The 72,089-nt window shown below is 36.5% G+C and overlaps 4 protein-coding genes, 1 long non-coding RNA gene and 1 other non-coding gene across 8 annotated transcripts; 4 read left to right on the forward strand and 2 right to left on the reverse strand.

Moving 5' to 3' along the window:
- The first annotated feature begins 6,941 nt into the window (after window positions 1–6,941).
- Window positions 6,942–9,662, forward strand: LOC113353739 (rRNA-processing protein FCF1 homolog). The gene is made up of 9 exons (XM_026597244.1): window positions 6,942–7,192; window positions 7,292–7,357; window positions 7,448–7,553; window positions 7,669–7,711; window positions 7,827–7,899; window positions 8,016–8,103; window positions 8,223–8,279; window positions 8,424–8,502; window positions 9,338–9,662. Exons 1-9 carry the CDS (start codon window positions 7,122–7,124, stop codon window positions 9,349–9,351), a joined length of 597 nt encoding a protein of 198 aa, XP_026453029.1. The 5' UTR covers window positions 6,942–7,121; the 3' UTR covers window positions 9,352–9,662.
- Window positions 9,663–9,855: 193 nt separating this feature from the next.
- Window positions 9,856–9,927, forward strand: TRNAG-UCC. The gene has a single exon. It is a non-coding gene; the product is annotated as a tRNA-Gly (tRNA).
- A 2,066-nt stretch (window positions 9,928–11,993) lies between these two features.
- On the reverse strand, window positions 11,994–15,784 carry LOC113351651. Its single transcript, XM_026595594.1, has 7 exons — window positions 15,529–15,784; window positions 15,272–15,424; window positions 14,999–15,078; window positions 14,264–14,896; window positions 13,907–14,094; window positions 12,942–13,751; window positions 11,994–12,426 (listed from the first exon to the last, which is right to left on the reverse strand). The coding sequence occupies exons 1-7, from the start codon at window positions 15,782–15,784 to the stop codon at window positions 11,994–11,996; spliced, it is 2,553 nt and encodes an 850-aa protein (XP_026451379.1).
- Window positions 15,785–26,882: 11,098 nt separating this feature from the next.
- On the forward strand, window positions 26,883–29,240 carry LOC113348480. Its single transcript, XR_003359705.1, has 3 exons — window positions 26,883–26,986; window positions 27,071–27,148; window positions 28,346–29,240. It is a non-coding gene; the product is annotated as an uncharacterized LOC113348480 (long non-coding RNA).
- A 3,774-nt stretch (window positions 29,241–33,014) lies between these two features.
- Window positions 33,015–37,359, reverse strand: LOC113348481 (glycerophosphodiester phosphodiesterase GDPDL4-like). Of its 2 annotated transcripts, none has more exons than XM_026592265.1 (9): window positions 37,125–37,359; window positions 36,318–36,614; window positions 35,915–36,057; window positions 35,258–35,756; window positions 34,999–35,037; window positions 34,589–34,873; window positions 34,240–34,379; window positions 33,605–34,088; window positions 33,015–33,458 (listed from the first exon to the last, which is right to left on the reverse strand). In XM_026592265.1, the coding sequence occupies exons 1-9, from the start codon at window positions 37,234–37,236 to the stop codon at window positions 33,169–33,171; spliced, it is 2,289 nt and encodes a 762-aa protein (XP_026448050.1). In that variant the 5' UTR covers window positions 37,237–37,359; the 3' UTR covers window positions 33,015–33,168. The 2 variants fall into 2 exon arrangements, with proteins under 2 accessions (XP_026448050.1, XP_026448049.1); XM_026592264.1 differs by having other exon boundaries at window positions 35,915–36,060.
- Window positions 37,360–54,072: 16,713 nt separating this feature from the next.
- On the forward strand, window positions 54,073–58,981 carry LOC113348482. 2 transcript variants are annotated; one of them, XM_026592267.1, is made up of 9 exons: window positions 54,073–55,236; window positions 55,401–55,615; window positions 55,702–56,005; window positions 56,177–56,377; window positions 56,514–56,730; window positions 57,766–57,966; window positions 58,215–58,321; window positions 58,425–58,602; window positions 58,693–58,981. In XM_026592267.1, the coding sequence occupies exons 4-9, from the start codon at window positions 56,200–56,202 to the stop codon at window positions 58,841–58,843; spliced, it is 1,032 nt and encodes a 343-aa protein (XP_026448052.1). In that variant the 5' UTR covers window positions 54,073–55,236; window positions 55,401–55,615; window positions 55,702–56,005; window positions 56,177–56,199; the 3' UTR covers window positions 58,844–58,981. The 2 variants fall into 2 exon arrangements, with proteins under 2 accessions (XP_026448052.1, XP_026448051.1); XM_026592266.1 differs by lacking the exon at window positions 55,401–55,615 and having other exon boundaries at window positions 54,073–54,553; window positions 55,007–55,236.
- The last annotated feature ends 13,108 nt before the right edge of the window (window positions 58,982–72,089 follow it).

Consider the following 72,089-nt stretch of genomic DNA (forward strand, 5'->3'; position numbering starts at 1 on the left):
AGAACATTAAGCTGTGCAGGGCAGTCGTATTCTAGGTCTTAAAATCAGCGACAAAGCAACAGTTTTTCTGTAACAGTTCCATTATAACAGCTGTTTTGCAACACCAATACACTGTTGCAAACAGTCTGTGTTATTACTTTTCACTCTTTTAATCATCTTTTGAGCAACAAACACATATTTTGAGATCATGATTAATATGAGGAGCTAAACCCCATTGCTGAGGCGATAGAGGAAGCTATTTTTCCAACAAAAAGTGGTATATTCTATTTTATCTTTTTATTTGCAATAATTATATGATTATTTGCCTTGAACTATTATTGAATATGATTTTTTATTTGAGTGATTGTGATCTATTTTGATAGAGTATGCTTAGTTTTAAGACTTTTGATGCTTCATACTTGGTATTTACAATTATTACTTTTGAAAATCTACTTGTTGCAATATTTTAGAATCAAATTAAACAAGAAAATTGGATAAATATAAGTATTGGTTTAATCACTTTGAACTTGGAAAATAGTGGAATCTTAGCCTCAGTGTTTCTTTTAGTATTGATATCATCTTTGATTGAGTTTGCTATAATTTTTAGTGAGTTTTCTATTTTAATATTAGAATTTAAGTCTAATTAGTATCCTTCACAAGTCTGAGAATCGAACCACTTTTACCACTATCTGCAAATCACATCATGTTCATAGTGCGACTATCTGAGTAGAGCCCTGTCACTTTATATGAATTTTAATATGCTTGAGTGCGAACTCGTGTACATCAATTGGAATTTCGCATCAAGGTACTTCCTCCTGTAGTCAATAAGTATGCCAACCAAGGAGATTCTTTAGTGCCTTCCAAGGTTCTGTGTAGATAGCTAGGGTCTGGAGTATAAAGGTTTTGTGGGTATACCTCTGGTAAGCCCTCCGGAGACAACACTCCGCCACTAGAGACACTTAGGGGTTTAAAGGCTTATTGCATACGCTAAATGCAATCGACGATGCCTGCGACAGTGAGTTAGGATTTTATTTCTATTTTATTTTTGCTCGAGGACTAGCAAATAATAGGTTTGTGGGTATTTGATAGACACATTTTTGTGTCTGATATAATCTTAATTGTATATATTGTTAGTGCTCGATTTTGTATTTATTTTGGCTTTTTATGTCTTTGTAGGTGTTTTTGGAAAAATAAGATTTTGCAGCGAAATTGGCTCGAAAAGTGTTTTTTGCGTTCATGGGAGGACTTTGCTATTCGGACCCTCACTTTAGATAAGGGGTGACCTAATTACTAAGGGGCATCCGATTTCCAAGCAGCTGCTAATCACACCCCTACTCTGGATAGGGGGCAACCATCTTCTACATTTGAATTATAAGTTTTGGCGGGAAATATCTTGGCAGTGAAGAACAGATTAGGGTTCTTGATTTGGAGGAGTCTGAGGTCGATTAAACCTCTGATTTTCATAGGATATACTCCTTATGGGTCTAGGAATCTGATATGGGTGTTGAAATCGATTAGACTGGGCTTAATCGACGGATTTTTATCACAACATAAATATATGGAAAGTCACGTGTGTGACCTGTTTTAGGGAATTTTAGAGAGATTAAAGTGTTATAAACCTTCCCAAAGATTTGTATCTATCTAAGGAAGAGTTTAGAATAAAAAGGAAAGCTCAGAAACGCGTAGAAATTCTAAAACAAGAAATTGCCGCAACTTTGCCGTAAAGAGAGGGGAAGAGATATTGGAAGATTTGGGAGAGATTTAATCGGTATTTTTGATATAAATAGATTGTTTGGGTCATATATAAAGGGTGTCGATAGTTTGGGGACCTGAGGAGAGCCAAAGAAGAAGAAATCAGAGTTTTACAAAACTCTGTTTCTGCTGTTGCTACTGCTGCACAGCTCAAGAACGCGAAGAACATTGACGCACGGAAAACAGTCGCAGAACAGTGTCGTTGTTCAACAGCAGAAGAGCAGTAACGTTTATATACAACAGTTAATCGTTATTCCTCTTTGTACCATAGATATGCTGTTGCAAATCAGCTGCTTTACACCTTTCACTCTTTTAATCAACTTTTGAGAAACAAACATGTATCCGAGCAAGTGATTAATATGAGGAGCTAAACCCAAACACTGGGATGGCGGAGAAAGCCATATTTCATGCGTGTGGTAATTATGTTTAATTCTTTTTATGACTTTTTGCATTAATTTAATCATTTTATGATTTTTATTAATTAGTTGTGAAGTCGTATGATGATGTATGCTTGGTCTAAGTGCTTTTGATGCATCATGCTAGTGATTTACAGTTAATTTTTTTAAAATCTACCCTGGCAAAGAATTAGAGTCAATAAACTAGAGCTATAATTGTCTAAGAATTGATTGTTGAACCACATGATATGAGGTTTGGTGGAATCCTAAGTCCCAGTTTCTCCGATATTGATATCATCTTTTTGTATATATTTATTAGGGTTAATATTTAAGTCTAGAATCGAGTCTACACAAGTCCGAGTTGAACAAACTTCTACTTATCACTTTCAAAACTACATCAGGAAACTAAGTCATGTTTTTATTTTAGTTTTCAATTATCGATTTGATTGGATACTGGTAAAATTGAACCTTGATAGAAGATCGAAAATCTATCTAGTCATTTATCTTTTGAGAAATGTTTTGATAGTTTGTGAACTAAGATTAATTATTTCGGTAATATTTGTCCTAGTTGATATTTGAACAACTCTCTGAAGTTTGAATTCGGGTTTTGAGAGTTTATTTTGAGAAGAACATAGTTATCTTGTAATCTCGAGTCTCTACTTCTCATATATTTTTTCGGGTCAAGCTCATCTTTATCCGACCCATCTGCGCCATTCCCACTTAATTTTTCAGGCCCATTTACTCCTTCGGGTTCAGTTGAGTTGTTAAGAATTTTCTCAACCATATGAGCATGCTTGGTATAGTATTCTTTAAATGCAAAGTTTGGCATACATATGAAAATATTGCATGCATGTTTTTCACACATCTCATCATCATGATCTATTGCAAAGCAATCAGGGAAGATTATCCTGGGTTGCTTTTCAAAGTGATATTTGATCCAAAACTTTTGTTTGGATGCAGTGAGCTACCGATTTCCTCTTTTTAGTGGTTACTAAGATCCACCTCAATTTTTGTAGAAACCATTATCCATCTTATGGCATACCCTTTGACTATTTTCCTTCCAATATCTTGACATAGTTTGTCAACGATACCATCATCCAGATGTTCTAGAGAGAGTCCTTTGAACATAACTGAGAACACTTGATGAGAAAACTCATAATCTTATAGCGGAATCGAGTTACCATAAGTCTTCAGTACCACCAGGTGCTCATGAGGTACCTTCTCCAAAATGATATTTACATCATCAGCCGATTCGAATTTGAAAACATATAAATTCCTACCCATAGTGTTGATTTCCACTCTCCTTTGCCTTCTCCAGATAATGTTTACATCTTTTTGAACCTTGTTAAAGTCGCTATCATCTTTTGAGATAATCTTTCCTATTAGACTGTTGGTCAATTTGTTTGCAGTTGCATCCATTTATTCTTCATAAATTAAGCACCATCTGTAACATTTAGATTGTTCCCTACCCAGATTTGATTCTTTTAGACGCTTTATAAGTGTTTCCATTTGAATTCTTGAGATTTGAGAATTTTTGGAATAAGGAAAACGCTGCCTTTTTTTTTGATGAGAAGTGCAAGCTTGATGAAGGTGTAATCTTAGTCTTTATACATGAGTCTACATAAAGGTTTCTACCATTAGGGTTTAGATGGAGGTTTCCTAATTTGTAGTGAAAATTCGGTGTCTTGGATTATTTGTTGGGATTTTCAAGTGATACGGTTTATGAGAATCCACAGAGATATAAGGCTTTAATTTAGGTAGGTAAAATTCAAAATTTTGAAATTCCAAGAATCGCGCCTTGGAGATAGTAGTTGTAGTTTTGCCGTAAATGCCCTTGATCTTATAGATTTTGAGCAAAAAAATATCTTGATTGTTGTTGGTGATGAGAGAGGTCGATTGATTATTACAATATCGCAAAACACGCCGATTAATGGATCGCACCTTAAGATATCAAGATTAAGGATACCATTGTAAGGAGTTAGATAAAGTCGTTAATGGATTTGAACATATCTACATCTTAGATATGGGAAACACTATTGTTTCTAATGAAAAAAAGAAAATCCAAAATGCACCACTGCCCCTTGAAAACCATAACTGATACACGCTACTAAATTCAACAAAAAAAACTGCAAATCACACGGAATAGTTTTCTGTGAAAACAAGAAAAAAACAATGATAAGAAATTAAAAATAAGATATTTTGAAACGATTATGAGATCTAAATCCTAAGAGCAATATAATAATTAAGTACAAATTATAATCATAAAATATTAATAATCAGATTGAAAGAAGATCAAGAACACATATAAATCAAAGAGATATTAAAAGAAAAGATCAAGGAATTTTTTTCACCGATTTAACTAACTGATTCAACTCAGATTCACACGATTCTAAGAGCCTCCAACAACGCCAAATTGATAAATGTATGATACAAAAAAAACATTACGACACTTTACTCTTAAATGTAGAATACAAAAAAACATTACGACACTTTACTCTTAGATGTAGACTATAATACTTCCTCCTTTCATAAATAGATGACCTAGTTTAAGTTAGCACAATTCTTAAGGCAAGGAGGAGAAGGGAGTATTTTTTAAGTATTTTTTTTACAATTATACCCATATGGATAATAACTAGTAAAATTTAGAAACGATTTATCTTTTAAACTATACCACCAATATTCGTTAACTTTATACGGTTGAAAAACATTTTAAAACACCTATATAGCGAATATAAACATGACTGTCAAATTATGTATATTTCCTATACTAACAATAATTAATTAAAAGAGTAATTTTAGAAATATCCCCTGGATTAGTGAGATATGTCATCTATTACTTAGACAAAATTTAGAAACAAATAAGTCATTTATTTAGGGATGGATGGAGTAATTGTTATCAAATACTAGTAATGTTCTAGCCGTAATAGTTACTTAAAATAATGGTAAAAAACTTACAACATGTTTGCTTTTTTTCTCTATCTAGAGACAAATCATTAACTACCTCTATCAGGTGGTGGACCCCATAAGTATTGATGTTTGTTTTTTACACTACCACTTTGAAAATGGAGGACATTATATATCAACTTAAATTTTTTATTATGTGGGACTAATAATTTTAACATACCCCTGCCTACAGCTTTGTTGAATATAATACACGGACATTAAATCGGATGATGGGGAGCAGAAGTGCGGTCAAATGACTCGTCACAAATTACATGTTCTGATACTATATTGAAATCAATGGGCCTACCTAATCTCGTATTCCGACTTGCAATATTAGGATAGCCCAACACATGTAAACTGCAGGATCTTAAAGTTCCCATACAATACAATGTGAGACTAATCATTTTTACAGTCTTCCCCAGACGAATAATTTTTCCTTAATTTTCAATTTTTATAATTTATTATCTACGATACAAAATAGAAAACCGTCCACTATCCTTAACTAAGAAAAAAAAAAATCCACAATCGAACTATAAAGAAAGGATTCTCAAATTCAACCGAAAAACATCAAAAATATGTATCCGGTTATATTTTTAAATTGAAATATAAAATCACTAGGTAAAAAATACATATCATTAAGATACACTACGTAGTAGTGGTGCCATGTAAAGTTTTATACCTAAATAGACGTAAAAACAAACATGATGTCAGCCAAGAACGCAATCTTTTTGTAAATTTGGAGAATCATTTGAGCCAAATAAAATCTAATGTAAACTTTCAAGACTCGTGGAACGGTGTTCACATAATTTGTTTAGTTTTCTCCAACATTTCAGATGTTTTTAGTTGACAATTTTCTTTTACTTTTTCACCAAAATATAATCCTTAAACATTATATTCACCGAATAATACACTCATATAATTTCTTTTCCCGAATATTATATATCTAGACATACAAATGGTTTAAATATGATCCTTCTAATATATGTAACTTTATAGACATTATAATTGTGTGTCAATTGAAGGTGTTCTCGTTCGATGACAAGCAATGCAGTTTCAATGAATAGATCATACAATTGATTTATGGTGTCCTTACACAATTTCTGTGAACATAAACATTTCAAGCAAAAAAGAAAAAGCTCGAATTTTGATATAAAATTTCCATTATGTGATAGTTGGATCTCTTTTTTAGTCAGTTGAGATCAGTATTACATTAAAGATATCACAAAAAGAGTAACACATCTATCCACACTCTCCACTACATGGAGGCAAGATATTTGACAATAAGAACTTATCATGCTCGCAATATAAAGAAAGCTTAATGATTATAAGAAGGTCACAAGAGTTACCACCTCTTTCGATGATAATCCATGCCTATCACGAAATCCACAATCTACTGCTTCATTCTTTGTGTTGATCATTGTTAATATAAACTAGATTGATTGTTTGAACATGTTTTCATCATCTTCATGATGATCATCATCATTATCATCAAATGCATCAAGAACACCATTATTAACATTTCTTCTTCTATTCATTCATCAAGAGCTACTTCATCCTATATTCTACGAATTATATTGGAACACTTTCATTCATTTTATTTCTTTTTATTTCCTATATCCCTACATCAATATATTTATCTTATTGTTTCTACCTTAAATTCCTTTTTTTTATGGCGAGGATTTATATTTCACAAGCTTTCTCACTCACTAGTTCTCTTACACTTATAAATGTTATATAATCTATTGTTACGAACAGTGTTGCAAAAGATGTTACAAATTGCGTCACAAAAACAAGCCCCCTGCAGTTCCGCTGATGAGCTCCTAAAGTTGGGTCGTCCCACACTGCCGAAGCAGCATCTAGTTTAAACCTTGGTTTGGGTCTAAAACAGTAGACATCCTCAACTCTTTGTTTCTCTCTTCTCTCCATCTTCTTCGTAACTTCGTTCCTTCTGTTTAAGTAGGGTTTAGGGGGTTTAAGGGCTGTTCCAATTATACAAAATTTCAGTGACCTAATAAATCCCCCGAGTTCGTTAGGGTTTAAAGTTCAGCAGTCATGGGGAAGGCGAAGAAATCACCTAAATTTGCAGTCATGAAGAGATTAATCAGCTCTAAAATGATCAAAAAGTAAGATTTATCAAACATCATCTTCTTATTTTTATTCTTTTCAGTTTGATTATCACAAAAAAATAAAAATCTGATTTTTATTTTTGTTTTTTAATTTAGGACAAAAGAGGATATTCTAAACCCTAGAAAGAAAGATCTTGAGAAGGAAAAATTACCCAGAAACGTGTAAGTTCTTCTTGTTTCTTTTATTCAATTTAATTAGTTTTTTGGTTTTCTGTGATGGGTTTAATTTAAATTTCTTTTAATTTCTTGCAGGCCTCAAGTATCATCAGCTTTGTTCTTTAAACATAATAGTGCATTGGGTCCTCCTTATAGGGTTTTGGTGGATACCAATTTTATCAACTTCTCTATTCAGAACAAGGTAATGTTGTTTTCGAAAATTCAGGGTTTTATTCATTGGAAACTTATATGCGTGTTTCCATCTATTGAGATAACCTCAACTGATGTTCTTTTTATATTACTTGCATTTTGTGTAGTTGGATTTGGAGAAAGCAATGATGGATTGCTTGTATGCAAAATGTGAGTCTTCTTCTTTTATTGCGTCTGATTGGTTTGATATGCTTTTTTTTTTTTTTTTTTTTTTTTTTATTTATATCGACTCATTTGTTTTTTTTTCTTTTTTGTAACAAGGCAGGCACTCCTTGCATTACGGATTGCGTCATGGCAGAGCTTGAGAAATTGGGTCAGAAGTACCGAGTAGCTTTGAGGTTACATGTTTACTTGAGAAGTTTCATTGTTGTCAAATGAGCTAGTTTGAATTATTCTTAATTGGAGATTGTTCTTAAGTTAGCTGTGTGTGAAATGTCATTTATTTTTTTGATAGGATTGCAAAGGATCCTCGGTTTGAGAGACTCCCATGTACTCACAAAGGAACATATGCTGATGATTGTCTCATTGATAGAGTTACCCAGGTAAGAACCCACACCAGGACCTGGTCGTTCATATTTCTTGCTGATTCATGGTGGCATCACATTTTTACTCCTGGGTCAATATGTATGATTCAATACAATTGTTTTTTTTCTGGATGCAGCACAAATGCTACATCGTTGCAACATGTGATAGAGATTTGAAGCGAAGAATTCGCAAGGTATGCGGCTATATTTTGAAATGGTTGGAAATTTTGTTTCTTCCGTTTTATTTGAGAAAACTGAAAGATTTGGTTTCCAATTAAAAAACAAATGTCATTTTTCTTCTTTTGATTCTGATCCATAATTTGCTTGATGGGGAGCAGGTTCCTGGAGTTCCAATCATGTACATCACTAACCATAAGTACTCGATCGAGCGACTACCTGAAGCAACCCTTGGTGGAGGTAATGCTAGGAGGCTGTTTAATTTTGAATTTCCCATCTCTTTATTTTAAACTCGTTAATTTCATAATAACAAAACATTCTTGGTGTAGCTTGATACATGAGAAAAAGAAAAGAAGCGATTTATTCTTTTTACCCCACAACCAGGCAGCAATAAAATCAATTTCACATTCACCTCTAGTTCATCATTGTCTCGATGTTTATTCTTGACAAATAAAGGACCATGGATGAACACTATTGGTAAAACTATTGGGATTATGCTTCAAACAAATAAAATATCTAGTGCAAGCATACAAAATTACTACTGCTACTTGGAGGAAGACGAGTCGCATCTACTGATTTTGGTGTTTGTTTTTTTAATTTGGTAGCTATATATACAATTCGGTTACCAATAAACGATTGAAATGAGCCAAGACGTATAGACCCACCCACCAACTCATAGTGTGTTGTGCTGTCCCTGCATTTCTTGTCCTCCTCTCTGGTCATTGTCTTTGTCTGAATTTTTGGTCCCAAGTTGCACTTTGATAAGGTTTTGTAATAATATTTTTCATCTCTTTGAATGAGCATGCTGCTATGACTCCATGAAAGGTTACCCGCTATTTTGAACTCATAGATCGAGTCCATCACACGCAGCAAAATCACGAAAAAGTGATTCATATTGAAGTTTCATTTCAGATAGATTAGAAGTAGAACCGATATTCTTGGTGTAGCTAAAGAGTCTACTCTTTTGCTCTGGTTCAGCTTCGGGCTTCACCAAGTGTGCAGTATCTCTATCTTTGTCAAGCTAGGTTTTGCTTAATAATTTACTTACATTGTGTGTTCTCTCTCTTTTGAACAGCTCCGCGATATTGATGATTGAGGATGATTCTCTTTGGCATGAGGGAAGCCATCACTCTTGTCACCCTTTCCAGGTTTCAGATTTGCTCATGAACTGGTATCTGCTCAGCATGATTAGAGGTTGATTTGTGCTTTTGCTCTATGAGACGACATCTCTCTGTCCTGTTGGTTTTTACTTTAAACTTATGTGATTACCTGGAGGAAACAAGAAAACAGTTTTAACTTCATAGTCTGTCCTTTTGTTTTCAAAGAAAACTGTTGTACAACTTAAATCAGAATGAAATCGTGCTTCTTCTTTATTGATGTAGAATTTATTTTGGATTTTTTTTTCTGGATTAACAGAATACTTTATCAAACTCGTGTCTGAAATCTGAATTCAGTATACAATGCAAAACATTAAATCAGTATACTTTAATGCAAAACATCTATGTTTCCGCAAGATCTTTTTGCCGAGTGTTCAGTGGCTGCTATTTTGGTATCCAACAGCTAAAAAAGTGGTTTGGCAAATGATAACAACAAGCGTTTGTAGTCCAACGGTTAGGATAATTGCCTTCCAAGCAATAGACCCGGGTTCGACTCCCGGCAGACGCAAGGCATAATTTTTTCTCAATTTCCAGGCGTCATAATGGCGACTTTTTTATTCCCAACCATAGACGCGGTTATGGGATGTCTTAATTTTTCGGAGATTACCTAATTGCCCTTTTACAATCAGTAGTCAGTACAGGGGTGTTAGCTACCGATTGTTAAAGTATAAAACTCGAAATGGAACTTGTGGCCATTAGCAATCGGTAGATAGGTGAAGTTCATGAATAACTGCATAAACTGCCGATTATTTTGATCCAATCTCGAAATTTTTGCCAACTTATTAATCGGACGTTTGCTGAAATTCGTATATTACCGATTATTGTAGTTCCCAAATTCGAAAAAAATAGAAATTTTTGCAAAAACAAAATTTGGCGCAACTTCATAATCGGAGGTTACGTTACCTTATTAACCTACCGATTATTGTAGTTCCCAATTTCGAAAAATTAGAGATTTCGGCAAAAACAAAATTTGGGCAACTTTATAATCGGAAGTTAGATTAAATTACTAACCTACCGATTATTGTAGTTCCCAAATTCGAAAAATTAAACAAAATTTTGGGCAACTTTATTATCGAAAGTTAGGTTAACTTCTTAACCTACCGATTATGTAGTCGGTCATCTACAAAGTAGAGTCGTTCGTACTCTAAACTATATTTCATCCTCTATGCAACACAAATACATTTAAACTCTCTCCAGCATCAAAGAAATCATTTTCAACATAATGGCCCAACCATTCATTAATCCTACGAAGTTCACGATACAAGAAGATTTATCTTTGTGTAGGCGCTATGTTCAATTCTATCCGAGACGAGGAGAAGAACGTAGGCAAGGAGGCGTAATGAGTATGAGTTATTTGAGGAGAATTCACGAAAAATTCTGCACCGACACCGGTAACCCAAATAACAGTCACTCCGCTGATCTTTTATGCCGAGTTGGTTCAATAAACGGACACGTCGAAGAATTCGTCCATTTAACTTATCTTGTGAACCAATATCAATTGAGGGGTGAAACCAATTATGAGGTTATAACACGATCTCTCAGGGAATGGCAGAGATGGAAAAGATCAAGCTTCCGTTATGAGGCTCATTTCAGAATCCTTAAGGCGATGGAGAGATTTAATACGTTTAGGGCTCGTCCAACTCGTCCACAGCGCTAATCACAAGTCATTGTAATAGAAATGTGGAAGTTCAATCAATAGTCATGATTGTAATATTATTATGATTTGTAGGTGATATAGTTATGATTTTCAAATTATTTATAACAATCGGAAGTTTTAATTCTTTATCTAACTACCGATTAAAAATACTCCAACGACTATTTCGTTAAAATAAACTAGGCGTGCCTCGAAAACCACACACAATCGTTGAATAATACATATTGATAATCCTCCGATTATAGGTGTTGAATGAAACTGAGAACTTTGTTGACAAAACTGCAAATAATCGGTAATACATAACGTCTGATTATGGATAATCGGTAAGAAGTGTTCAATCCTTGTCTACCGATTATCCGTAATCATTGCACGTAATTTCAGTACACTCTTGTAAAAGTAGCATCAAGGGCCATATTTTCAAAAAAAAAAAGAGACGTTGGGACTCTCGTCTATATAAGGAGGGTAAAATCTTCTTATTTATGCACCAAACAGCATATATATAACGTCATGTATTCTACAAATAGATTTTCCATCGTCTACACTTTTTAATTCATTCTATATCTCAACTTACAAGCGTGGCAACGTTTGACGCAGCTGAAGATTTGGTCATTGTCAAAACATGGTATCACGAAACAAGACGTGAAGATGTCATAGCCGGAAGGATTCCACGCGAAATCTTTTGGGGGAGGATGTATAGCCAATTTTTGCGAAAGTATGGAAATCCAAAGCAAAGATCTCTCGAACAAGTTCATAATCGGTTCCAACGGTTATCCAAAAAGGAGTAAATGATTACTTTTTTTTCTTTAATTTAAAAGAAGAAAAGCTTTATTAAAGAGAATAAAAGTTAAAATTACAAGCCAAAATTAAAGCTAAAAAAAGAAGGAAAAGAAAAAGAAAACTAAGGAAACAAAAGAACAACACTAAAAAAATCTGTAGTATGGTTTCCCTGGGGATTCAAGCCTTAGAAAGTTGCTTGGCCTTTCATTGAAACTCATTATCTGCCCCTTCCGCAAATGTGTCCCCTTCTTAGCAAAATGATCAGCTGAGAAATTGATCTCTCTGTAGGCATGTCTGAAAGTGATAGAGTGAATACTAACCATAATTCTCTTCCATCTAGCAAGCAAGAACCAAGGGATTTGCTGTTCTTGTAAGGCCTTAGCACACATGCTAGAATCAGATTGCAGAATTAACTGGAAAGATTGTTGCTCAACTGCCCATTCTAAAGCTCTTATACAAGATATGAATTCTGCTACATAGTTAGTAGTAATCCCCAGACCACCAGATTTTGCAAAGATAAAAGCTCCAACACGATTTCTTACCACAAAGCCATAGCCTGCATTGCCTGGATTCCCTCTAGCATCCCCATCACAGCATAATAGCAGTTCATTCTCATTTGGCAGATAAAAAAATATTTCAATAATTCTTGTTCTTTTGATTTTCCTGACTCGGATGTTGAAGAATTGTAAGATATAATTCTAATTATCAGTTCCCCACATAACACCTTTCAGCCTAACTTCACATTCATGGATTTTTTTAGCAATTCTTACCTGAATTTTGGATAATACAGGCTTCACATCATCATAGTAAATTTCATTTATTAGGAACCACAATTCAACAATAGCAGTATAAGCACTAATGATCCATAACTCTTTAATCATAGGACTGGAGTTTTTTTGCATTTTAAAAATATCCTCAAAAGAATTTGGTTTAGGGGAAAAAAAGATACCTGAGATCCAATTTCACATCCTGGTACTGAATTCACAATTCCATAAGATATGCTCTATATTGTCTTCTCCATCATGACAAATGTAACACCTTGAAGCAAAATGAAATCCCTTTTTTCTCAGGTTTTCTTCAGTTGCACATACATTTCTAGCAATCTTCCACATATTTGCAGAGGTTGAAGGTAGCGCTGCAGGATTCCAGATCTTTTTATACCAATGTAATTTAGGTCGGTGCAGTTTAATTTTATTGATAGCATCAGAACAGTAAAAACCCCAGAATGACTGTTACTCCAGATAAGCAAGTCTTCTCCTTCTTCCAGTATAGGCAGTTGATCAATAGTAAAGAATTGAAGAAAGTCTTCATGAAAGCACCAATGATTATCAACAATCAAATCTTGGACTTTTAGGTGGGGATGCAAGGCAATATAAGGATGATTAGGAAATAGCTTGCATATTGGTTCCTCAAAAATCCATCTGTCATTCCACAAAGAAACTTTTGCACCATTACCAACTATCCGTATAGTATTTTCAATGAAATCTGGGAGGACACATCGAATACCATTCCATACAGAGGATTTCCTGTAGAAAGTAATCCATTTTCCATTTTTATCCATATACTTAGCAAGAAAGAACTTAGCCCATTCATCCTGGAAGTTAAGAATCTTCCACAAAACTTTCATTAAGAGAGCCTTATTCACATCTTCTAGCTTTCTGATACCCAGACCACCTTCTTCTTTAGAGGTACAAACATTGTCCCACTTTAAGGTAATACATTTTCTTTCTTCAGCATTGCCAGACCATAAGTAGTTCCTAATAATTTTTTCACAAGCTTCTAGAACTTTTCTAGGCCATTTATAGATGGATAGATTATAAATAGGGATACTACTCAGTACATGATTTACCAAAGTGAGCCTAGCTTGAAAATTTAAAATCTTACCACTCCATGAAGCTAGTCTAAGATGCATATAATCAACTAAATATTAAATGTGAATAGATTTCATTTTACCTTGAGCAAGGAAGACACCCAGATATTTATCAAGAAAAACTGAGAGATCCATTTGAAAATATGTAGTAATCTATCTCTTTCTTGTTTCAGAAGTACCATCTACAAAGCATTAAAGATTTGACCAGAAGCAGCTTGGTATTCCATTAAGAGTGTTTTCAGGTGTTCTATACTTTTCTTTCCTCCATTGCAAAACAAGAAGATGTCATCAGCAAACATTAATGAGTAGGATAAATACCATTTCTTATCACCATTGGCTGAATTTTTCTTTCCATAACTAATTGATGAATCTTCCTACTAAGAACATCTTGAGCTAAAATAAGCAGAATTGGAGAAAGTGGGTCTCCCTGTTTAAGACCTCTACCAACACCAAAAAAACCAATTGGTCCTCCATTAAGCACAATAGACAATTTAGCAGATTGAAGAAGAACCATAATCCAATTACAAAATTTAGCTGAAATACCAATTTTTTTAAGGCTCTGTATAAAAATTCCCAACTCATAGTGTCATAAGCTTGTGAAATATCTAGTTTGAGATCCACATTTCCCCCTCTTCTAATAGTTGAAATCTCATTGACTAGTTCAGAAGCTAACAAAATTTGCTCATTGATATTTCTATTTTTGACAAAAGCATATTGCTGCTGAGAAACAAGATTTGGCAGGTAGCTAGTAATTCTCTCAGTAATGATCTTAGTGATAATTTTAAAGCAGAAGTTACTAAGACCAATTGGTCTAAAGATTTTAGCAGTTTTAGCTCCTTTAATTTTAGGAATCAAGACAAGAAAGTTGGAATTCATACCACTTGGTATTATGTTGTTTCTCCAGCAGAATTGAATAGCCTCCAATAAGTTGCCCTTAAAGATTTCCCAAACTGCTCTATAAAAAGTTCCAGTGAACCCATCAGGACCTGGTGCACTACCAGCATTCAGATTGAAAACAACTCTCTTAATTTTCTCTTCATTTGGACACTCTTCTAAGTATAGATTATCATCTTCAGATATAAGATGAGGCACAACATCTAATATAGAATCATTTATCTGAACTGTATGATATTCACATTTCTTCTTGAAGTAGTCAATTAAAATCTCTGAAATACCCTATTGAGTAGTAATAATGTTTCCTGAGTCATTCTCCAATTCAGAAATAGTATTCTGAGCTTGTCTCATTTTGATGCTGGTATGAAAAAATTTGGTATTTACATCACCATCCTTAATCCAATTCATTCTGGCTTTATCTCTCAAAAAAGTGTTATAGTTATTAGCAGCTATCTCATAGTTGCCTTTAGAAGTAACCACATTATTCAATAAAGATATATTTGCAGGATTAACATCTGATTTTTATAGTGTCTTCCATAACCTTGTCTTCAGCTTTTTAAAGATTTTCTTGAACATTTCCAAAAATTTCCCAGTTCCAAGTCTTGAGAACTTTCTTCAGTATTTTTAATTTGTTCATAAAAGTAAAAATAGGATTACTAGTGATATCTTCATTCCAAGAATCAACAACCACTTGTAAGAAGGAAGGATGAGTAAGCCACATTTGTTGGAACTTGAAAGGAGTATTTAAAGCCCTTCCAATTAGAATGTCAGAACCAATAAGGGGACCATGATCAGAAATCCCTCTGGCAGCTACATGATAATGCCAACCACTAAAAGAATCAAGCCATTTCAAATTAAAAATAGCTCTATCCAAGTTACAAAGAATTCTTTTGTTCTCATATCTGCCATTACACCAGGATCTAGACCACTTTTAGGAGCCTGAATTAAACCACAAGCATCAATACAATCATTAAAATCACTCATTGCAGCATTTAGAGGACTCCTACCACCCTTTTTCTCATCTGCATTTAACACCGTGTTAAAGTCACCTATTAAAAGCCAAGGTTTATCCAGTAAACTTATTTCATATAAATCCTTCCACAAATCTCTTCTATTCACTGTATAAGAATTTGCATGAATTCCAGTCACCAATACACCACCAACTTCCATAGTAATACATTAACTAGAAGATTGAATCACAGTAGGAGCTTGAATAGAGCAGTTCCAGAACAACCAAATATTTCCTTTATTATTATCTTTAGAATTATGAATAATTTTATGATGCATACCAGGCAGTTTTATTCCAGACTTTTGAACTTTAATTTTAGGTTCTACAACACATACCCGAGATGGATTATTTGTTTTGACTAAAGAAAAAAGTTTATCCTTGGCCTTTTGTCTCTTAAGGCCTCTTGAAAGGAGGTTGAGGAGGAGGAGTTGAACTCCCTTTATCAACCATATACTTCATACTTTCTTTACCAGCCTTCCTTATAACTACATCTGGTTTTATTGGAGGTTTTTTCTTTCCAGCTACCTTACTATTTTCATTTATCTCAGGGATAACCTGAGATATAACCTTTTCTTTTTGCAAAATGTAACAGGTTGAGATATTGAACCAAACTCTAATAAACTTGAGGTACTGACTTCCTTAATTTCACCATCTTCAGATTCAGAATATTCACTATCATATCTTGTAAGACTTCATATTGATTATTATTAATTTGAACAGCAGGAGTAGAGATAGGATTTAAATCTGGATTAGAAACTCCTCTTATAACCTCAATGAAAGGAATTTCACCATTTGCATTAGCTTCTGCTGGAGGTAATGAATTCATATCCTTTGGGATATTAGAAGTACTTGGACTTGAAAACTGGAATATCTCAACTGGTTTAGGAGATAGATTTGGAACAAGTGCAGGCTGATTAGTCACCTGTGGAGTAGAAGTATCATTATGAGAATTCTTTGTTGGTGTAGAATTAGAAGACTTCTGCCCATCTGTTGCATAAGCTTGTTTGTTAATTCTGCTTCAGATATTTGATGTCCAACAATTTTGCACTTGTGGCAGAATTTTGGTAAATTTGTTAGCGTAACCCTTGAGAAAAAGCTCTATATATGGTAACAATCCAAAGCTTATTAGGAATATTCTTAGCTAAGTCAATTTCAACTAAAACTTTAGCATAGTATCCACTCTGATAATTCAATGTAGCTGCAACAACCTTAATTGGATTTCCAATTGCTCTGCTAATCTTGAACAAAGTTTTTTCATCCCAGTATTCTAGACTTAAACCTGGAAATTGTACCCAAACCATGGCTTTTGAAGTGCATTGATTCTCTGATCTGAAATTTGGAATCCATTTTCTAACTTTTAGAATTTGATCCAATACTTCCCAAGTACCATCTTTAATGTAATTCTTATCTTCTTCATTATCTAACTTGATCGTAAAAAAACCTTTACCCAGTGGTATCAGTTGACATTTTCCTTTTAACCTCCATTGATTTCTTAATAAAGTAGAAGCTTCTGAAAATTTAATTCGAAGAAAATCCAGTCTCCCAATCAGAGAGAACTTCCAAGATTCATATCTATCATTATCTTGATCATCAATCAAGTTAATTGCAGGATGAATCTCAGGAGTTTTTGATAAATCAACTATCGATGGGCGAATTTCAGATACATCATTGTTAACCTCAAAATTCATCTTGATCTAGAAAATTGAAAAAAAAAAAAAACTCGAAAAAATTGCTAGAATTGAAGAAAAGAGTAGATTGAAACACCAATCATTTGATTCTAACAAGAAATCACCTTAAAGAAATGCAGATCGATGAAAATTTTGGTAGCATTGAAAAAAGAGAGAGCTGAGTCAGTCCCCCGATTCTCAGAGCTTAACTCGGCCGGTTCCGGAATGGAGGAAAATTCTCGAACTAACTTTTGAGTGATAGAGTAAATGATTACATAACGATACAAAAGTGGATCTTTAACACTAACCACTTAAGCTTGTCGATCCAAAGCAACACGCTACTACGAAAGCCACTGGCCGCATGATCCCGCTGCTGAAGTTCGATTTGGATTTCCCTGGTAACATCTACCTGCTTCATCTTTTCAATTTTATTTTTCGTATGTCACCATCTAGTGCATACCCCGCAACAATGTCACTGTTACGTGCTAAGCATGGGACTTAATGTTGATGGTGGTTTTTAGCTTAGAGCAAAAACTGTAAAAGTCTGTCTACCTGACCCGGCATCAGAAGGAGTAGACCTTGATATATCTATATTTCTCAAGGAATTTGGAGGATATATCAGAATCTGATGAGTGCCTATATCTCTCTTCACATTATATTGAAACTCAAGCTCCTAGATGAATTGTTCACTAGTATAGAGCCTAACGAGTATTTAAGATCCTAGTTGCATTACTCACTAATGCCGGAGCCTGCCTAGTGTTTTCATATGCTATGTTCTCATCTGAACTCTCAATATTGACATGACATGAAGATTAATATTCACTCGCAACGGAGTAGCATAAATCTCCCGAACTATCAGTATTGAGACCTGCATGAAAACACTCACATAGGATACATCACCCTCTGACAAAGAGATCAGCGTGTTCACACACCTTTTATTTGAAATATAGCGCGATCGAACGCGTTTAAATTCCTTAAGGAAAATCTAGACTGTCCATATCAGTCTTAAAAAACAATCAAGGCCGCACGATTTGGCCACACAATTCAATAGGCCTAGTCTACTCCTAGCGAAACTAGGCGATCACCAGGATGACCACCGGCGGGCCCACTAATACCCCAACTGGTCGGACTCCACCTTGCACATTCTAACGTCATCGAAAGCTAACCCCAAACATGGGTGATCGCGTTGTTGAATAAGAGATCTCAAACGAGCTAATACCGGCCAAAACGATCTCAGAAACATCACAACCGTCCAATTTAGCTAGCCTAGTTGGACGAATTAGATCTTCATTCGAATGATTAAAGAAGTGCTAATCTGTTCGCCGTCGACCCAACTCCACACTTGGTCGATCGAATTGCTTATAGGAAGATCAGAGCGCATCAAATCGCGACCCAAAGTAGGTTGAACGCGTTGTTTGAAAACCCTAAAAATGTTTTGCGGCAACACACTACTATCGCAAATCGATCATGACCACCCATCTTCGCCAGCTAAATCGAGTGGCTTATATCTAAGTTTAGATGGCCCAGGAGATATCAGCGTGCTCACGAGTATCCCGTATTTTCACATGGCCGAACGACCTGTTCAAATTAGCGCCCAACGCTTTCATTCGATTAGCCAAAAGAGGGTTGGTTGCACGACTTCCGGTTCATTTCCGCCTCATCTCGGCCGACATTCCGGTTTTTTTCCGGGTACTTTCCGTTTCAGCGGAAAGTTGTGTTTCGTTTTATGTTGGTCCGAAAACAGAAATTCCGCCGGAATTCCGGCCGAGATGTCCAAAATTGACTACATTGCTTGACCACAACCTATTTAGTCAGGTGTTTTGAAGGTTCCAATAGAGTAATCCATCCAACTGTATAGGACAGTTATATGCCAAAATGTCGTGCCAGCCTGACCACCACCACAATCCCAACACCACCGCCACAAAAATGATGGCACGGGAAATGATATCTCAAATTCGTTATCACCAGTACCCCTTCCACCCCGTGCCATGGCAATCCACTAGTAAAACAAATACTAATCTATAATTTTGCGGGCCCCAAAACAAGAAGTATATGTTTACGTACGAAAATTTGAATTGTACAAAAATATAAAAGCCAAAGCCAAAATGAGAAGTGGTTGACTAAGGTGTTCCAAATTGGCGAGAATGAAAATTCTGCCAATCACCACTGTGGCAGATAGGAAGTTTTGTTCTTTGTTGGTAACCTGAAATTCGTTTGTCGTCGATGGACTAAGTTTACAAGTTTGTAATATGTTTTAAATTACTCCCTCTGTCCTAAAATTTCTATCCACTATTCTATTTTTGTCTATCCTAAAATACTGGCCAACTTTTTTTATAGTCGTATTTTTTAGTCAAACTTTCAAATATATCCTTCAAACTTTTACAATTATAAAAATATTTTAAATGTCACCAATCTTAATATTGAATGATATCTTCCTCAATAAGAAACAATCTACTAAATCAATCCATAAAAAATTTTATTTTTATCTTCTACTTAAATATTTCTATAAATACTATAGTTACCAATGTATTTTTCTTACATATTCTTTATACTCCTTTAAATTTTAGTAATAACATAACATTTAATAGGGGTCCTTTTGTATACTCTTCCGGTCTCCTTAATATCTTGACTTAGTTAAAGCGGACTAATAATTTAGAACGGAGGAAGTAATTCTTTTCGTACTCCCTGATTGTGAAACTGTTTTAGGCTTTTAGCTTGGGTTATTGTAGTAAGTATTAACTATTTTTTTTGTTGTTGGTGCGTGAGGTCATATTAATATTACTACTTGCAAATTTTTTTATTGTAAATTCTTTTAAGCTCTTTTTGTACCCAGGTTCGATTCTCATCCGATAGAAAGTTCTTTTCACTAGGCATAAAATGGAGGTTTATTCTATTTCTCTCATATCCATCTCCTAACCTAAAAGAAAACTTTTCTCTTTTCTCTGAAGCCTGGTAGAATGGCAGTCGCCATCTCTTCTGTCTAAAATTTTTTATGTCGCTCATTTCGCCTCAGCAATGGCTTTCTGCAACAGATTTTCTTGATTGGTGCTTGATGTAGAGTTTTGATTAGTATAGAGGGGTCACTTCTTCTTTTGTTTTCTTATGATTTTTTTTTTTTTTGCAGTACAGAAATCGGTGATGTTGATACCTGGAAAGTGATTAAAGCCGATTATGATGGTGTTATTTTTAGAGCTCCAGGTTTTTTAGTAACTTGGAGAAGTTGATTCAATTGTGTTGTTATTATTAAGCATGAAACTGTTAACTCGGATTTTGATTCCAAAATTTATATTATATTGCAATTGTTAGAATACGGTCATCCAACTCAAAACCAATTGGCAATGACTGGAGAGGCACATAGGATTATAAATCACAGGATCTTAATTGCCCAGACAATATGGGACTAATAGTCTCAACACGCCCCTCACGTGTAGCCTCGTTGGGTCTAACACGTGGGCAATTAAATCGGGTGACGCGGAGTAAAGGCGCGGTCAAATGACTCGTCGCAAAATAGTCTGCTCTGATACCATGTTAAAGTCTGCGGGCATCCAACTCAAAACTAATTGGCAATGAGTGGAGTGGCCCTTCCGTATTATATGTAAGTTAATTAATGTAATTAATAGCAATGTGGGATTATTGTCCTTCCACACGCCCCCTCACGTGTAAGGCACGTACGTCATTCGGTCGCAGGGGCCAAAATCGGGCCTAGCTCTGATACCATGTTAGAATATGGGCATCCAACTCAAAACATAAAACACAGGATCTTAGATAACCCAACAATGTGGGACTAATAGTCTCAACAGTAATGTTGCATTTATTATTTTTGTAATTTATTTATTTGTCCAGTTTGTACTTCTTAGGCTTACTTGACTCCTCATATAACTTATGCAGTATGGTGTGATAACATCAACATAATCACAAATAACAAGACTGTTTCTTCTTAGGTTAATGAGAAAAATGATAGATTGAACTGAAAATCATATTCATAGTAGTGATTCCTAAATGAATCTTTTAGAATGGGGATAATTGGACTTTGGTACCCAGGTTTAGACCAACACTAGGTTTTGGTGTAACATTTGTCAAATGTTAGTGCTTGGTACCTGGATTTGATGTTGACTAGGTTAAGTCCTAACTTCTGTTTTGTAATTATTTAAAAAATCATATAAGATGTAATTATTAGTGAAATTACTGTCATACCCTCTGAGCACCACCGTTCAAACATTCATACACAGGGTCTTTTCACAACCACCCCACGAGCTCAATCCTATTAATCTGGGTTACAACACTACTCATCTTCTCACATTTCTCTCTAAAGAAAATTCCAGCGCAACATCTAATTATTCCCACGCCTTCTATACATCACCACCGATGGCAACAGCTCATACATAAGTTTAGACTACAACAAAATTCTATTAGTCATTACCATACATAGATCTTCTCTATTCAAGCAGCAACAACTGCTCCTACTCTACTCCGTCTGCAATCTCAATCACCACAGACTCCATCTCTGCAGTTTCAATTCCACCACTGCATCATGTTCTTCAGAAACATCAACACTTCAGTTAAGACCCATCTCCATCTGTCCTCTGTTCAACTCAGTTCCATCTGTTCAACCCAGTTCCATGTCAGCTTCATTGCAGAATCCACCTGGAACTCAACATTACTTCAAGCCATGGCATCAGAAACTCCACCACTAATCAATTGCAAAAACTTTAATTCTTCCATTTCAATTCAAACACCATCAAAACAAATTTATGTTGCCACCATCACCTTGAGTCAGAGCACAATTAAGAGCCCTAATTTAAAAACCCCGAATCCATCACCAATTCCATTTTGAATTCAACCATAGTCTCCAGTAACAACAACAGCAGCAGCTGTACTTCATCTTGTTCTTGATTGTAACAAATTTGAAACCCCCACCGATCTCACTGTTCACACCAACAACATCACCAGAATCAAACCCCTAATTCATCATTAGAACCCTAAATCGACCACCATCTTCGATTCAGCCCAAAATCAACCACCATCTGTAACCATGTTTCTTCTTCTCCTTATGTACATCTCTGCTGAAAATCGGTAAAAGATTAGGACATGTGGGTTAGTGTTGAACTCAAAATCTCAATAGATAACAATGGAAAGTTGATTTTTTATACTTGATTGATCAAATTGGTCATACAATTTCAACTTAGAAGCTATGATTTATCATGGGTTTGTCTTCAATTTATGAATTAGCGTTCTTCAATTTGGGGAAGAACCTAAATCTAGGTTTGAAGTTTGAAGGTACTGTCATGGAGGTGGGACCGAAAAGAGGGATGAATGTTTGAGTTCGTGAGTTTGGTTTCTCGAGTTACAGAAGTTTGGGTTGTATTTGAAGTTTGTTGCAGCTGATTTTGAAGTTGAATGAAGAAGAAGTTGTTGCTGCTGCCAACGGGACGGAGGAAGAAAGATACATAATTAGGGTTAGTTGATGTATACATCAAATATCACCATCAAAAGACATATCCCCTAATTTGATCCTCGATCTCCTCCATCTTCAACTCATGATTCGTTTATTCAATTGTTTAAGAAAGAAAAAAAATATACAGGGGAGGTTCAGTAGAATGGAGAAGGCAATACCAGGAGATTTGAATTCGTGCATAAGAGATTTAGAGACCGTAGACTTTTTGTTATTATAGATTCCTTTTAAGGGTAAAATTATAAACTCATTAATTTCCAGTATTTTTATCTCATGAAATTAGTCAATGTCTAGTCATAAACGGTTAAGTTAGGTCAACGTCCATCCCAGGTACCAAGCCCTAACGTTTCTAAATGTTAGACCAAACGCTAGTGTTGGTCTAAATCTTGGTACCAAAATATAATTATCCCTTTAGAATGTCCACATTTTTTGTAGGAGAAATTTTACATAATGTTTAGTAGCTCAATGACTTAACATATCATTTACCTTAAATAAATTATAGTTCCATGAGAAAATGAAATGATATTTGCTTATTATCACGGTAAGGGCCAACCCATTGGAAACTTAGAGATTTATTAGATATGGGATTTAGAGATAAACTGCTTGTTTTCTAAACCAAATTTTTGCAAGTGACCATATAAAGCATTCAATTTTCTTTGGATTTTATCTTTTCCAACTCCTATGATGCAGGTCAAGGTAATATGATCTAATCCCAATCATATACTTTTATTAATTGCTCAAAGAAGCAATTATTTACTCATTTTCCATCTATATATATCATCATTGTTATGTTTTCATTTAGCTAGAGAGTGATTTGAACCCTGAATTCAATTTCTTATCGATTCTCTAGATTATTAAAACTTTTTTAAACTTAGTATTTTGATTTACAAGATTTGCAGTGGGAGTTATAAATGTGGGAGTAGTTATACCAAAAGTAGAATCACGAGAACAAGAAGTTCATCTATTCTCTTGGCTTAAAGTATCATGATGTACCTAGATGTGTAAATTTCATGATATGTTCATTTTATTTTTATTTGCAAATGAATAAATATGGACCTTTTCAAGGTGAACATAGAATGTACTGTCGGTGATATGGACTTTCTGTAGCAATGATCTCCTCATGCTCAAGAATGTATTGGGGGAAGCAGGTGAGGAGAGCACATGGATAAAGGTGAAGATGAGTAGCACCATGAAGTTGCTAAAAAGAGGCGTAGGCGTAAAAAGTTTGAAGTTTTTATTGGAGGTTAGGAAAAAGGTGCAACTGATGAAGTTTTAAAAGAATTATTTAGTGCGGTAATGTTTATTGTCTTCCTACAGTTGATTATAGTTCAGCTATGCACTATGTTTTTTCTCTGAGTAGATAATCTGCTTCAAGTTAATGGCACTCTTTTCCTGGGCAGTGTATGCAAGACTTGGGCTGCATAAGCTGTAAGTAGATTCACATTTAGGTCTTTATATTAATCCTACCGGACAAGCCTCACATTTTTTGACTTTTGATGCTTATGTAGTTTAAACACTCCAAAGATGATGAATATGTTCGAAAAGGTTTTTGTAGTCAAAATCAGTCAAACAAATGACGAAATCATTGAGAGACATCGAAATTTGTTTTCAAAATTAGCTAGGAATATTATTTTCAAAATTATTGTTTTAGGATTATTATACTTCTAACGTCTATCACATATGCTCACCATGAAAAATCATCGATGGATGATGAAGATTTTCTTATATCTCCCAATTATTATCTGAAATTGTGCATATTTTATCAGGTGTTGAAGGAGTATGAAGATATGTTCTTCTTGGTAAGATTCAGATGATCAACCAAGTCATGTTCTTCAGTTTGATTGAAGTAGTAGTGTAAAAGAGGAAAGTGTAGATATGTATTATACTCTATCCCTTTGGCTGTCTTAGCTCAACAGGTAGAGCGTATGGCTTTTAGTCATGAGGTTGTGGGGTCGATTCCCATAGACAGTGACTGGATCAATGCTGCTGAATTAATTTTATATTGATATTACTCTTAGTGGTTATTGGTGTTTTTGAGACTACGCTCAGGCTGCATAGTACACATTATAAGAAGTTTACTATGATCAGTGTTATATATAATGAGACTTCATTTTAGGATAGAGAGTGCAGACGAAGACAACAATTTGTTTAACGATTTTCAATAACCTAAACTTGAGTAAACTTAACATTGGAAAGTTGTGGAGAGAAATTGAATTTACAAAACTTCCTCTCTTTAATAACTTACACTTATATCTGGGTATAAATACTTTATCGAGTGGAGAGGAACAAATTTGGGTTTAGGAAAGGACATCTAATCGACGTTGTTCCTGATTATATATCTAACGTATTTTTGATGTCAGGAAAGAATGGCCATCTTGATGAGGTTGTGTTGTTCGGGGGCAACATGCTTATGCCTATGATTAGGAAAGTAGTTTCAAGTGCGGTAATAGTTGTGGAGTTTTTCTGTGTTAAAGAAGAGCCACCATCATTTAAAGTTATACAAAGTGAGATTTTTTGCTTGCTATAATAGGTTGTTTTGGGTGCAGTGCTCTTATAGTTAAGATAGTTTGACTTGATGCACGACAACTTACATGATATCTTCTATCAAAACTTTCACAAGCCATACCTAGAATATGGAATTTTTTAAAGAAGCTATTTGATGTACAATAGTAATAGTTGATGAGCCCAATGTTTTCTGATTTCGAAAACTCGAGTCTCGACCACAACTAGGACCAATACCACTCTGTTCCGGGTATGTTATTTTCCTTTTCAAGGACGGTATGTAAATTTAAGTTAAACTCAACTCTCAAATTTCGGCCGGAAAAGCCTTTTGTAGGATTCAGAATGGAACTGCGTGTCACTAATTGAGGTCAAGAAAGAATAATATCGGTTGAAATTTTTATAGACATTCAAATTTAGAGTCTGATTAAGATAATATAACATGATTTCGTGTAGGCGGTCCAGCTGTTGGAAACAATATATTGAGATGTATGAAAGAGCTTATAAATCTCTTTCCACACCGATATCACTTGGACAACACTTGCCTCTCGATGGATCACTCACAAGCATGATCAGAATGATACCCCCAATCTAATCTGTCTTTACCATTCAAAATAAGGTTGTATTTGTTTGGTTAATAAGATCAATAGTTTATCGTGGAACTAAGCTTACAGAAAAACTCAGGTATGTATATGCCAAAGAAGTAGTTTTTAATATTTTTCACATGATTTTCATCTTTATTTTACTGTTGAAATCAGTCTCTACTTTCTTTTGAGTGTTACTAAGGTTTTTTTGAACATTGGCCGGTGAAGTCTATATGCTTCGACTGTTACCGGGAATTATGAGCCTGTTACAGCCTCGAGGAGTCTCACATCGAAATCTAAATGGTTTAAATCTCCTCAAAAAATAAGGAATGTTGTTAGTGAATCATATTCATTCTTTGATCCTCGTAACAAAACCAATGAGCAGTTGGGTAACCGGTTTTTGTTATAGAGTACCACAACTTATTTTGGGGGGACAACCTACGGCTATGTGTTGTGTTGGCTTATGAAGTTTTGGTTGTAGAGCACCATGACTTATTTTGGGCACAGACAATGGAATATATGTTGACATATGGAGTTTTCGTTGCATTCTAGGTGAATCATTGACTTGAGAGCCAATCGTGCTAAGATGCAATTATTTTAAGGGGTTTAAACCTTTAAATCAAATTCGAAGAATCGTGATTTTTCTCTCTCTAAAGTTATAATTATCATTTAGAAATACCAATTTAATCAAATTTAAATAATCATAGTTACTGTTGAAGGAGTGGCGAAAATCAGTACACTAGACAAGCAATTTCAAAAAGATTTCACCGTAACTAAGGGTGCACAGGAACCGAGCCGAAAAATTGGACCTTCCCGAAACCGGTGGAACCATACCTATTTTTGTACCGAACCGAGGAAGGGGATACAGGTACCGGTCCAAAATCTAAGAACCGGCCTCTAGGGGTACAACCGTACAGGTACACGGTCCTATTCATGTCCCGTACCGTCTCGTCCCGTTTGTACCGAGTAATAATGACCATTAGATTTAGGGATTAAATTTGAACCATCTGATGGTGGTATATAATGAAATTAGGTCAGATGAAAAATAGATGGGTTACTTTCTCAGAGAAACTCTCTCTTTTCTCATTTTCTTCTTCATCTCTTCTTCGCATCTCCTCTTTCTCTCCTATTTTTCTTCATCCTTCTTCTTCGCAACAACAGGTAACAAATCGATCTGTCCATCTGTTGTTACTTATATCAATCGATCTATTTTTTTATTAGTTTTTGTTTCTTTTTTATGTTCAGTTAAACACTTAAACTTACTGAGGAGAGATCGATTGATTCGATCCAACTATTGGGTACTTGAGTTGAAATTGTACCAAGGTAATCAATTTTAATTGTGATTATGATTTGAAATTAATGTTTTTGATTATTTGTTTAGTATGGTTTTGATTTTGATTGATTGAAATCATGAGAAAATCAAGAGTTTGCTGTTAGTATACACTGCTGGTCATGGTTTTGATTTTGATGAGTTCTGCTCTCTTTCTCATTTTCTTCTTCCAAATCATGATTTTGATTTTGATGAAAAGATCATGTCTTTCCGTTAGTAATATACACTGTTATTAGTTTTTTTTTATAATTGATGAAAAGATCCTGCCAAATTAATTAGGTCTCAACTCCCTGCTGTTACTACTAAACCATGAAATTGTTCTGATATTACATAATTCGGAACATTTGTTCTACAATTAAAATTGATCAAAAAAACTTGGAGATGTAGTTGAGACATAAAATATGTGAACCGCTGTTATAGGTTATAACATGAATTGTCAAAGTTGAAAACTTGTAATATTGCTCCTTATGCTTCAACAGTTTCAGATATCAGGCTTCATGTTATCTTTTTAGTTTTTAACTATTTTGGGGTTTTGGTACTTTTCACATCTGGTTTAGACAATACCAGTGTATTTGTGTATCTTCTTTAAGTGTTAGTGTTAGTCGAATATCATTGTGGAATGGAAATATATACTTTTGTTCATCTGATATTGAACATACTTCTACTTTCTAGTCTTTCTTTGGTTTAGACAAGCAGCACATGCAACCCCATGTTATCAACTGAAGTTATTATATTGATTCATTGAATTGATAATTTGATATCATGTTTGTGTATATATTTTTTGTCAGTGAACAACTGGCAAACTTGCTATTACTTTTTTTTTTGTAGAGTTACTGGATCCTATCAATAATAATGCCACCACCAGTGCTGCCATGGAATAGATTTCCAAAACCACTTCACCACCACTGCTACCACTTCAATTCTTCTTTTCTTCAGTGTAGTGTGTAGTACTGCGGCTATTAGTTATTAAGACAGTAACACTTAAGAGTTTGAGACTATTGTAGTATTGTTTGTGTGTGTGTGTGTCTCTGTGCTTCTGCTGCCTGTAGTGTACTGCAGTCTTCAGCTTTGCTACTTGTTATGTTTAAGATTTTCAAGACTTTGGCACTTTGCTTTGCTAGTATTATTGCTACTTGTTAGTTGTTACTTTGTGCTTTGATTGAGATATTGCTTAATATATTGTTGCTCAGTAAAACAGGTACTTAAGCTGCTTAACATACCAAAATCTGTCTAGAATTCTGGTAGGAAAACTGACAGGAAAATCTGTCTGGAATTCTGGCAGAAAGTACCGACTGGTACCGGAACCGTGCCTGGTACCGTACTTGTGCTGAATGATACCGGAACCGAGGACAGAGGAAGCGAGACTAGGGAGATACAGGTACTCGGCAAGAGCCGAGCCGAACCGTACCGTGTGCACCCTTAACCGTAACAACATATTTAATATGAAATGTTTTTCTTATCTTCTTAAACCAAGTATTATGGCCATTCACAACTTATAGGCAAAACCGTGACAAAAAAACATTGACCGAAAACCGTGACCGAAAGACAATGACTGGATATAGGTTCCTTCAATGTGGTCTAAATAGTTTACACTGGAAAAAATACTTAGCTAAACCGTTTAACTCTCACAATTTTTGGTCCAAGTAAAATACATAGGTTAATCAATATACTAATTCAATAACAAGCCCGACATTACTCTGAGAAGTCCGGGTACTTCAAGTATTTCATCTGCAGTTCTCCTTCAAGTATTTCATCTGCAGTTCTCCGTGCAATTCATTTGCAGTTCTCCAAGCAATTCAGGTACTTTCACTAAAGGTCTTACCTTAATGTCTACTCTGCGTTTTGGCCAACAAAATAATCGTTGTTATATTCATTATAAGCAACCATATTGAGGACTGATGTGTATTGGTCGGCATGAAATGATGATGGTGGTGATGCCCAGCATTTTACATTTTTCTTGGTAAATTATATAATAATTAAATTTGGGAATAAATATGATTGTTTGTGTGTATTGTGCAAGGAAAAAGCATAATCAATTTCAACCTGTAATCAGTTGATGAATTTACTGTTTGTTTGCATTTCAAATTTCTTTGTCTATCTAAAAATTTTGCTTTTCATCATTGGTCCATAGCCTACGCAAGTAATGTAAGTTAATTAAAAAAAAACATAACCAACCAAATATTCTCTACAACATCTTGTTTTTTTTTTTTTTTGTTGTACAAATTTGAACTGTTGGATTATTCTTAGAGCAACTGCTGTGGACAACTAAACCCAATTTTTTAGTCGAGTGGGCTGGCGTAGTGGGACGGACCATCAATCAAAATTTGATCAAAGAGTAAAATCCAGACCAAATTTGGTCTGCGATCGAGACCAAACCCAAATATAGTCGGGCGTTTATATAATGTCCGTCTACCCGACGGGTGTTGGTATAATGTCCGTTTGTAGCCGCGCGTTCGTAAAGTTAATGCCTGGTGCAGGGGCGTTGGTATAATGTCCGCCTGGATGGGGCGTACGTAAAGTTAACGCCGGGCACCCAGGCGTACATAATGTTAACGCCTCTCTTGGGGGCGTTGATATAGTCATGATCTTTACTCACAAAGTTTTCAAAACTTTGCTTGGGGCGTTAACTTTATCAACGCCCCAATTTTTTTTTATTTTTTTTTTTTTGAATATGTCGGGCGGAATCTTTACAAATGCCCCATGTCAGGCGTTATCTTTATCAACGCCCCAATTTTTTTTTTTTTTTTCGAATATGTCGGGCGGAATCTTTACAAACGTCCCATGTCAGGCGTTATCTTTATCAACGCCTGATTCCAGGCGTAAGCTTTATCAATGCGTGACCAAATATACTCTTTCCCCACGACGGACCCAAATTTGGTCTTTTTTTTAGTCTTTGATCTTTGGTTATACTCGCACCACTGTGGACGCTCTAAGGTTCAAATAAACGCCTTGCAAAATAACCTCACACAGATAGAGTTCGCATTGGGAGGTCGCGTAGTTTAAATATTACGAGGTTGGTGGTGGAAGGGCGATGAGGAAGCAATAACATAAAGGTACCTGGCATAACGTTTGGTCTGGGGCATAGGATTATTCCTCCTTGGAAAGTATCAGAATAGAAAATATACAAATGGTATTTTAGTAAAAGATTATACCAATCAATGAACAACGAAGTTAAAAACGTAGCTTATATCACATGTTATTTCATCTTCATTATTCATTTTTAAAGATACTGTTATGGGAAAAAAAATTCGAGGTCTTAAGTCGATGGCTCATTTATCAGCATAACGATCAAGATATCAAGATGTAATTTTCAAGAAAATCCTCGACTGTAAATTAGTACCTTATTATAATATGTCGGTGCAGTGTAATCTGACTGAGTTCACATAACATTGTGCAGAATCCATCCAGTTGGGATCACAACAAAAAATTCATGGAACATCCACGAATAAATACGTTATTGTTGTTTGTTACAAAGGTGTTCCATGCCATAATGTAAATATTGGAAATATTAATCTTGAAGTACTTGCAAAGACGGACAAGCTATCTCCAAATATTATTTTAGCAGACAAATTTTCATTGTCACTTTCGATCAATTCATTCTTGACATATATCTGAGGAAAAAAAAACATAAGATATGGATATTAAAATTCACACATGCATAACCTACAAGTCTCACTATATCATTCGGGTTTGGACATTGTATTATTATTACAAAGAGGAAAGTTTTAACTCGGATTTTCTTTTTGTGTCAACCAATTTAAATCGTAGTTATACTAAAATAGAATAATAAGATTATACAAAATAACTTGTGATCAACAAAATATGACAACAATAGGTCGCATTGTCTGAACATAAACACCAACATTCAGTATACTGTTTTCTTTTTGAGAATAAATTTCTTGGATTGTTTTTTTTTTTAATTTTAAATTTATTTCTTTCAAATTACTCAAAGTTTTTTATTGAATGATTGATTTATCGTGGAACTACTATATTTCCAAATCCATGTTAACATTGAGTTTTGTAATAAGAAAATATTAGAATCATCTAGATTAATGAATAACTTGACCACGAAAGCCACATTGCATGTTGACGGCCAATGACTTTGGTTGCACCTTCATTGTCATGTATTGTCGTTGTAGGTTGTCATTCTATCTACATTTTCATTTAACTTAACTATATATTCCAATGATTAACCCATAAAAGTGGAAGAAACTAAACTTTTCAATTATATGAAATCCAGCGAAAATTGAATTAACAAACCTTATATTGGATAATCAAAAATTAATGTCAAATTACCAAAATTAACAAAGAATTCCGACGGATTCCAATGAAAATATAAACCTGAACAATATACAAGTGGAGAACGGTGTGTGTAGGATCCATGTTTTCGTTGTATTATCCAATTGAGTATTATGAATCTAAAAAAGATTGGATTAGAGATCATTACAATACGATCAAATATATGTATAACGAAAAGAGAAGAAAAAACACGAGCTGACAAAGTTTAGACGACTTCAAAAATTAGACAAAAATTGGAATTGCATCACGTCTAGCCAATTGTTATAATTAGGTGACACTGACGAAACCAACAATGTATGTAAAAAATTTACAACTCACCTATTATCGCGTAACAGTAAAATGCTTGAAGCTTATTTACAGGGGAAAATTTTCAGAGAAGATTCGGGTCTAATAAGGAGTCTTATGCAAAAGAACTACAGAGACATCTTTGCAACGTTAAAAATATAAACAATTTATGTTTTCTAGATATTGTTTTGAAGAAGAAAACACTAAAAAAAATAGAAGGAGAAATGACTTCTTCTTAGGAAAACAAGTAACAAAACAGACTTAGGAGTCTTATACCAAACCATGGATCAGAAGAGCAAATAAAAGAATTTTGAAAATATCATTACAAAGTTGAACAAAAAAAAAAAGAACATACGATGTTAATATTCAAAGAACACCTACAACAAAAATACAGTGTAAACATGGATAAATTCTGGATACAGAAAGAATGAAAATATGCAAAGAAGGTATTATAGTATATAAAACTAAGAAAGAATATTGGAAGTCGAGCGCAATTCAAAGACATATAAATTTGGTTTCGGGTTAAATGACTAGCAGAAAAGACAAATATATTAAGGTAATGTCATGCTATGTTTTGTGTTCAACTTTATGGTTGTTTGTAATCAACATATTGTACTGCTTTTTTATTTTGGTTGAACGTGATATATGTATCAATGAAGACTACGATTAGGTATAAATACGTACCTATCTTTTGTTTGATATTATTGATTTACTCTTTTATAAGGGTTAAATTTCTTTCGTCTACAATTTTTTTAATGAGTTTTGTTGTTAGTTATTTGTTGTCATATTGTTTTATTAATATTAAGCCTTTTAATAGTCTCTTCTTGGTTGACCAGATTAGGCTCACAATGATATGTTAAGTAAATCACACATCTTTAGCTAAAAAAAAGATTATCATACTGTACTTTCAAAGTAAAGCACCGGCAATTTAGTTTCTCATGGATTTGACTCGGTTTGAGCACTCATGGCATGTACAATTCTCTAATTATATTGAAATATGTTTGGTAGAAAAAAAATTTAAATATGTTTGGTTGAAAAAAAGTTTACTTCATTTTTTGTCCTCTCATCGTTAGCACCATTGCATACTATAATTTCCACCATGGATCCATCTGTTTTCTTTATTGCTTTATTTCAGTTTCATTATTTGGATAAAACTGTAGTCTTTACAATGTCTTGTTATAAAGAAATACAATATGTAAACTTAAAACTATAATGAAAGGTTGAGCCGGGGCCGTAAGGCCCCGGTGATACCTAGTTATCTAATAAATTTAACCATAAAAATAACTTCCTTTTGGCTATATGGGATAATTATAATGGGCTTGTTTGGGTAATTACATCAATTAGTAGAAGAAAACCAAAGATATTTTTTGGGCTATATGGAATACATAGGCTATGAACATGGAAAGTCATAGAAATTTACATTCATATTTCACATCACTATTTGTAGTAGAAGAGATGCAAAGAACATTGAAACAGATGAGAAGTAAAACCCTGCCATCTTCTCAATATACGCATTTGATTTAGATGGGGTTGGCGCATTGCTGACTGCTTGCTTTGAAACAGGAGGCGAAGGTGGTTCTGACACATCAGAATCTGTCGAAATTGGATTTGGAGCCTCAGCTGGTGGCAAATATTGTGGGGTGACGAGTTCCAAGAGTTGGCCAGGTTTAGCAGGCATCATGTAAGGTGGCAATGTTTTGCCCGTTAAACACCGAGACTCTGTTAAACCCAAAGTACCAGCACTAGGTCAGTAGGATACACCATCATCTCAGCAAGATGATTCACACAACACAAGCATAGGATAAAACAAAATCTAACAGGACATCTTATAATATCAGTGAAAAGAAAAGTAGGGAGTTTCTTACTTTTGTATGATGCAGCAGTGGCGGGGAAGTCGGTGATGACTCCATCAATCTCACCTCCCATAACATAAGAGTTGATCTCAACAATTGGGTCGGAGAAGAAATCCCATGCCTGAGATACAAACTCGTTTCTAAACAGATATGCATACACTGAGAGATTAAAAGAGTGCAGCCTAGGGACAACTTTAGTGGAACCAGTGAGGAAGAGCAGCTCACTAGGAAAGATAGATTCTTTGCCGATAGCAACAGAATCAGCAAAGCTCTTTATGTCTTTGATGGATGAGTCATCGATGAAGCTAATATCCTCATCCACCATATACATGCGCTTGTAGCTTGATTGGGCTTTAAACGCGGTCAGAACTGCTTTATTCGTAGACTGGATAATAACTTCTTGGGTCGTTTCGTTCTTGTAACCAGATTTGTTTAAAACATCAATGACGGAATCAGTGATGCCTAAACCTTGCTTATCTGCAAGATAGGCTGCATGCTGCATGAATAGTAGTGCCAAAAATACTATTGTTAATGCATTAAAGTGGAGGTACAAGATATCAACAGGTGGATAATGTCTTAATATCGTTTTCTTTCTCAAAATTCTCTACTAGAAAGACGAAATACATGGGAGTAATATGTAAGCTCACCTCTATGTTGATTAAGACACCAGAAAGTGGCTTGCTCAACGCCAACGTTAAAAATTCAGCCAATGAGACAAAACTTCCTGCATTTTTATTTGCTGGATTCCGGAAGAGCTGGTAATCAAAAGACGGGTTTGATATTACCGCTGCAAAAGAAACATTTAGAATTAACAAGCATTATGGAATAAACTTCTACTGCTACATCTGGAACTCTATTTACTCGCTCTCAAGAGAATTAATAATTCTCAGAAACTAAGGAGTTAGCATTCATATACATGAACCCCACAGTAATCAGAAGATTTGAACCAAATTTCTTTTTGGGCAAACTGTAGACACAAAGAAAAAATCAACTTACGTTTCAAGGTTTTAGTTTCTTCCCATGTTAGATTGAAGGTAAAGATTCCAGGATTTTCTTGAATCTCTGGAATGATAACAGAGAAAGAGCCAAAGGCTGATTGAGCAACATCTGTTCCGTCTAAAAGATTTATCGATCTTAAGCAAACAGGGAGTCCATCTTTTGTCATTTGAACAGAACAGTCAATATAATTTGCACCATCTGCAACGGCTTGGTTATATGCAAGATCAGTACAACCAGGGAACATTCCACTAGCTCCTTTGTGTGATATAACTGAAGGAGTGTCTGAACACAAACACGTTAAACATGTAAGTTGGCAGTACTATATCGAAGTGTCTTTCAAATGAATACTGAACCTCAAACAGATACTAGCAAATTGTTACAAGGACTATATAAATATAGTGGTGTACCTTGTCCAGAGCTGCTATTGTTCATGTGAGCAAAGCAACCTGCCATCAAAATGATTTATCAGTACCTCTTGACCTATTGAAACATACCTTTCCCTAATTATCTATTGCCGATGCGTATCAGTTATAGTTTTATATAATTATAGTTTTTAGCTTAAAATATATATCTAATCGTTGCTACCGATGCGTATCAGTTATAGTTTTATATGATTATAGTTTTTAGCTTAAAACAAGGTGCCATTAAGTGTTTTAAGATGCTTACCTATGGCTGCTGATGCAGTTATAGGGAAACCTGACAAAACGCCATCAACAGAAAAGTCGCCGTTGTCAACAGATGACAGATATTCAGACAGTGGATTATAACTGTAGTTGTAGCTGAAAGTTGCATCATTTGCGAAATCTGACGCATAAACTTCCAGTCCTTGCTTATGAGCATCCAAAACAACAGATGTATGAGGTAATAGGTAACCAGCAGTAACAGGCCAGATGTAGCTCTTAGGAACAAGAATCCCAGAGGCAAACACCTTGATAAAAGTAAGGTTCTTCAAAAGTGAACCGTAAGTCTGGTTTGTTGAAGGCTCGGTATCTGCTGCTCCAAGAAAGCGGAATACCAGTTTGGTCTTGCTTGTTTTAAATCGTGTTGCTATACCTCTTAGGAAACCAACTTCTGGTGATGAAATATAATTAACCACAACTCTCTTTGACACTGAAATCACATAGCTTCTCATACTCAAATAATGCTGTGTGAAAAATGAATCATGCTGCAAAAAAAATGTTAAAAGAGAAATTAAATTGGTCCAGAGCGTCATGGCAAAAATTTAAAATAGCACTATAAGATTAAACTGGAGACTTGAACAATATATAAAGAGAAAATACGACTTCAAGATAAGATGAAATGGACATAGTTCACATCCAGTACCTGAACATTCAACCAGAAGCCCGAGGGTTTATTTTGTGATGCCACATCTTCAACGGCTAGGACAGCATACATATTACCGTCAAATCTCTCTGTTCGGAATCCATACTTCGAGTTACTGCTAGACAGCAAAGTAACCGTGAGTACTGCTTCAAACATCAAAGGAATGCTTTTAATAAAGAATTCAGAGAGAAACTACGAATTCATAGCCGCATTACAGGAAAGACATTGAAACAAAAACCAATCCTGCACAACTACACCTCCTTCGAATTGGATGTTACATCAAAATTTGGATAGCGGAATATGTGGCGCCTTATGTGTACTCGAGTCTCAAATCATACTTGATTTGCAAACAAGAAGCAAACAATTAAGATGAAGAAAGAGGATATTCAGAAATTTAGCTTACAGAAGATATTTTTTTGCAGGAAGTCCATGTCATAGTCCACAGAAAACCATCCTTTTGTCGAAACCCCATTGACAAGGTAAGTGCTGCTCGTATTTGGTAAAGCAAATTCAATGCTAGTAAAATTATCTAGCCTTAAGTCAGGCAAGCAGATTCCTATTCCATCTTTCGTCAATTGTACATCACACCAAAGAACAACATTGGGTACACTTGTCCTCATTGCTGTATCGTATGCAGCAAAACTGGAATCAGGAAACAGACCTGAAAGTCCACCTCTCGCTATAACTAAAGGCTCATTTCCTGCAAATAGTAAAAACTATGTCAATATCTAGGTTGTCAGACGATTACATGATTATAGAACATTAACAACGGACCAAGATAAAGAACTGTGAAAAACATTTGGCCATGAAGGTTGACTGGTGATGCCCATGCAGGGAAGAATTATACAGATTCATCTTCTCTTAATTAATAATCGAACCATTTTATGACTGATTGGTAATGGTATACTATTTTTAGCAAAATGAACACAGAAAAGGGAAAAGAAGGAGAGTACTCTATTTCTCTATGAAGATCTAGCAATTAAAATCCACCATTTTCACCAACGGACACCGAATTGCACTATAAACAACTAAAAATCTCATCTTTACACAGAGATTGAAACAAAAAAAAGTTACCACTTTAAGTAACAACAAAAACACTTTCGGATCAGCTCCAAATGAAACAAATCAAAGTAAAATTAACAAAAATCCAGAAGAAGATGAAAAAAGAGAGAAAGGAAGGAAGAAATTACTAAAAATGAGAGATACCCACCAGTTAAGGTCTGCCATGCAGAAGCTTTTTTAGTAGATCTTTGAGCTGAAACTTTAAGCGTTACCACTGAGTGAAGAACACAGACGAAGAAAAGCGCGCGAATGATCGACATTGCCGGAATTAATTCCGGCGTGTTTCAGACTATCCAGTTGTTCTGGTAGGAATTAACGCGTCGCCACCTTCAGTGATTTGGACTGGAATCCTCCCAACTCTAGATTATAGCCGCTTTGATCGGCGCACATGTAATAATAAGGATTTAATGAACTCAAGAGTTGGAGTCTTGTGATATCTTCCACATCAAAAATGTTAAGGGGCAAATATTATTATTATTACTGCAGTTTTCCTATAAATGAAATTCCTACATTTTCCTATCAAAAAAAAAGAACCTCGGCTAGTAATGAGTCTAATGACTGAGGGCTCAAATTTATCCAGGTGTTATTGGGGCGACCCAGAAAGAATCAGGGACGACTAATAAGACAAAATGAGGTCACCCAAATCTAAATTGAAGCCATCCGTTATCTTCGATTTTTTGGAATAGCAAATATACCTTCCATAATCGGTAGTTTAATTTGGTCTGCCTCATTCTTTTTTCTACGAACCCTATAATCGGTAGATATTATCAGAATCGGTAATGTCGATGTATACAATCGGTAGATATTTTAGTAATCGGTAGATATTATCAGAATCGGTAGTGTCGGTGTATACAATCGGTAGATATTTTAGTAATCGGTAGGGTCGGTGTATACAATCGGTAGTTAACTTCACAATCGGTAGTTAATGTGCATATAGTTGGTTTTAGGAAACTTTTTCCCATTATTTGGTTTTAGTTTTTGGTGGGAGAGAGAGAAGAAGAAGTGGGAGTTTACCATTTTTCTTAAATCAACAAGAAACATGAATGGGTATGAAGAAGAAGGTGAAGAACATAATGTTGAAGCTTCACTACCGTTTAGAGAAGACGATTTGGGGTATATGTTGAATGATCCAAACTTTTGTGAAGAGAAAATCCTAGACGACGCTTTCATGGAAGAAACCGGAGAATCACCCGAGATCGAAGCTAACGATGCACCTATAACACACAGGTATTGTGTTAAGAAACTCATAACCCACTTTGTATGCGTTTGTACGAGTTTTTAGACGAGAAAATTCGATTTTTGCATGCATTGAATGCCATGAACTACCCAGAATCGGTAGATAATGTGGTTATATATCTACCGATTACCAATTACTGTATGATAATATATCATTAATCGGTAGAATATGGAACTTAGAATGCTACCTATTTTGAAAAAACCCCAAATTGAAAATTTCAATTTTTAATAATCGGTAGTTTGGCAAATTTACATTACTACCGATTGTCAAAGTCGCCCCAAATACAGATTTTTCAAAACCTTAATTATTGGGTTGTTTCATCTTTCACAATTGGTAGATTATGAAAATTTTCAAACCTCCGATTATGGTTGTCGCCCCAAAATCAAATTCCTCCGAAACTGAAGTATTTTGAATTCTTCAGATCTCATAATCGGTAGTTGATTTTAGTTTTCTACCGATTCAGTAATAATCGGGCGTATGACAAATACAAATGCTACTGATTATTCAAGTTTATTCATGCAGAAACCGTAAAGTTTTCAAAGTATTTAATCAAGAGTTTATTAACTTTTTTTATCCTCCGATTGTGCAATAATCAGTAGAAATGTGTTATCCCGTGCTTCGATTTATAGTGGCTTAACTTGTTGTTATATTTGCAGACTATTGTAGCGGCGGATGATGAATTTTGTTTGAGGTCTGATACTTATGACCACTATGCAAACGATTTGGTATACTCATGACTACTCTTTTCTTTTATTCAAATAATATACTCCCTCCGTCCCTAATTAGTTGAGCTATTTGGTTTTAAATTTTGTCCCACAAATAGATGAGCCATTTCACTAATCAAGGGGGTATTTCTAAAACTACCCTTTTAATTGATTATTGTTACTATAAGAAATATGTATAATTTGATAGTCATGTTTATATTCGCCACGTAGGTGTTTTAAAATGCTTTTCAACGGTATAAAGTTTACAAAAAACCGTGGTATAGTTTAAGAGATAAATCATTTTGAAGTTTTAAAAGTTATTATCCATAAAGGTATACTTGTAAAAAATTCTTAAACATATTTCCCTTCTTTCCTTGCCTTAAAAATTGTGCAAATTACAAATGGCTCAACTAATGTGGAACAGAGGGAGTATGTTAAATGATTATGCATATGAGGTTTGTTTTGTTATATGCGCATTTAGTCATTTGGAAGTAAGGAGGAGGTAAAGGAATGGATTATCAACAAGGAAAAAGAGAAGATGTGCGTGGTAGTTCAGAACCGTTGTGTGAAAGATATTCGGTTTGAAATTATATGTGAGCGAGGTGGGGAGAAAAATATTCACGAGAGAAAGAATCATAAGTATGTAAGGAAGATGGGGAGGAGGAAATACCCAACTCATACAAAGAAGATTGGATGCCCATTTAAGATTGTCTTCTATAAGCCCGATGGTAGGGAAGGTAAAGAGTGTATAATGTCTAAAGTTGCCAATGGTTTTCACAATCACGATGATGCGGATACTCTTATTGGACATGTAATGGTTGCCAAGTTAAAACCACGTGAAATGGATACAGTGAGGTCTATGAGTATTTGTAAAGCGAGTGCGATCTTAAGTAAGATAAAGGCGGACAATCCCGACAACCTTTCTTTTTTGTCTATGATCAAGTCGGCCCTACCTACGGTCAAAAGGACGGAATGAGATTAGAGAACGGTTATGCAACAATCGGAGTGGTTATAGTTACATGACTACACGTTGCGAAAGGAAGAAAATGATGGTAAAGTAGTACGTATTTTCTTGCACATCCTTTGATGATCCAATTGGCTCAATTCTTTCATCAAATTTTGCTGATAGATGCAACTTATAAGACAAACAAATATAGCATGTCGTTGTTGAACATTGCTTGCCACACTTCTGATAAAAATATGTTTACGGTTGCATGGGCTTTAATGGATCATGAGAACGGCGTGAGTTTTATTTGGATGTGTGAGACATTGAGGTCAATTTATAACGGCGAGGATTTTCCAAGGGTTATTGTAACGGATAATGATCAAGCTTTAATGAATGCAATAGAGGTAGTATTTCCGAAAGCCCAAAAATTGCAATTGAATGTAACCTCATATCCAATTGCAAGCCTCATATCCAATCTAAAAAACCATGGAAGGGTACCAAGAGGTCGAAGGAAGAGGATGAACGTCTTAGCAAATTAACCGTGGAAGAGCGGGAGGAAGAGAAGAGGTTATTTGAAGAAAAGTGGAAAAAGGAAGGAATAAAGTGGAAATTATTTATGAAAGCATGGGACAAGACCGTTTGGTCGATAACCGAGGAAATTTATGAGGTTAATTTGAATAAATTTGAGGATGAATGGGGCATGGACTATCCAAAACCCGTTGTGGATCGTAAAAAACAATGGTTGACACCGTATAAGGAGAGGTTTGTGTTTGCATGGACATATGAATATCGTAACTTCAATAACGAGGCGACAAGCATTCCGGAGGGATCTCATGGCCGATTAAAGAAAATATTACTCGGTAGTCAAAATGGAATTGTGTAGATCCAAGAAGCAATCCATGAATAGACCAATCGAGATCTCATAAATATTAGGGGTTGTATGCAATTTAGTGCACATAGATTCCCTATGGAACATGATAAAGAAAGATTACTTCTAAGGGGCATTGCTCATAAAGTTTCAAGATGGTCAATAAATCACATAATGGAACAATTGAAGTTATATAGAGCTTACGATGGCGAGAATACGTTTTGTGTTTGCAAGGATATGATAGGTATTGGACTCCCGTGTCATCATATGTTGGGTAGGTATGTTAAAGTGATTGACACTAATGACATTTATCTATTTCGGAAGCAATTAAATTTCACTCCAAGCACCCCTGGTAGTTGATGGTCCGTCGTTCTTGGAGTCGGAATTATGTGAACGAATAGCCGAGCGTTACTCTACATCATATGTCACCAAAAAGAAAACATTGATGCACCATTTGGAGGAAGCCCTTCACCCTTGTTTAAGGGAGGCTGGTAATACAGGTGTATTCGTACTCCTTTAGGGAATTTAGTTTACCTCAAGCTAAGTTGAGGGAAGAATCCTATTCTAGGCAGGAATCCTTTTTTAGGCAGAATTCCTAGTTAGGAAGAGTTTTATTTTATGCAATACTCTTAGTTTAGGAAATATATTCCTAATAGAAGTCCTTGGTCGGATTAGTACGATGAAGGATATAAATAAAGAGCTTTGTCTAATAGCTAAGGACAGATACTAGGCACATAAAACCTAGGAGAATCTTGGAAAAATACTCGTGCAAGCTAGCAAACGGTTTAAGGTTGATCCACTGTTTAGAGAGATTTTGAGCGTAACAAAGAAAGAATTGTAATTGTTTTCTTGTTCATAATCTGGAGAAGATATTTTCTTCGAATTACTACTTGTGTTCTGTTTTCTAAGTTTCTCGTCTATTATTATTCTGAATTCCTCCTTTATAGTAATAGCTACCAAGGTATAGAGATCATACGTATCAAGTTGGCATCACGGGCTATGTTAGTTTTTAGGGTAAATCCCTGTGGTTTATGGTTTTCACTAGATCTCTCTACATAAAGCTTGGTGAGGTACTCGAGAAGCTAGAAGACGTTAAAAAAACAAGGGGATCAAGGATGACAAAGTCAGATGATGATCCTAAGGAAGGCGAACCACAAACTATGGAAGAAAAAGTGGCTACGCTGCAAACAGACATGAAGTCAATTCAAGTTACCCTTCAGGAGATGAGTGAATGTATTCGTTCTCATACACCCAAGTAGAAGACGAAGAAAAACATTACACCTATACCTGAATCTTCGGAAAAAGATGATTTCGAAGAAGACGATTCAGAAGAAGAATAAGAAGAGGAAGAAGATGAGGATGAAGATAAGAAGAAAAGTGAGCTTCTTAAAAGTTCTACACCAACTAAACCTCATGGTAAGAATCTGAAAATTGATTTTCGTGTTGATCTTCCACTTTACGATGGGAGTGTCGATGTAGAAAAATTGGATGATTGGATTGAACGTCTAGGGACGTATTTTTCTTTGTTTGAATATGGTTCAAAGGAAAACATTTCTTTGACGGCATTGAATCTACAAAAGCATGCTCTAACCTGGTAGAAAGCTTATCAAAGACAAAACCTAGGTAAGGGAGCATTGTCATGGAAAAGGTTCAAGGCAATTGTAAGGAAACAATTTTATCCGGTTGGCTACCTTGAGGAGAGATGGTTCAAGTAGTACAACTTGAAGCAATCATACAACCAAACCGTACAAGAATATACTTCGGAATTTCAGAATCAAGTTATGGTTTTGGATTTAGACTTGGAAGATCATGCTATCTATATGAAGTATATTTCCGGGTTCCATGAGCATATACAGAAAGAGTTGAAGATGTTTTCGGTGGATACTATCTCCGAAGAAAGTAGAAAAGCTAATGCTATTAAGGGCAGGCTTAAGAAATCTGATTCAAAGGGAAATACTAAGGTGAAATCTGTAGGTACCACTGTGAAAGGAGGTGAAAGGAGCAAAGAAGAAGGGAAGTCTAATGACAAGGAAGGTTTGTCTTGAACCCATTGCAAGAAAACAGGTCACATTGTCGACAAATTTTAGGTTAAGAACCCTCATCTAAAACCTAAGGGGTTGCAGAGGAAAGAAGCCAAGAAGGCAACACTATTCACTCAAACTCCAAAAGAAGTTCATGGAATAACAAAACCCAATTCAAAGCTTTCTCTTATGACAGGAGCAAAAAAAAGACCTTCAAAAGATGATCTTAGGGAGCGACTCTTCAAAGTGAAGATGCAAGTCAAAACATCACAAGTTGATGTTGTTATTGACCCGGGAAGTCAGAAGAATTTACTTTCAAATTCTTTGGTGCAGAAGTTAGGATTGAAGACTAACAAACATTCAAAACCATACCCTTTAGGATGGCTTCAAAAGGAAGGAGTCTTACAAGTTTCACAGCAGTGCACGTTTAAATTTGCTCTAGATAAGTCATATATTGATGAAGTTACATGCGATGTAGTTCATTTGGATGTCTGCCAGGTAGTACTAGGTAGTCCTTACATATGAGATGGAGATGCAACTCTACACGGGAGGGAATAAAAGTATACCTTTACCAAATATGGGGAAAGTTTTGTGATTCGGGCTATAGATTCTCCTCTTGAGGGAGAAAGCTTGATCATAGCCACTCAGTCTAAGCGGTTGGTGGATGCTAGCACAAAGTTCATTCTCCTTGTGATCCGTTCTCTTGAAGAGGATCCGAGTAGAGTATGTTTGGCAGCCTTGACTTCTCAACAATAAGGCGACCTAGAAAGGTTGAAGTTGAAATACAAGGATTTATTTTCTGATGTCACAGGGTTATCGCCAAAAAGGAGTGTGGATCATGAAATCATGTTGACCGGGGAGAGTTCTCTACCTAATGTAGGTCTTTATCGCACGACCGTCGAGGAATCTGATGAGATCAAGAAACTAGTCCAGGAACTCCTAGAATTAGGAATTATAGTGCCAAGTGCTTCACCTTGTGGATCAGCGATATTGTTGGTACCAAAAAAAGATGGAGGCTGGCGTATGTGTATTAATTATAGAGAATTGAACAAGATTACTATAAATAATCGTTATCCATTACCTAGGATAGACGACATGATGGATCAATTGGAAAAATCTCGAGTCTTTACAAAGTTGGATTTCAACTTCGGATACCACCAAATGAGAGTCCGAGAAGATGATACATGGAAGACTGCTTTCAAAACCAAACAAGGCTTGTTCGAATGTTTGGTGATGCCTTTTGGTTTGTGTAACGCTCCAGCGACGTTTATGTGTTTGATGAATGATTTGTTACGACCTTTTATAGAAGATTTTGTTATTGTTTACTTGGATGATATCTTAATATACGGCAGAACTTGATAAGAGTATCTCGTTCACGTTGAGAAGGTGTTTAAAGTGTTACATGAAGGTCAGCTGAAGTTTAACGTAAAAAAGTATGAATTTGGGAAGGAGGAGTTGGTGTATCTCGGTTTCATTGTTGGTGGTGGACAACGGAAGATTGATCCAAGGAAGGTTGAAGTGATCACTAAGTGTCCTAAACATAGTACCGTAACTGAAATCAGAATTTTCTTAGGGGCTTGTACCTACTTGCGTAAGTTTATACGGCATTTTTCAAATATTGCAGGACCATTGCATGGTTTGACGGGAGCTAAGGCAAAGTTTGAACGGAAGCAAACCCATGAAAAAGCTTTTCAGTTACTAAAAAGGAAGATTTCATAATCCCTAGTGTTGGCATTGCCTAACTTACAACATACTTTTGAAGTTGAGACCGACGCTTCTAACTATGCATTGAGAGGAGTGTTGTTACAAGATGGTAAACCAGTGGAGTACCATTCAAAATTGTTCTCAGGTGATATTAAGAACTACGCACCTTATGACAAGGAATTTTATGCTTTATATCAATGTATCAAGCATTGGCGAGTGTATCTCTTAGGTAAAGAAGTAGTGGTACATTCAGATCACAAACCATTGGAGTATCTACACGCTCAGATGAAACTACAACAAGCCCGACACATGAAGTGGATGTCTTACTTGATGAGTTTCAACATTCTCATTAAGTACAAGAAGGGAGTAACAAACAAGTTGGCAGATGTATTGTCTCGTCCACCTGTCCGAGCATTAATGGTGGCCATGAGAATTCAGCCGATTGTTCCTCAAGAGTATGCAGAGTCATACGCATCTAACAAGGACTTCAAAAAGATATTATAAGGTGTAAAGAGTGGTTTGAAAGGCGAGTTTGAACTTCGAGATGGATTGTTATACAAAGGTCAGTTACTTTGCATACCAGAAGATGGAGATCGTTTACAGTGGCTGAGAGAGGCACACACTTCCCGAGTTGCTGGATACTTTAGGATAAATAAAACTCTACTTAACCTCCGACGCTATGTTTTTTGGCCAAAGATGCAAGATGATGTGGCTAAGTTAGTTAGAGGGTATAAGTTGTGTAGCACATCTAAACCTTACAACAAGAAACATGGGTTATATCTACCATTACCAGTACCATCAAGACCTTGGGAGAGTATTTTTATGGATTTTCTTGGTGGGTTACCAAAGACCAAATCTGGTTATGATTACTTGTTCGTTGTGGTCGACCGATTCAGCAAGATGATTGTATTAACTCCATGTACAAAGACGGTAACGGGAGACGGTGCAGCAAATCTCTTCTTTGAGAATGTGTGGAAGCATTTTGGTTTACCTACTTCGATTATTTCTGATAGGGATAGTCGATTCCTTAGTCATTTTTTGGATTATTTATGGAAGATGATGGACACTGGGTTGAAGAAGAGTACATCTTTTCATCCACAAACAGACGGACAAATAGAAATGGTCAATAGGACTATGGTTCACATGTTAAGGGGATATAGTTCTAAGCATCCTAAAACTTGGGATGAGAGTTTACCATATCTACAGTTTGCTTTCAATAGAGCAGTTCATAGTTCTTCGGGAAAATCTCCTTTCGGGATGTGATATGGTTACTTACCACCTAGCCCTTTCGATCTAGTATTTTCTAATGACACCTCAATGGGGGGAAAGAAAGGAAGTGAACGAAAAAAGGCACAAAAGTTCTTGGAGAAGATATCTCAAATTTATGCAACTGTTGAAGAACAATTAAAGAAGTCACAAGCCAGATACGAAGCAAAGCATGACAAGCATCTTGTGTCTTGTAATTTTAGTGTTGGTGACTTGGTATGGTTAAAGTTAGGTAAGGAACGACTGAAGGGGGAAGGTAAGAAGTTGAAGCCATTGAGGTATGGACCGTTTCATATTCTCGACCAGATTGGTGACAATGTCTTTCGTCTATATCTGCCACCTTATCTAGAAATGTACTCGGTTATAAATGACGAATACTTGAAGTTGTTTGAACCACCATTACTTGATGATGACGGTGACGATACTATGATCTTACCAAGAGTAAAAGAATTATGGTTTGATAGAGAGGAACCACTCAAGGAAGACTGCATATTGGAGCGAAGAGTGACTAAAACACGACAAGGAGAGAAAGAAGCTTTTCTAATTTGATGTAAAGGTCAACCTAGAAAGGACAAGTGGTTTAACAAGGAAAAATGGACTCTCGAGTTCCCTAACCTTCATTTTTAACTCTCATAGGAGTTCAAGTTCTTGAAAGGGGGACCCATGATATAGGTGTATCCGTACTCCTTTAGGGAACTTAGTTTACCCCAAGGTAAGTTGAGGGAAAAATCCTATTCTTGGCAGGAATACTTGTTTAGGCAGAATTCCTAGTTAGGGAAGAGTTTTGTTTTAGGAAATACTCTTAGTTTAGGAAATATATTCCTAATAGAAGTCCTTGGTCGGCTGAGTACGATGAAGGCTATAAATAAAGGGATTTGGCTAATAGCTAAGGACAGATACTAGGCACAGAAAACCTAGGAGAAGCTTGGAACAATACTCGTTCAAGCTAGCAAATAGTTTAAGGTTGATCCACTGTGTAGAGAGATTGTGAGCATAACAAAGAGAGAATTGCAATTATTTTCTTGTTCATAATCTAGAGAAGATATTTTCTTCGAATTACTATTGTGTTTTTTTCCTAAGTTTATCGTCTATTATTATTCTGAATTCCGCTTTTATAGTAATAGCTACCAAGGTATATAGATCATATGTATCAGCTGGTGAACCTATTAAGAAAAAGAGGGTGGGTAGGCTGAGCACCGAAATGTCGAGGACCATCCAAAGAAAATAGTTGAAGGAACATTTGTCTAAAATAAGAGATTGGTCTAGGCACGAGCATGTGCAATCCGAACTTGAAGGTGAGCCGGAACCTAAGAAAAGAGATTCTCCAATAAAGGATCAAGGTGGACCAACTGCACGAAAATTGAAACCAAAGGTCTCTACGGAGCCTTCTCAAGTAAGTCAAGCCGAGGTGGTGGAAGAAGTTGTGTTAGTGGAGACCCAAACTAGCTCAGGAGTTGTTAAGCAAATGAGCGACTCGCAACTAACCCAACCAATGGAAATGGTAACTATAAAAGAGAAGTATGGTACCCTTCGTTGTCCTAGGGGTCTTCATGGAAGACCAATTCGATCAACGTATACGATTATAGAAGAGTATATGGAACAACTCCCCTCACTCATTGTCCCATTTGTTTTTTCCACCGACGAGGTTGATGGGGATGACAGTTATGGGTTTCACGTGGCTACGGAACAAATGGGTCACTTTGATGGGGCGGTTATCGAAGATGTCTCCCAGTGCCAATATTTAAGAAATAAGATGGCGGTGCAACTAATAAAGGACAAGGATTTATATATGAAGATGATGAGGCGAGGAGATAGATACGACAAAGAACAAAAGTTCAAAGATTTATGTGCACGTGTAAAGTGCCGAAAGGGATTGAAGACAATCGGAGTCAAGTAATGGATGACACAATCCATATATGCGGATGTTTTGAATTGAGTGGTACATTTTTTTGTTCCTCCTTAGTATGGACAACGTTTGACGTTTGCACCTACAAGGATGGTTTGCGATGAATCGGTTAAAGATAGAAGAATTTTTATGGCATTTGTGAATGAGATGCATTTTATCGGTTTAAGAGTAAAGAGCGATAGTTCATTACCTCCGTTGAGTGGTTGGACGGATTACTTCCGAACAAATCATTTTAAGGGTTGGTTGAAACAATATGAGACCAACATGTTGGATTGGGATCATGTCATGAACAACTATTCGGAAGGCCTACTCGAATTGGTCCTCTCGGATGATGACGATGAATGATCGTTATGTTTGGAAGATGTATTTTGAACCGCCCTTTTTGTACATGTTTTTTGTAAGAAAATTTGAAGATATATGATATAATCGGTAGTTATATCATATGATATATCAACCGATTGTATCAGCGTTTGTAAATAAATTCCACTTTTTTGAGATATTCCAGAATCGGTAGATTACAATACATTCTAACTTCCGATTATAACCAAACTCTGACAATGAAATTGAAAAAATTTCCCAGAATCGGTAGATTACGTTACATACTAACTTCCGATTATAATCAAATTCTGAGATTAAAATTGGAAAATTTTCCCAGAATCAGTAGAATACATTACATAATAATTTTCGATTGTAACCAAATTCTGAGATTAAAATTGGAAAAATTTCCCAAAATCGGTAGAATATATTACATAATAACTTCCGATTATAACCGTTTTTCCCTAAACTCTGACCACGGACTTCAAGAATTCATACTTCCATCTTCTCCTTTTTCCTTTAAGTAGTGCCTTTTTACGAGTGTCTCCTACATAAAAAAACTAATACAAAAGAATACTAAGTTCGTATAGTGTAGCCACCCGGTGTTATGTAAAACAAGTATGCAAATACTTACAAATCTCGGACTAGGATAGAAAGTGTAGTTGAGCTCAATAACTCCCTGGATATCATCATACAAGACGAAGAACTACTCAAGAAACTGGTGGAACTTCATCGACTAAAAGGTATGTGGAGACTTGAACTTATCTATCACTCAAAAGTCTATCTACTCTATATCTTATCTTGAGACAAAAGTCGCTTTGCTATATAGACTTTGATTATACACATTTGCTATTTCGATCTGAGTTTATCTCGCTTATATATTTCTCGAAATATGTGTTGGTAAGCTTTCGCTTTGGCCAAGTTCATCTTTACCTAGTGACGAAAGTCATATTATGTTTCAATCACTTGAAAATGGCTTTGACGAAAAATGGTTTGTGAATAACAACTATATACATCCTCTAAGAATGTTTCAATGATTGAAATGAGAGTTTAGATTATATAACCATTGTTGGATATAAGCATTGTGTGGTAACACATATATGCATAAGTTCTTATTCCTTGAACCAAAGTATGTGTACTTTGCTGCTCAGGAAAACCAGAACAGAGTCCGCGAACCCAGTCCACGTACTGTCGGAGGTTCTCTTCCTGAGAAAATCTTATGGAGTTTGTAAACTATTTACGAACTTATTCAGGGTACTTAAGTCCGCGTACTTAGGTTGGTTATTTTCTAAAAACGATTATTCATTAACTTATACTTATATTAACTTAGGAATGCAAGTTTGCAAACCGTGGCTATAAAGTTCATGAATCTATTCGAGTAAATCAAATCGTTTTTGCTTCGATTGTGTCTTATATACTTCTATAAGATCTAAGCAATTGAAAAACTCTCTATCTAGTTCATTTGAGTCATCTGAACTAGTTATGGTAAAGAAGAACATGGTTGATATGAAAATGCTCATATGGCTAACCATTTGGTTAACTACTGTTGAACCAACGGATGTACATGTTTGGGTACAGTTACACAAACCTAAAACGTGCATTTCATTTGTATATACAAGCTAAGTTTTCGATCTAACGGTTGAAACATATTAGCTTGAATCTAATCAGGTTTTCATCTAACGATGAATATTGAATGCTTTGTTACTAAGATAACATTGATTGCAAACCCTGATTTGAAAGACTATATAAGGGAGAACTCTAACAACTAGGAAACCTAATACCTACACCTCCTGTGTGATACTAGTTGTATAAGCTAGAGTCGATTCTCCTTTAACCTTAGGTTTCTACCGAGACCCTGTAGGTTAACGACTTGAAGACTTTATTGGGATTGTGAAGCCAGACCGATACTACTTTCTTGTAGTTGTGTGATATGATCTTGTTGTTTCTATCGTATTGAGTACAATCGTAACGATTAGCTTGAGATTGATATCTCCGATAGGCAAGATATAAAAGTAATCACGAACGTCTTCGTCTCATCGTTTTTGATTCCACAATATCTTGTCGATTAAGATTATTGTGAGGTAATTGATAATACTAGGTTGTTCTTCGGGAATATAAGTCTGGATTATCAATTGGTTCCTGTTCACCTTGATTTATCAAAAGACGAAACAAAACTCGTAGGTATTTCTGTGGGAGACAGATTTATCTATTACCGTAGAGTTTCTGTGTGATACATATTTGTTTATTAAAGTCTTCGACTTTGGGTCGTAGCAACTCTTAGTTTTGGGAGAGATCAGCTAAGGGAATCAAGTGCGTAGTATCCTGCTGGGATCAGAGACGTAAGGAGCGCAACTGTACCTTGGATAAGTGTGAGATTGATTGGGGTTCAACTACAGTCCAGACCGAAGTTAATTTGTAGTAGGCTAGTGTCTGTAGCGGCTTAATACAATGTGTGTTCAATCTGGACTAGGTCCCGGGGTTTTTCTGCATTTGCGGTTTCCTCGTTAATAAAACTTTTGGTATCTGTGTTATTTATTTTCCGCATTATATTTTGTTATATAATTGAAATATCACAGGTTGTGCGTTTGAATCAATCAATTAGGGAATCCGACCTTTGGTTGTTGATTGAAATTGATTGATCCTTGAACTTTGGTCTTTGGTACCATTCAAGTGATTTCTCTTGTATTCGATTAGACTCGTAGATTTCTATTTACTTGAGTAAGAATTGAATCGAGAAGGAGAGATATAACTCTTTGATATACTTTATTAAGATTGAGTCTAGTTGATTCTCTTGAAAGTATATTGGAGTTAGTCCATACAGATTTCTAATCGAAATATTGGGTGTGGTTGTTGTACCCCCGCTTTTTCAATTTCAATTATGGTGTTACGACAATGTAAGAAAATAACAACAAGGTGTTGGTTATTTGGCATACAAATGGTGCAAAGCTAGAGGTGAGGTTTGCAATATTATTTGAGGCCAAATCTAGTGTAAGTCCTGTTATGTTGCTGAGTGCAACAAAGGATATAAGTTGTGGCGCATACACGATGGGTATGAAATGATAACGTGCATACCTTAACGCATGACATGTTTTTCCGTAGGCGCAACATGACTGAAGAAAAATGTTGAGTATTGTTAAGTTGCATGGTGCAACTAAAGTCGTAAGTTAAGACAATAAACTATGGCATTACTCATTATGATCAGTGGGAAATATCAATACTTGTGCATACTTAAGTGCAAATGATTCAAGTGAAATTCAGGCCAAATTCAGGGAATTTACAAGAGGAATTTCAGTTTGAATTTGGGTATTGATATACGACTGGAGTTGGAGAGAAGGCCAACGTGACATCAAAAACACAAGTCAGTTGGATCAATGACAAAGTGCATAAGCTAGATGATGACATACAGTACTGGGCATAAATTTTTGGCAAGGACAAAGGCCAAATAAGTTCGCTGATTTCTGAGATAGGCTCACAAGCGTACAAGGTCAAAGAACAAGTATAACGAGTATATTTGGCTGCGTACAATGACGACATTGAACAAAATTGGTGGGGGAGGTTTGTTACAGTCCTAGTCAGTGAAGCGCTACCATGGCGTTACACTGCTATTAGTGTCCAAGCCGATCAAGCTTACGAGTTTGATGATGTACCGCCAGCATGACTGAGACAAGAAAGGCAACTCGACACATGCAATACTATGCGATAGTGTTGCATATCCTTGATTCATAGTTGGACCAGCTCAAGAAAGGAATTAGGGATACGACGCAAGTCATGAAATGGCTTAAGCATTGGACAATGACTGGACAATGCATATGCAATAGTGATGTTTCCAAATGCGACATTGTTGTCTATAGCTCGGAAAAAAGAATGCAAGTGATGCACTTTAAGTATGGAGCTGAGCCAAGCAACATATCAAGCCATGATTGTCATGACTTTATTCGGATGTTGGCATCAATATGAGTTAAGCGCATGGCCAGGATAATTATCGCTCCATGATGGTTGTGCATTGGCTCCGGTCAAGACAAATATAAAACCATCATGGTCCTGCATTGGCTCAGGCTGTCAGTTACAATTTTTATGCGTATCACACTCATGCTAGAGCAATAAATTGATTTGAGACGGTTATAAAGTGGCTTTATAATTGAGTTTGGCATTCCTTAACTGTCGAGCACTGTAAGACAACACAAAAGCTAGCAATTATAAAACATTGCATGCGGTTATGGAAACTACCCCTTGGGCACTTGGATGTCCAAGGCGTATACACTCGGTTAGGCATGGTTTTTGGCTATGTAACTACTATATAAATAGTATGACAAGCATTTTAAATCAGTAGGCTTACAGAGAGGATAGTTAGTCTCATGTTTGAGAGAATAAGGCACCACTAAGAGAGTGATGACTTGTTTAGTCCATTGGTTGGGCAAAAGTTTTATAATCTTTCTTTGATGCAATAAAATGAATTTTTGCATTATGTCTTTATGTTTATTATAATGTTGATTTTGTGAGTTGGTCAATTCGATTGATAGCCTACTATGCTTACGGGGGGAGTTATGGCGAAAAGAAAAAATATTTCCATCGCAGAAAGTCTTAAAATTAAAGGCAGATAAATAATTTGATGCAAGTGTGCAAGGATGAGTATTTGTGGGAGAAGATGATTCACTAAATCAAAGTGTATTTCCAATCAAATCCCATGGAAAATTTTAGGCCGCAAAATCTTGACAGTACCCACCTTTAGCAATTCTGAGAGATTGCTCAGAGCAAGGGATATGGGTAGTGTCACTCCTTCAAAACAAAATAGGCACTACCAATTTGCTCTAATTAGAGGCTAATGTGGGTCACTTCCACCCCCAACTCGTTCACATACTCGTTCAGTTAAACGAGAGGTTGGTAGTGTAACACTAGACGAGGGACTGTAGGTTTCATTAATATCCGAACTCATTAGTTTACCCCCATCAATTTGAATGATCGGTCTCCATTCGGGGGAGGAATCGTCTAGAAGAAAAAAAAACTACACGAGGGCCAGTCTCCCGCCTAGAGAAAAAATTTGACATACACGGAAGACTGTCCCCCGCGTAACAATTTTTTTTATAGTGGACGGGGGACTGTCTCTCGTTTGGTTTTAAAAAAAATCATTGAATTTTTCTCGTTTTCCCATAGTATGTTCCGTTATTTGTTTTATCGTAGTATGTTCCGTTATTTGTTTCATCATCATTAACATCTCCGATGAATACTTCTCATTGGAACAGGTTGGGGTTTTCCCTATCTAACGCACATTACATTAACAAACATCATCATCACCATCGTAGTATCAGATCATCATCAACAACAATAACAACAGTTCTTTCAAACAATAAATGCAACTTCTTTTCCTAGAGATGAAAATGATAATGATGGGTCAACTAATCTATCTATGTATAACTTTGACCTGAAATTTGAAAATTTTCTTGGTGTTTCTTCTATTACTCATGAATCTGCAGACAACAATAGCAATAAAAAGAACAACAACAATAACAACACAAATAGTTCTACTTCGGATCAATATGAGATTATGACTTATCATTCAGAGTTGAAAACCATTGCTCCTAGTATCTTACGTGGGTATACTACTGATAATAACCACTATGAAAACTCCAGTTTTGATCATCATAATTTAGAAACTACAAACAATACGGGCACCACCACTGCCATGGTTGCAGCACCACTACCCGTGACGGTTACTGCTAATGCTGTTTCGAATTTTTTTATTGATAATTTAGGTCAAAGAACTTCGATTTATCGTGGAGCTACCAGGAAATTCTTTTTCGAGTTTTAATACCAGATGGGAGACAGTGTTCCGTCTGGATTTCTTTTTTCTTGGACTAGAGACAGTTTCGCGTATTGTTTCAGATTTTTTTATTACACGGGGTAATGCGTTTTTCTCATTTTCCCATGGTGGATTCAATACTAATTCATTTGAGCAAGTCCTCCTTCAACTAGTTAGTCTCATTTGTTCATTATCCATAGCCCCTGCAATCGGAGGAACTGGTGCCGTGATTTTACAAGGGGAAGGTTACTTTAGTAATTCACTGTATGCTTGCCTATACAAGACCCTACACGTCCACATGCCTTCCAAGTAACTCGGTTTTTGTTCCTCTTCCTTCTTTTCGATCGTCAAGTTAGTTGTTGCCACCGGCGACAAATATAAAATCTCCCCCTTTTAATGCGAACAAGCTTCCCGTGAAAATACTAACCATTTTTTGGTGTACCGCAGTACTTTGCGTACACCAACCGTATTTTTCAGCAAACACGGTTGTTACATCTGCCCTTGGATGGTTTTCATCTCCATATACATCCATTAAACTACGAAAGCAGAAACAATTCGTTTATATTATTTTTTGTCTTCCATCCACTTTTACAGACGAAAGTATTAATGATTAATTCAACTTGATTTTGATTTCAACTTTTCCCGCAAATCGAGTTTCGAACAACCAAAGTGGTATAATTTTGATTAGGGTTCATTTATTTCATTTTCTCCCCCAAACTTATTCTAGGGCAGCACCACAACAATTGATGATTCTGATAACCACCCAAGTCGAGTTCCAATTTCAATTCATTAATTCATCACCATTATTATCAGGTTGGTGTTCGATTTTGAAAAGTCAAATGCTTCATTTTTATTTTTTTATTTCGACATAGTGGAGAATGGCTGTGACATTTTTTTGCACGAACCCTGTTTGATAAAATCTTTCTCAATGTCTTCTTTGTTTTAATGCCTTGGTTAGTATACTTCGATAATGATTTGTTAATTCATATCGAGTGATGTAACGTTTACTTATTCTTTCATAAATGAAGGAGATAGTACAATCATCAGTTTAGCAGAACAAAAGATTTTGTTAATTATGTATACAAAATTCAGATGATTGGGATTGATACTTTACTTCCCATTTGCATGATATCATTTTTGGAGAAACATTTGATTCTAAGAACAAACCCATATTATTAAAGAACAGTGGTTTGAATTGAGCGATTCTGTATTGTCATTATTATTTTGATATTTGCATTTGGATTGATTTGCACCCTGTTGTATAAGGTGAACCCGAAACAGAGATGGATACATCCCAAAGTGGTTTTTCCACTCGAAGAAACATGATGACCGAAGAACAACAAGACACTGAAAGAGAAAGGTGTCGTGTTGGCAAAAAAAATCGTCGATAAAACATGACGGATGAGGTGAAGTTGCTACAAAGGCGAAATCAACATAGAGCTATGCAGGCTAGGCAGCAAAAAGTGGAAAACAGAAATCATGAAAGCCTAAGATGAGTAAGTTCCAGCTTCAATGTACCTATCTGGGTTTTGGTTGCCTTCGTAAATTATATCACTTCTCTTTATTTGGTACTGATTTGTAGGCCTAGGCACTAACTCTTCCATGGAAGTCTTCGATACTTCGATGATTATACAATCTGAATTTCTTAATTATTATGTAGATATAGAGAAAGTATAAAAAGTGTACACCAACGCATGTGCATTCTCATAAATCTACAGCTCTCAAAGTGCCATACTGCCAAGATTATAATTATGACAAGAATGGATGCTAACCTTGAGTTTTGCGGTGATCTCTATTTGTCTGTCTCACCACAACTGACCTTATCCATGGGACAGTCGAGACACTCGGGGTTGCTGAGCCTCTAATGTTAAGCATGTGTGTCTATACAACAACTCTTAGTATTTCTTACTGCATGATTCTACAAGAATGATAATCACTCAAGCCACATATATTTATGGTAGGTCAATTGGAGAAAGCTCAATCTAATCACAAATAGCAGAAGAAGAAGAAGAAATTGAACATGATGAACAACACCATTGCCTAACAGGGGGATTCATCAATCTGCAAGGAACTTTGTGACTTGAACAGTTAAAGGTTCGACGATATTGCGGTGCGTCATACTTTTGTGAAAATGCGAAAATAGAAAATACGTGCTAAAAAACCTAGCGTTTACCAACGTGCAACGCACGTGCACTTCACTTGTTAAAATAAGGAGAGAAAGAAATTCCTCTCTATCTCCTCTACAACTCTGCCATCTGCAATTAGGTAATTCTTCTTTCAATTTTTTGCAACACCTTAGACTTAGGGTTATGTTCTTCTTATTTTCTATCGTCGAATTGATTTTAGGGTTTTCAGTCTTTAACTTAGTTTGGGGTATTTTATCATGTTATTCATATCGATTATGATTTTTCTATTTTCTGTCGATATTTGTGGTAGATTCATCTGCTTCATCGAGGTTTATGGTCAACAAGATGAACAACATGAAGCGAAAGTCTAGAGAAGAAAACATTTATGAATCAGATCGTCTGCAGCAAAAGACGCAACAGACTTTTGTCTTGGCCTATCCTTGTCACTACGCCCATGGCTCTGTGGGTGCTATCTTGACCAAATTTCAAAAATCAGATTTGAAAATTATAGGTGAATTTGATATTCTATTCAGCAATTTGCTTCTTTGGTGTCAATTTCATGGGAATCTGAATAATAATTTTAAGTTAATGTGATCGACTAATAATGATTATAAGTTAATATGCTAACATGTTTATTTTTCAATTAGAGATGAGGTGTATGGATGTGACTCGAAATTTCGCTCAGAAGCACGTCCGTAATATTGGATGGGATCCTGAGGCTTATGAAGATAATGTACCCTATGGGAACTGGGCCAACTACATAGCTTCGAACCCTGTCGTTGCTATGATTGTGGAGGGGAAAGGCGCTAGGGATAAAGTTCATGAATTAATATCCGAAAAGCAACATCCCTTTTGGCGTGACGAGTAAGCTTAAAACTCTTTACTCCATTGTATTTCATAATAATCTTTTTCTTTCTAGTTTATGTTAGCCACCTTATGTATAATTAATTGTAAGGTGGGATCGGTTCTCTAGGATTTAGAATACTTGTACTTTTGGTTGGGTTTATTACTGACGAATATGGCATGTAGAAACTTGTCATTGCAGAAATATGATTATGTTCTTATTGAGTATCAATACCGAAACAACCTTTTCACCATACAAAATCACAGTTATACATAATCCATGATGCAGGTTATACCGAACCTCTTGTCCTGCATAGTAATGGATTTGCTGGACATCCATGGTGTACTGAAATGAGGTTGTTCACTGTTAAGTTTCAAAGAATATAGACTGAAGAATACATGGGGTACACTATGCGTGTTGCATCCGAATACTTTATATAACTGCAACCATCAGTGAGTCTCTCACTAGTCAAAACTCCGGTTTGTTTTAGTAGCGGGATTAACCCTTCTCTGACTTAAAAACGTGCAACTTGTTGGTAATCATTTGTATCTGACATTTTATTCAGCCCAGACTTTGAGCATGACACTTCATTTTTATTACAGTCTATACGCATGATGAAGTACTCTGTTCATGTGATTATTATTGCCACCAATTTAGAGAGCTCAGTTTATAAATGCTTTGTTTGCGTCATTAATCAGTCCCACTACTCGCTGACATATATTGCATGCATATATGCATAATCAAGCACCCAAAACATGATAGTTTAATATATTCTATATCAATTAAGTCTTACATATTCCACAATCACAAGCAAACATTTGAGATCCAGAGATGAAAGAGGGAGATGTCAATAAACATTGAGGAATTCAAAAAGATCTAATAGCCAACAATCACTAGCAAGAACAGGATCTGTTTAGAAGTTATGTCTTCGAATAAAACAGTAATTAGTTTACTGGAAATGTTGTAGGACAGTTATTGTGTTGCACATTTAATATAATGGTATAAAGCCTCTGCCTTACATAGGCTTCATATCTCCATTTTCTTCTCTGTGACAGGGGAGCGACGGGTTACACCAGCAGTTCACCTGATCAAGCTAAAATAGATATTGGTACCTGGTTCCGTTCCATCGACTTAGAAAAAGAAATGAGAAACAGTAAAAGGGTGGTGTCTGTGCTTCCTGATAATGTACATGGCCCAGTGCACGAAATTGAACAAACATTTCGGAATATATACGAAGATGTTACAAAATTACCACCGTAAGTTGCTGTTTTTAGAGCTATGAGTATTTTTTAAATAAAATTTATCTGAGGCAACCACATCCATTCTAAATGTTCGAAAAGTTTCTGGATTTTGTCGTAAAATGGTATTCGCTTGTCTAGTAGGTAATATGTGACACCTTAGTTTACACAGGCTTTTTGTAGTGCTCCAAGTTATATATTTAGTACTTACAATAAGTAGTTTCACTTTGTGCTGATTAGTCGCTGATCTTTCAGGAAATTTACAGACTGGTTTTCCATATGTGTGTCCTCTTAATCAACCCTTTGGCTTTCCAAAGGTGTTGTGCTGGTCAAGTTTTGGATGCCATTCAGGCCAACTGTTCTAGCATAAGAGGTGTGCTAGTGACCCTGCATTGTTGGTTTCATCTTATTTATGTATTTAATGTTGATTTCATGCTTAAATTCTGGTTACACTCTTTGATTGAACTTTATATTAGGCATAAAGCTCGTGAGAAAGGCTGACTATCCTAGCAATTTATGGCCTACTCATTCTGCTCCCTCTGACTATGGTATTGCCGTTGTTGTTTGCGATCTCAAACCAAGCTTAACAATCACGCACGAGAATCCAGATAGCAAGTATATTAACTACATTAAAGGCGAGTTTATAATCGGAAGGTAAAAATAATTTTTCTTTCCTTATGATATAAATACAAACTGCTTCTTTTCTGACTTATAGCAAGCTTATTGCTTCATTTGTTTGGGCAGCAACTACATTCACCAAAGCGAGCCGGGGAAGGAGGTGTTGGAACATGCTACCAAAATTTTCAAATCTGGTTTCAGTGTTTGGGCATATCTGAATGGGTTTGACTTGGGTGGCTATATATCTGAGGTATCCTTAGTTGGTCTCGTGGAGTAATTTCGTTTACGTATGTTTTTTTTTATTATTACTTTGCCATTATTGTTTTCATTTCTGGGAGTGACAAATACGAGTCTGTATGTCTCAAACAATTATTTACTACTCTTTTAAATACAGTAAAGTTGAGCCTTTTTTACATACGAAGTAAGAGATGGATGCATCCGTGTTTCTTTGAAATATTGTGTTAAATCAGAAGGTAAAAGTGGCCATCTTGAAAGATAATTGTGAAGACTCAAACATCCGCAATCTTTGAAGAAGCCGATGGAAGATGCTGTCGAAGATAAGGTATTAACTTATGATGATGTGACAGCATCTTGGTTTAGATGACCCAACCAAGATCAGACTTACCTACCTGTCATGACTGGGGGGGGGGGGGGGGGGGGGGGGGGGGGAATCCGGTAGATGAGTAGTAGCTTCGGTACTAGATGTTGATTCACTAAACACTACCATTGGACATCTGATATTTTGTATTACGAAGTCTTGGACATCCCTTTACCCGAGTTGCAAGATTTGAACTGTGAAGGTTGCATTCAATCATTCAACAAAAATTGATACGGTCGTTCATAGTATTAGACTTCCAAAACAAAGTACTGTTGCTAGCTTGATTAAGGTTCTGAAGACAAAGGTTGAGCTGTCTCGTCCAGATGCGGAACTAAGATAATTTTATTTATTTTTATTTCTGAAAATTACTAGATTGAAAATAGGTATCGGAATATGATGCAATCTCCAAAACCTGATTTTAATGAAACTATCTACGTTCAGAAAAACCCTAATTTATAACAACGTCGAAACACCTATGTTTTAATACTTCCAACCGTTGGATTATGCTATAATTTTGGTATGTGTTATATATAGTTCTTATTGAGTTAATGTAAAAATTTCATAAATATCCAACCATGATAAACTCGAAAGTATGCGATATTCTCTATGTGTCCACATAAACGTAATCTGAAACAATCTTATGGCAATATACATAATATTTTCTAGTCGTTGGATTATCCTAAAATTTTAATATGTTTAAAATAACATTAATATTAATTTATCGTACAAATTTCTTCTGCCCAAATAGATAAATTTGGTACCTCACCAACTGCAATGAGTTTGGTTTTAGAAGTGTTTAATTTTAAAACAACAATGAACTCAAAACAAGTAAGGTAGAAAACAAATTGTGTAATTCATCTTTTTCGTTATCTACAAAAGAAGAGATGTTGGACAACCCTGTCTGACACCCCCTGAGAAACCACTGAACAATCCTTGATTGGTTGCCTTGTCCATGAATCTTGAGAAACTTTTCATCGCAATGTTAAACAAAAGAGGAGATATTGGACAACCCGGTCTGACACCCTTGAGCTAGTAGTAGCTTCGGTACTAGATGTTGATTCACTAAACACTACCATTGGACATCTGATATTTTGTATTACGAAGTCTTGGACATCCCTTTACCCGAGTTGCAAGATTTGAACTGTGAAGGTTGCATTCAATCATTCAACAAAAATTGATACGGTCGTTCATAGTATTAGACTTCCAAAACAAAGTACTGTTGCTAGCTTGATTAAGGTTCTGAAGACAAAGGTTGAGCTGTCTCGTCCAGATGCGGAACTAAGATAATTTTATTTATTTTTATTTCTGAAAATTACTAGATTGAAAATAGGTATCGGAATATGATGCAATCTCCAAAACCTGATTTTAATGAAACTATCTACGTTCAGAAAAACCCTAATTTATAACAACGTCGAAACACCTATGTTTTAATACTTCCAACCGTTGGATTATGCTATAATTTTGGTATGTGTTATATATAGTTCTTATTGAGTTAATGTAAAAATTTCATAAATATCCAACCATGATAAATACTCGAAAGTATGCGATATTTCTCTATGTGTCCACATAAACGTAATCTGAAACAATCTTATGGCAATATACATAATATTTTCTAGTCGTTGGATTATCCTAAAATTTTAATATGTTTAAAATAACATTAATATTAATTTATCGTACAAATTTCTTCTGCCCAAATAGATAAATTTGGTACCTCACCAACTGCAATGAGTTTGGTTTTAGAAGTGTTTAATTTTAAAACAACAATGAACTCAAAACAAGTAAGGTAGAAAACAAATTGTGTAATTCATCTTTTTCGTTATCTACAAAAGAAGAGATGTTGGACAACCCTGTCTGACACCCCCTGAGAAACCACTGAACAATCCTTGATTGGTTGCCTTGTCCATGAATCTTGAGAAACTTTTCATCGCAATGTTAAACAAAAGAGGAGATATTGGACAACCCGGTCTGACACCCTTGAGCTAGTAAAGTAACCGAAAGAAGATCCATATATTCGTTAACCATATACGCTTATCTTCGTTAACCATGACCTTGTCAACCCAATGAACCTGGCATTGACCAAATAGTTGACTATACTTTGACTAAACCAATTCAACTCGAATTTGATCTTTTGGACTCAAAAGTACTTGAGCATCATTAAAGGGTGTTTGATGTGGAAGTTTGTGTGAACAAGTACAATACTTCCATCGTAAAGAAAAAAAAAATATTCTACCTATGACGATGCACCATCGTTCAAGGAGGAAGCCGCAGTTTTTACGTTTCTAAGGTGACATGAGCCATAAAAATCTTTCCATTTTTATATTTTTAATTTCATTCATTTATATTAAACTACTAGTGAATGATAAATTATGATAACAAGATATTCATGGTTTTCAGTAAGTTTCCAACCTGATGTAAATGGTAGGGAGGCATGAGAGATTCTCTTAAACAACAATATGCATACCTGTTGGGATGAAGAAATTTCTCAACTTAATTAAGATAACTGTAGCAAGGATAAATAAGGAAAGAATCTCAAAGAATGGAGGGTTGGGTGTGCTAAATTATACCCACCTTGATATACTAGAACATGTGAAAGAGTACACATAAATTGAGGAATAAGATATAAATGTTTTCTAGAATAGAGAAAGAGATGTAATTCTGGATCAAGTAGTAACGATATAAAGTAAATGTATCCACTGAGCATGAGACATATATGTAATTCTAACTCATTTAAATGAGAGTTGGAAACTTGGTATAAACATTTATTGAGAATAGTACAAGCAATGGATTGCAGGTATCATATAGTAGCAGGCAATTACAAGATATATATAGAGTTTAAAGGACATTAAAATCACTACTCCCTCTGTCCTAAAATTTATGTCCTCTGTTCTATTTTCGTTTGTCCTAAAATACTGGCCAACTTCTGTTTATGATCATATTTTTTAGTCAAACTCCCAAATACATCCTTCAATTTTTATAATTATAAAAATACTTTTAAATATATTCAATCAAAAATCTTAAATAATATTGTTTGTACCTTAAGTAAAAATGCCACATAATGGGTCAAATTGGTACTTGAATCATCGTTTGGCCCTCATCCAAGCCCGTTAACCAGTCAACCGAAGCAGCCCACCAGCCTGCCCAGTATTACATAAATTCAATGACCGGTCAACGTTCAAAGTCAAGGCCCTGGTCAATGGTCAAAGTCAACGCCCGGTAATGGTCAAGATCAATGATAAAAGTCAATGTCTGGTCAATGGTCAAAGTCAATGCCTGATCAATGGTCAAAGTCAATGATAAAAGTCAACAACCGGTCAATGGTCAAAGTCAACGATCAGTCAATGGTCAAGGCCAATGATAAAAGTCAACAACTGGTCAACGGTCAAAGTCAACCATCAGTCAATGTCAAGGACGTGTTGTCGATGGTGCTGCCATGCAATTTCCATCCATGTTGCCGATGGTGTTGCCAGCAGTGCTGCAAACCAATTCCCAGCTAAGTACTCTATTGCACTGCCAGCCAGTCTCTACCCGTGCAGTCAATCAAGTCTTCTAGCCAGCATCCATCCATGCTGCAAGCCATCATGCATGTCAGCCAGTCAGTCCATCATGTAGAGTGAAGGAGGCATGCAGACAGTTTCATGGAGAGTGAAGGAAGCATGCAGACAGTTTCATGCAGAGTTAAGGAGGCATGCATGCAGTTTAAGGTTATTCCGAAATTAATTATTCAGTTGTATAAATGGTGACGTACTAGTAAGAGAGAAGGGGGGTAGCCAAGATAAGAAAAGAGCATTGTAATTCTAAACATCAATAAAATACCACTCCCCTAGGGGATTCGTCCGTGGATGTAGGCAAACCATGCCGAACCACGTTAAACTTGTGTCTCTTTTTTTGTTCTTCACTTCGTCTCCTAACCCAAAATACACATCAACTAATCGATTCAATCGTCTTTCGTGCACAAAAGTAATTTTGGGTACAAACATTGGCGTCGACTAAGGGGAATACGAGAAAAGGAATCGTGTTTTCCCATTGAGAAAAGTTGTACAAAATACTTCAATATCGTGTCCGTCAAAAAGCAGTTTGAACGTCTTGAAAAATCACTACTGCAGTCCAGTTGATCGCAACTGCTGCAGTCCAGTTTAATCGCAGTTGTTGCAGTCCAGCTGATCACAGCTGCTGCTGACCATATAATCGCAGATACTGCAGTCCAATTGATCGCAACTGCTGCAATCCAGATTCGTGGTTCGATATTTGCTGAAGCTATTACCTTATGAAACCACTGAAATTTCATCCCTACAAAGTCTGATGAAAATGTTGCCAGGACGTCCGGTCCGCTGCAAAAGATGGAGTGAAACACCATCAAAACTGTTGTAGGATGTTCGATCTGCAACACGTTACAGTCCAAAAAAAAAATAAAAAAAATCACTATTAAGACCGATGAAACCACCCCTAGGACGTCCGGTCCACGGTAAAAGATGGCGTAAAAATATCATCAAAATTGTTGCTGGATATTCGATCCGCAACATGGCTGGGTCCAGTTTTGATTTCAATCACTGCAGTCCAGCTGATCGCAGCTGCTGCAGTCCAGTTAATCACAGTTACTGCAGTCCAGTTGATCGCAACTGCTGCAGTCCAGCTTCATAGTCAGAGGCCATCAAAACTGACTCACTGCAAAGATGGCTAAAACTATTGGCAGGATGTTCGATCCGCAACATGTTCAAGTCCAAAGATGGAAAAAATTGCTTCTAATAACGAATCATTAACATGCTCAACACAAATCACTGCTGCCATGTTCGCGGGTTTGTCTAGTTGCCCACATCTCTAGGCGCTCGAAACCCTAAAGAAGATCCCCAGTAAAGCATCTCAAAAGGTTTCGGAAAAGGTCACAGAAGTATAGCAAAAACAATGGCAGAAGAGTCCATGAGAAATGGCAACAGTGTCCAGAACCGTTGCTAAAAGTCCAAAGAAGATTCCATGAGAAACAGTAGCAGTTGAAGAAAACAGTTGCTAAAAATTTAAGGAAACCGTTGCAAGAAGGCTTGAAAGAAAAGACAACAGTTCCGCACTGTCATCAAATGATGGGAGAAAAGATCACAGTTTGTGAAACCGTGGCGAAAACTTTCAAAAAAAAAAGGTCAGCGGCCATGCCGTCGGTAAGGTTCCGTTCACCCTCTTTAAGTTTCATGCACCCACATTACTTGGCCACCCACATTAAGATTTGTTCATCCATGTCAGACACTTCCTTCACCCACTTTAAGCTATAGCCACTCATGTGAGAGTTTTCGTTCACCCTCAATAAATTATTGTCACCCACATCAAAGGTGCCTTGTCCAGTCATCGCCAGATTATCTGACACGTCATCTCAGTCACTTGACATTCAACAAGCCACATCAGCAGTACAATGCCATATCAGCAGGGTTAACCAACCAGAAAGTGCCATGTCAGCAGTGAACCGCTACGTCAGCAGAAAGGTATGCCACGTCAGAGATCCACGTCAGCAATATGTCTGGTCATCGCCAGCCACGTCAGCGTTTTGCTATGTCAGCAATTCCCACGTCATCAAGTTGGTCCAGTCATCACCTGACATGTCAGCAATATGGTCCGATCAGCACCTACCACGTCAGCATCAGTCTAGTCGTTGTCTGCCACGTCACCTACTAGATCCAGTCAGCCGCTACCACGTCACCCAAAAGTTGACGTGTCTGCTGGCCAAGTCATCAAGGTTGCCAAGTCAGCAAAAAAAGAGGCACGCCTCGTTGGCCACGTCAGCAGGGTGCCACGTTTTCCAAGCGCTGACGTGTCCATGTGCCACATCAGCATAGGTGCCACGTCACCTCACATCTTCTTCTCCGGCGACGATGGGATCAGTCCGGCTATTGCCGGCGGCTGATCCCGGTGGCGAGTTGGTTCTTCTTCCGTGTAACACGAAGCAACATAATCTTGTAGCCCTGATTCAGCGTATCACGGTGTGTTTAATTCAATAGCCCTTGGATTTATACTCCCCTCTGAGTGATACATGGGATGTTTCCGCCCCGCCAAGCCAAGCCAAGTTGGCTCACTCAACCGAGCCATAATCCGAGTCAAGCATATGGATCGCTGGTTGGTTCAGCCCCACGCTTTAAGCCTTGCGGATTTCTCAGCCCCACTTTCTGAGCTTAGCCAACTACGCCTATTTTTCTGGGCTTGGTGGTCGATTTTGTTTTGTGGATATCTCCTTCATATGAGGTCCGAATTGAATGATTTTTGGCTCATTGCGATCATATTACAATACCCTACATAATGAAGGTAAAAAATTTTACACTCGGAGAAGAATATTTTTGGACCAACCACATCATCAACATTTTTGGAGCAAGGCGCCCACCGAGTAAAATCATTGAAAAATGGATCACATCATCAACATGTTAATACCGCGTCATCAACCGGGTGCCAACTAACTTCTTTGCCATAAAAGTTTGCACATTAGCGTCTTTCCATCATGTCAGTAGAAATTGCGCCATATCAGCTGCTCCTGCCCCGATAACAATCTATTTCTCGACTTACTCCACATGCAAATTTGTTTGTTCGATAACTTCTTCATCGTACGTCCGAATGAGCGATTTTCGGCTCGTCGCGATCGCATGTCAATTTCCTACAACATGGGGGCAGAATTTCAACGTTTAAAGAAAAAATATTTTTTGAGATTGGAGTGGCGACATCGAAGAGGGGCGCATTTTAATCAGCATATGAAGCCATTACGAAATCATCAAAGATTGATGTTGTGTCGATTTAAGTCCACAACATAAAATGTTCGTGCTAGGTGTGTAGATTTTCAAATCTCAAGACACTTATGTCCGGTGATCATCATAACTGCTACAGTCCAGTTCGTCGAGCTGATGTAGTCCAGTTCCTCAACAAATACTGCAGTCCAGTTGATCGAACTGCCGCAGTCCTTTTTCGTATAATTACTACAGTCCATTAATAGAATTGTTGTAGTCCGGTTTTCCTCAAGATTATTTCAGTAAAGTTTTCCTCACAACTGCTTCATTCCAATATAATCGAACTTCTGTAGTTCCATGACAACTTTCTTCAATCCAGTTTTGATTCAACTAGTGCTTTCCAGTCCCGCAGACAGATCTAGTTGCCGAGTCAAGCTGAGACGCTAAGGCAGCAACACTAGTTATCATCGCTGAAAAACATCAACATAGCCAGTGGTCATCCTAATCACCTCATAAACGAAGTCGCAATGATACTTTTAATATGGTACGTATACAATTTACATATTTTCGCATCTTTTCATATAATCATTCATAATTTTATTCAATGGGACACCTACAATGTGACGAGCATTTTCTCACAAGGAGATGCACACATTTCAATTTTGCGCGCATCTGGAATAGTGGGATTGACCCCCCGCGCGAATTCCAGATAGCAGACAATTTCAAAATTTCATGCGCGAGCATTGAGCAGCATGACAATCACTATCTTCTGGGGGCGAGTTGCATATCACTTCAATGTGACTGACCATCACTTGGGGGCGAGATATGTAACACCTCATGGTATAAAATAACTCTCTTGGGGCGAGCTGCATAAAACTCCATACGCTTGGGTGCGAGTTACATAACACCTAAATGCAATGCGGAATTCAGTTTCTGAAAATCGAAACAAAAGGTAACCCAAACTTCTTAATCCTCCAACGAGTTACATGATTAAGAGGGGGAGAGCATATACCCTAATATTTTGACGCAATTATTGCAATCAGTAATGTTAAACTGCTACATCTAAGTTGATCGAACTGTTGTAATCCAGTTCCTAAACAACTGCTGCACTCAGTTGGACGCAACTGATGCAGTCCAGTTTCGCTCATCCATTTTGTACTCAGTTGGACGCAACTGATGCAGTCTGGTTTTATTTATAACTGTTTCACTCAGGTTTATCAAACAGTTTAAAGTCTAATCCCTCAGCAGCTGTTGCAGTCCAGCTGATCGCAGCTGCCGCAATCCATCTGATCGAAGCTGCTACAGTCCAGCTCTGCTTGTCGCTTCTGAAGTCCAGCTTATCGCAGCTGCTGCAGTGCAGCGTTGCTCACTCCCCCTGCAGTCCAGCTGACCGCAGCTGCTGCAGTGTAGTCTTGCTCGTCGCTGCTGCAGTTCAGCTAATCGAAGCTGATGCAGTCCAGCTCTGTTCGTAGATCCTGCAGTCTAGCTGATCACAGCTGCTGCAGTACAACTTTGCTCGTCTCTGCTGCATTTTAACTGATCGAAGCTGCAGCAGTCCAGCTATGTTCGCAATTCCTGCAGTACAGCTGATCGCAACTGCTGCAGTACAACTTTTCTCGTCGCTGCTGCATTTCAGCTGATCGAAGCTGATGCAGTCCATCTATGTTCACAATTCCTGCAGTCCAGCTGATCGTAGCTGCTGCAGTACATCTTTGCTCGTTGCTGCTGCATTCCAGCTGATCGCAGCTACTGCAGTCCAGCTCTGTTCGCAGCTCCTGCAGTCCAGCTGATCGCAGCTGCTGCAGTGCAGCTTTGATCGTTGCTGCTGCAGTCCAACTGATCGAAGCTGCTGCAGTACATCTTTTCTCGTTGCTGCTACATTCCAGCTGATCGCAGCTCCTGTAGTCCAGCTGACCGCAGCTGCTGCAGTGCAGCTTTGCTCGTTGTTGTTGCATTCCAGCTGATCGAAGCTGCTGCAGTCCAGCTCTGTTCACAGGTCCTGCAGTCCAGCTAATCGCAGCTGCTGCAGTGCATCTTTGCTCGTTGCTATTGCAGTCCAGCTGATCGAAGTTGCTGCAGTCCAGCTCTGTTCGCAGCTCCAACAGTGTAGCTGATCGCAGCTGCTGCAGTGCAGCTTTGCTCGTCGCTGCTGTATTCCAACTGATCACAGCTGCTGCAGTCCATCTCTGTTCGCATCCCCTGCAGTCCATCTGATCGCAGCTGCTGCAGACCATCTTTGCTTAATGTTGTTACCGCCCAGTTTTGCTAATTACTGCAGATGACAGTTTTATGTGGCCGTCGTAGTCCAGTTTATCGCAATCACTGCAATCCAGTTCTGCGACAACTATTGTGATCTAGCTACTGCTATCCTGATTCATATAACTATTGAAGATATATAAAGATTGATGTCACATCCAGTAGCACAACCAAGACCACTAGAGGTCCAACAACACACAAAGTCTGTTACCACCTCAACTACTAAAGGGTCACACCCTTTCGCTCGCAACTACAGCGCCTCAGTCCGTAATTGACAGTAGCTTAATACCAACAGCTACAACTACCTAGTTTGGTCGGAAATTACTGACAGTCTGCAAATTCAAATTGCGTTTACAACAACAGCTCACACAGATTCCAGCCGAGTGACGTCAAATATGGCTCATCTTTCCCTAACAACAGTTACTAGTCACGTCCTACGCAACTATTACAGTTCATTTTTACATCAATAGTTACAGCTCACTTTCAACACCACTCCGCTCCAGCATCACGCTTCCGTTGCAGTCTAGTTCATCCTCCAGTCCAATTTTTGCATACAACAACGATTCATGCCCAACTGTTGCCCGCCGATCTCCCAGTCACAATAGCCTCACTTGGGGGCGTCTTGATTGTGATTTCCGCAGATAACAAGGGAAGTTTTCCAATCACCTCAGCATCAATAATCCACACTTAGGGGCGAGTTTTGTCATTGACTAAGGAAAATGAAAATTTCTTAACCCCCAACAAGTTGGAGGTTAAGAGGGGGTGATGTCTGTACCATAAGTAAAAATGCCACATAATGGGCCAAATTAGTATTTGAATCATCTTTTGGCCCTCATCCAAGCCCGCAACCGAAGCATCCCACCAGCCTACCCAGTACTACATAAAGTCAATGACCAGTCAATGTTCAAAGTCAACGTCCTGGTCAATGGTCAAAGTCAACGCCCGGTAATGGTCAAGGTCAATGATGAAAGTCAACAACCAGTCAATGATCAAAGTCAACACCTGGTCAATGGTCAAGGTCAATGATAAAAGTCATCAACCGGTCAATGGTCAAAGTCAATGATAACAGTCAACAACCGGTCAATGGTCAAAGTCAACCATCAGTCAATGTCAAGGTCGTGTTGCGATGGTGCTGCCATGCAGTTTCCATCCATGTTGCCAATGGTGCTGCCATGCATTTTCCACTCATGTTGCCAGCGGTGCTGCAAACCAATTCCCAGCTAAGTATTCTATCGCACTGCCAGCCAGTCTCTACCCGTGCAGTCAATCCAGTTTGCCAGCCAGCATCCATCCATGCTGCAAGCCATCATGCATGTCAGCCAGTCAGTCCATCATGCAGAGTTAAGGAGACACGCAGACAGTTTCATGGAGAGTGAAGGAAGCATGCAGACAGTTTCATGCAAAGTTAAGGAGGCATGTAAACAGTTTCACGCAGAGGCATGCAGGCAGTTTAATGCCGTTTAAGGTTATTCCGAAATTAATTATTCAGCTGTATAAATGGTGACGCACTAGTAAGAGACAAGGGGGGTAGCCAAGATAAGAAAAGAGCATTATAATTCTAAACATCAATAAAATACCACTCCCCTAGGGGATTCGTCCGTGGATGTAGGCAAACCATGCCGAACCACGTTAAACCTGTGTCTCTTTTTTTGTTCTTCACTTCGTCTCCTAACCCAAAATACACATCAAATAATCAATTCAATCGTGTTTCGTGCCCAAAGTAATTTTGGGTTCAAACAAATATCTTCCTCAATCAGAAACAAATCTATTAAATCAACCCATAAATATTATTTTTTTTCTTCTATTTAAACTTCTTAAATGATATCTTCATCAATGGAAACGAAATTACTAAATCAATCCATAAATATTCTTATTTTTATCTTCTATTTAAACATTTTTATAAATAATAAAATTATCAAATATATATTTTTCTTACATGCTCCATATACTCGTTTTTATTTTAGTAATAATATAGCATTTAACAGGGATAATTTGTACATTCCTTCGGTCTCCTTAATATCTTGACTTAGTTAAAGCGGACTAATAATTTAGGACTGATGGAGTATATGTTAAAAGAAGGTCATACCTCTGCTTGTCAACCTCAGTTACAATAAGAAATTTTCTCAGTTAATACACTTACCCAATTTGATAGTTTTGTTATCTTTGTTCAATAAACATTTCTTTAGAGCTAAAATAAATAAAAAAATTACGAAGAATTAAATTCGTTGTCTGTACTTATGGAATGAAAAGTATACCAATTCCGCGAGATTAAGATACTCTAAAGTAGTTGAGATATTCAAAAGTACTTGAGCTATAAGGATCATTCGTACGTTATAATGATAAGTATGCCATCTTTATGAAATGTAACTCTCTAAAGTAAATGAGATAAAAATTTCTTTTGTTACGTAATAAGGACACACCACTTTTTACATGAAACTCTTAAGGAAATATATTTAATTCCTTGTTGAATTATTTCCTTATATAATACCATGCAATGATTGGATCACTACAGGTGATAGCCGAGCGAAGAAATGCTCATTCTTTGTTTCCTAATTGGTAAAAAAGATTAAAAGTAACATGAGATTTGTAAGAACCAAGAGTTAATCACACTTTGTTAAGTTCTTACAAAATCTGGGCAAACAGTTACAGTAGGAAAACTCACTGTGGGAATGGGAATGCATATACAAATTACCTTCAACAAATGTGAAAGGAATTACATTTTATAGAAAATAATAGTTCAACTAGTATCGTGAATTGTAAATCACTATTACTTGGATATTTGAATCCTCACTGATAATGCAATGTTGGGTACTATCTCATTCAGGTTTTTACATAATCATAGACACTTTAGTTACTACATGGCGTTCCGTTTCGAAAGAACTCGCATGGATATCATTATTTAAGTGAACAAAAAGATGAGAATTTCAATAATTGAAAGAATGCAAAGTGACAACGTCTCTCACAATTAACACTTTTTAAAGTACTAGAAAGACCACCTCCCCTCTCATTATGACTTTAAAGTAATAAAGCATGTCAGTGATAGGTGTCTAAAACACCTCGATATTAGTATATATTTGTTAGAGCATTGCTCGGTCAAACTCGCATGCGTTGATATCTCAAGCATGTTTGTCAATGTTAGTGATCAAAACTATAAGTCTTGATTTCCAGCCTATTTGTAGATGTCTCGGACTAGGACATAGATAGTGTAGTTGAGCTTAAATCTCTCGACGTTCATCTCTTGAAGACGAAGAACTACTAAGGGGAGCTTGTGGAACTTCTTCGACAAAAGGTATGTGGAGACTTAAACTTATCTATCACTTGGAAAGTCTATTTATACTATCTCCTATATTGAGACATAAGTCATGTTACGATATAGTTTTCTCTATACACATTTGAGATTTCGAGCTGACTATATCTCGCTTACATATTTCTCGAAATATGTGGTGGTTGATAGACGCATTTATGTGTCTATTTTAATCTCGATTATCTATATTGTTAGTACCCATTTTTGCACTTATATTGGTATTTTATGTTTTTGTAGGTGTTTTTGGAAAAATAAGTTGTTGTGGCTAAATCTGCTCGAAAGGCGATATTTTCACCCTCGTACGGAATTGATAAAGGCACCCCAGAATATTGTTAAAGACACCCTGAAAAAGTACTGAAGAAATACTATTTCCATCCCCGAAATTACTGTTTCAACCCCAGTTGCTAAAGGGACCCCGCATATGGTTAGGGGGACGCCTTCTCCTTCCCCAGATTTTGGCGGGAAAAACTAAATTCAAAATTCAGTTTGCAGCGTAATTTGCCGTTGAAAATCTGAGACTTTCAGGCGAGAATTCGAACGAGATTTTTGTGGGTTTCTTAACGGATTTGGGTTGCTCTAGGCCCGTTGAACGATAACAGGGATGGTAATATGTTTTAAATCGATAAACCGGGAGTTTTACACATGATTTAAGTAAACAGGGAAGGATATCTTTCAT

The sequence above is a fragment of the Papaver somniferum genome, chromosome 2 (genome assembly GCF_003573695.1).
Source record: "Papaver somniferum cultivar HN1 chromosome 2, ASM357369v1, whole genome shotgun sequence".
NCBI lineage: Eukaryota > Viridiplantae > Streptophyta > Magnoliopsida > Ranunculales > Papaveraceae > Papaver > Papaver somniferum.

Excerpts from the sequence above, each read along its gene's own strand:
- LOC113353739 (XM_026597244.1), top strand. The coding sequence starts at position 7,122 with ATGGGGAAGGCGAAGAAATCACCTAAATTTGCAGTCATGAAGAGATTA. Across the intron at positions 7,193-7,291 it reads AGCTCTAAAATGATCAAAAA|GACAAAAGAGGATATTCTAA; the intron begins GTAAGATTTATC and ends TTTTTAATTTAG. Across the intron at positions 7,358-7,447 it reads GAAAAATTACCCAGAAACGT|GCCTCAAGTATCATCAGCTT; the intron begins GTAAGTTCTTCT and ends AATTTCTTGCAG.
- LOC113348481 (XM_026592264.1), bottom strand. The coding sequence starts at position 37,236 with ATGTCGATCATTCGCGCGCTTTTCTTCGTCTGTGTTCTTCACTCAGTG. Across the intron at positions 35,757-35,914 it reads GCTTCTGGTTGAATGTTCAG|CATGATTCATTTTTCACACA; the intron begins GTACTGGATGTG and ends TTTTTTTTGCAG. Across the intron at positions 34,089-34,239 it reads GTGTCTTAATCAACATAGAG|CATGCAGCCTATCTTGCAGA; the intron begins GTGAGCTTACAT and ends CTATTCATGCAG.
- LOC113351651 (XM_026595594.1), bottom strand. The coding sequence starts at position 15,784 with ATGGAAGTTGGTGGTGTATTGGTGACTGGAATTCATGCAAATTCTTAT. Across the intron at positions 14,095-14,263 it reads ACAGAGCCTTAAAAAAATTG|GAAGATTCATCAATTAGTTA; the intron begins GTATTTCAGCTA and ends TGTTCTTAGTAG. Across the intron at positions 13,752-13,906 it reads GGTCAAATCTTTAATGCTTT|ACTAGCTTCATGGAGTGGTA; the intron begins GTAGATGGTACT and ends TATGCATCTTAG.
- LOC113348482 (XM_026592267.1), top strand. The coding sequence starts at position 56,200 with ATGGTCAACAAGATGAACAACATGAAGCGAAAGTCTAGAGAAGAAAAC. Across the intron at positions 57,967-58,214 it reads GATGTTACAAAATTACCACC|ACTGGTTTTCCATATGTGTG; the intron begins GTAAGTTGCTGT and ends GGAAATTTACAG. Across the intron at positions 58,322-58,424 it reads CAACTGTTCTAGCATAAGAG|GCATAAAGCTCGTGAGAAAG; the intron begins GTGTGCTAGTGA and ends ACTTTATATTAG.